At 41.4% G+C, this 72,089-nt stretch overlaps 1 protein-coding gene across 1 annotated transcript; it reads right to left on the reverse strand.

Moving 5' to 3' along the window:
- Window positions 1-1,513: 1,513 nt before the first annotated feature.
- On the reverse strand, window positions 1,514-33,269 carry TSPAN31 (tetraspanin 31). The gene is made up of 6 exons (XM_032209658.1): window positions 32,962-33,269; window positions 15,977-16,144; window positions 11,967-12,047; window positions 10,161-10,301; window positions 3,484-3,594; window positions 1,514-2,112 (listed from the first exon to the last, which is right to left on the reverse strand). The coding sequence occupies exons 1-6, from the start codon at window positions 33,220-33,222 to the stop codon at window positions 2,038-2,040; spliced, it is 837 nt and encodes a 278-aa protein (XP_032065549.1). The 5' UTR covers window positions 33,223-33,269; the 3' UTR covers window positions 1,514-2,037.
- Window positions 33,270-72,089: the final 38,820 nt, after the last annotated feature.

Here is a 72,089-nt window from a genome sequence, read left to right on the forward strand (position 1 = left end):
GGGGGGCATTTAGGATATCTGTAAAGATGCATCTCTCGCCAGGTGCTTGCTTTTTAGATGATTTCAGTTATTTGTCATTCGTATTTGCATTCAATTATTAGCCAATTTTTGTAATCCTCAGAAGGATAGAGTACACATCAAATGTTTACAAAGATCTTCTCCCTCTTTTTCCCATCTCAACGTTTTACTGGAGTTGTAACCCTAGCAGTTTAGAGAGATCAATCTTTCTCAATCAACACTTGTTTTCAAAAGGCAAGAAAAGTGTTTTGGAGCTTATCTATTTCATTTAATGTTACGTTATTGCCCAAGATGATAACCTCAAGAGGCTGGCTATAGCTTTAGGAGTTGAGAAGAAGAATTTGTCAAGCTATTTCCACCTGCCTTACATAAGTACTTGCTCGCAAAATATGCCACTGATTATGAGACATTCCCTAATCTATAAATAAATAGTACGGTGCGTGTAATAAGGGCACAGCCTATGAAACATTCATGGTTTCACTAGAAGACATTCACACTCATCAAAGAGAAAGCAGTCCGTGTTTTCTTTCCCCATTAAAAGGGAGCGTGCTTCTGCTTTTCATCTTGAAGGCATGGGTCCTTCCAATCTCTATCCGCGAAAGATCTGGCTTTTGAAAGGACGCCTCTGTAGGAGCTTCACTAGGACCTTTCTTTACAAGAGACCGACAGCACGGCAACCATCTTTCCTAGGCTGCCATCTAGCTCACTTAATACTATACAAAGCCCAGTGTTAATATGTAACATGCTTGTGCTCAGCCGCAGCTTCCCTTGTTAAAAAGTAGAACAAAAGAAATTGCATATGAGAATGATAGCGGGCTGAAACCGGAAGCAGGGGGGAGGGGCTACTACACAGGCGGGCTAGCGTTCAAATAACGGAATCCCCAATGGGGATTAGCTAAGATCCTCACATCCTAACTCACAACTATCGAATATAGGGGAAACAACTGAACAGGATAGGACATACCTAGATCACCAGCATACAATAGTTTCAAGTCTTCATCTTCCGCCACAGGAAGAATATTGCAAAGGAACTTGGAGTCCAAAACTCAGGCTGGTATCACTCAAGTTCCTTTGTTCCAAAGGTGGATGGGTTTTCAGAGAAATCACTTTCAAGCCAGTTTTAAGAATTTTTAAAGATGTAATCAGTGGTGGGATTCAGCCAGCTCGCACCACTTTGGGATAACCAGTTGTTAACTTTCTGAGCAGTTTGGCAAACTGGTTGTTGGAAGAAATCATTAGGGCAGAGAACCAGTTGTTAAATTCCTTGAATCCCACCACTGGATTCCCACACTATGAGCAAGCGAGTTCCCTGGTCAGTTTTAGGCAGATTATGACCTTCCTCCTTAAAGAGGCAGCCTAAGTATTTGATTGTAAATTCTGAACTTAAGTTAATTTCAATTTCAGCTTGTTAAAAAAAATCTAAAATAAAACATATCATGCTTGTTTAAACTAAATCTTTCCCCAGAGCTGTTTCATATAGCACTCGTGTCTACTATGTTTGATCATAGGAAACACAAATTGGGAAGGCAAACCTGGTGGAAAGTAATTTTATGGGACAATTGTTGCCTCTGCTGCTTAAAAGGTAAGACAGAGCACTTCACCTTGTCAAGGTGTAGACATTTGTGGAGGGGGGGGGAGAAGCAGCTTTAGGGAAAATCTATTTTTTTAAAACACGGGTACGATAATAAAAACAATTTTAAAACACCAAAATGATTGTAGTTATGAGCAGCAATTACACGAGTCAACAAAATGATTTTTTTTCTACTATCTTACATGATACCAACTAATGTCTGCTTTTTTCTTTCCAGTACTGGATCCCTTTGCCACATGCCAAAGGCTTCATGTCATGGATGAGACCTTTGCTTGCTGTTTCATCCTATCAGCATTTTGGCATAATGGCAAAATTTGCCCTCATAGGGCCTGCAAGAGTGGTTGGCAACCGTGATGGAAATGGGAGGTCTTAAATAAGCAAGAAGTAACTAACTAAAAAGGAAACCTGGAAGGTGGTAGGAGAAAGAACTATAAAAAGGCACTGGGGTTGGCTCTGGGATCCTTCTGGTTTCTGTAACGCATTGCAAGCCATACTCCAAGGATCTGAAAGGAAAAAAAAGGAAAAACCCAATTACAAGATTTCATTCCTTCATCCCAACATGCTTATCTTATGAATGATTAGGAAATTATTTGTCATGAGCTGTCTCTTTCAAATATATGGTACCCTTTGAGAACCAGTTTTCAGAGTTAAATTCATACACTATTTTCCCGAAAATAAGACCTCCCCGGATAATAAGCCCAATCGGGCTTTTGAATGCATGCGCTAAAATAAGCCCTTCCCCCCAAAATAAGCCCTCCCCTAAAATACTTAAACATGTGCGCAGCTGGTCCCATTTCCTGGGGTGGGAAGGGGGGGACATCCCCCATGCACCTGCCATCCACGCGGAATGGCCTTGTGGAGGCCACTCCCGCAAACCCTAGTTACCACGCCTTTTCTCTTAGTGGCGGCTGCAAAAAGAGCTGCAGGCCCAGCGAAGCTAGGGCTGGCAAATGTGTGCCAAAAACAGAGACAGAACATCTGGTCCTCTCTGGATCAGCTAATCCGCAGGCCATGGGATGAAGTTAAGGGGCCTCCTGAACCTCAAAAATAAAAAGACCTCTCCGAAAATAAGGCCAAGTTCTTATTTTGGGGGTCAAAAGAAAGTAAGACCTTGTCAGGAAAACACGATAGAACTTCCTTGGCAACATGATCTTTATTGAGAATTTGGGAGTTGTGGTCCAGTGCTCTAAAAGAAGTCTTTCTTGTCTGTCAGCCCTGAAATGCCCTCCCTCAAGATGCCAAATTAATTCAAACGCCATTTCCATTTCAGCGCTAAATTAAAAAATATCTATCCAAACAAACTTTAGAGATGTAGGAACTACAGCTTATCCTTGATGTGAAATTACCAAAGGGATAGATTGTAATATTACTCTGTATCGAGAGCCGGTTTGGTGCAATGGTTAAGGCACCAGGCTAGCAAGCAGGGAACCATGAGTTAAGTCCCTCCTTAGCTATGAAGTCAGCTGGGTGACTTTGGGACAATCACACACTCTCAGCACACACCTCCTTCAGAGGACTGTTGTTGTGGGGAAAACAAGAAGAGGAAGATAAGATCAGATACGTTTGTTGCCTTCAGTTATTTATAAAAATAATAATAATAAAGGCGGAATACAAATAAGTAAATAAATAAAATCTCTTCACGAGATCAGGGGATATTTCAAACACTTAAATCACAGTTGTCAAACTCGATTGAATCACAGGCCGGATCGTAACGTATCTCCACGCTTTTTGTCTTTGTGGAGTTGGGTGGGCGTGGCCTGCCCCTGACATATCCAGTCCAGTGGACACCAATCTGACAGGCCTCACTTAAATGATTGACTGTTACCTAGGCTAAGTAGCCCCTGCTTTCATTTAGTTTCATAGACATTAGTTACCTCTGTGAAACTGAAGAAGAGTCCAACTCCACCAAGGATTTTCAAAGCCTCATCGGCATGTTCCATCAGCAGAACACCACACTTTAAGCATACAGATGTTTTTGTGCACGGCTGCATGAGGCGACAAAATGCAGTGTAACTTTATATTCCCCATTTGTAAGAGACAACCCGTTTCCTATTTGCAGACACCATTAGCAGCAGTGGTGGGAATTAGCCAGTTCGCACCACTTCGGGAGAACCGATTGTTAACTTTCTGAGCAGTTTGGCGAACTGGCTGTTGGGAGAAATCATATGGGCAGAGAACCAGTTGTTTAATTAATTGAATCCCACCACTGATTAGCAGCAATCAAAAATTGGACTCCGTTAGGAATTGGATTGCTCTTCCTCTGAAGCTGTTCACTGGTGAATTAGAAGGTAATCCTATCCAGTTATTTCTACACAGAAGGAAGTTGCATACTTACAAATAATACACAACGGATAGAGCCCTGCCAAAACTGACACGCAACCGTTAACTCCACTGGCAGCATTGTCAAAAGATTGTAGTTCAGCATATCTGAACAGAACCTTAATGGTGGAACACTTCAGGCACGCTCATTTACTGCATCAAAAATGCTTGCAGGAGTTCACAACCCATACACATTCTACCTTGAATTTAATCTTGGGTAATCTGCTCTAAATAAGATGAGCTGGTTTGAAAAGTACTTTTAAAACTATGAAATGCACAATATACGGATTCATAATACAGTAATACTGTGGGTGGGTGAGTTGTTCTTTTGTTTTTTGCTTTGATCAGGGGATATAGGCCGGGGTGAATGTAACAGTATAACGAGAATTATGAAGGCATTCTAATCCAATGTCCTGCTCAAGCAGGAGGCCCTGTACCAGGGGTCAGCAACCCATGGCTCTGGACCCGCATGTGGTTCTTTCATCCCTCTGCTGCAGCTCCGTTGCCGGTCGGCTCCACAATTGATAGGGCTTTCAGTAAGGACAGGTAGAGGAAAAAGGATGCCATGCTAGGAGGAGACTCTATGGTGGGGGAACTGGTCTTCCAGTCAGCAGAGGAAAAAGGACGTTGCACTAGGAGGAGACTATGGTGGGAGAACCGGACTTCTGGTTGGCCCTAGAATTGAATGGGATGCTTCCGTCTAGGACCTTTGTGGCTCTTTGAGTGTTTAAGGTTGCCAACCCTTGCCCTATACCATTCTGGACCAATGGCTGTCCAATCTCTTCTTAAAAGCCTTCAGTGATGGAGCATCCACAACTTCTGGAAGCAAGCCAATTCACTAATTAATTGTTCTCACTGTCAGGAAATTTATCCTTAGTTATAGGTGTGTCCTTTCCTTGATAAGCTTCCATCTGTTACTTCTTGTTCTGCCTTCAGGTGCTTTGGAGAATAGGTTGGAACCCCCCCCCCCTTTCTTTATGACTGGCCCTTGAATATTGGAAGACTGCTGATATGTCACTCCTATTTTTTCTCTTCATTACACTAGACATATTATCATGTTTTAGCCTCCAGTCCCCTAATCATCTTCAGTGTGTACTGTGGAGGAACGAGATTACAGTTGTGACAAGCAATGGGAGGTACGGCAAAGAGGGTGAAGATGAACCACATTCAGGAATGAAATGCTTGATAGCTTCAATCATCACTCCATTTTCCAGCTTCCAGTTCTCACTCTAAAAACCAGATTGCTGGAACCCAAGCTCCAGCTGCTGCTATTGATAGGCCTATTATTATTTAATATCTATTAAAATCAGTGTATGAGAGTTGAGCAGATAAATTAGTTTAATAAATAAATAAGGACGCCTGACACTTCTGGTTTGCATCCCTGAAGCCTAAGAGGAGGAGGAGGTTCTCTTGGGAAGCTGCCAATCCTGGATTCTGAGTTCGCAACCAGTGAGAGTCCTGAGATGCAGGAAGCTGGGTAGATTTTATCAGGAACAATGGCATTACATGCAGATAGCCATGCACCAATCTTTGTTTGTGCCAAATGGGTTTACTCCTCCTGTTACCATTCCTTCTCGTATATCGCAGCCTTCGTGTCAGAGCTACTAGACCTTGTTGCTGAGATGAAGATGGCGTACCCTAAGGAGGATAGTTTTGGGAGATTTCAACCTGCCTTTCCTTGACAAGGTCATGGTATGAGTCAGGACTAAACGGCTGCCATGACAGTTATGGGCCTAATGCATATGGGAAAAAAAGCACATTAGATTTGTACTTTGTCTCAATATGATCTGACCCATGACCTTTGCCTATCGTGGAGAATTTGCTTTATGATTGCTGGGGAGTTCTGTGATGGAACTAACTCATCCATGGAAAAAGGCCTATTAACCCAGATGCTGCAGAGGGTGAAATAAATAAAAATAAATCTGTATCTTTAATACTGTGGCCTTGTTTAAAATGACTTGATCCTTTTAGGGAAAAATAGTCACAATCATTTCAATGGCTGCCAAAAAGAATTCTTGTGGTATTTTGTAGATAGCTAAGCAGATTCCAGAGCAGTTATATATTTCAGTAGAAAAAGGGAGACTTCATATCTTGTGGTATGATCTGGGATCATTTTGAATCTTGAAGCAAATATCTGGAATGTCATCTTCACGCTTAGTTGAATGCCTGTCCTTCAGGGCTGGTGAGCCCCCCGCCCCCATAAAGGGGCAGAAAGTTCAGTTTGAACTTCAGTTTGAATTCTTCTCCAAGGGACAACCTTTGTCAAAGGTAAACCATTTGAAAAAGGGTGTGGTAGGTCCTCTGTTCAAAGAACTTTGACTTGATTTGACTGTTTTGGATAATTTAGATCTATAATCTAGGATGTCAGGCCTGCAGCCATCTTTTCTTTTGGCTCTTTGGCCTGCCACACTTTCTGTTATTCTACTATGCATTTTCTATTGTGGAGAAATGGGAGAGGGGATTGTATGAGTGAGATGCGTTGTAGCCATAACAAAATTCTTTCTAGAAAGCCAAGGTCATTCTTTGTCTTTGCACCTCTGCGCCTGACCGGAACTGGATGGGTGGAAGCTGCAAGCATGACAGTAGAAGATTGTACCATGTGATGGACTTGTGGGTGTGGGGGCAAGATCTTGAACTTTCAACTAGGTGGGGAAAACTAGAAAGCTTTCAGATTCGGGTTTTCTGAGTTGTGCCAACATGGCTCTCTTAATAAATTGGAACTTTGAGCAATACTTTGCCTAGGACTCTGATTTACTTTTGGATGCTATTTGGAACCCTGACATAGGAAACATTCTAGAGAAGGTAGTGGCTCTGCAAGTCCAGAGAATCTAGAGAAAATAGTATTTGGATACTTGGCAGTAAGGTAGTACGGCATGGAAACTGCACTGATTGCACTTGTGAATGACATGCAGAGACTAGAATTGGGGGAGGACAACTACTACTGTCTGTTCTGAAGGTGAGGATTGCAACTGCATGACTTCTAATTTTCTGGGTTTTTAAAATATATTTTTGATTTTGCTATTTTTGTTGATGTATAATTTGAGACACCCCCCCCCCCCCTTTTTGGAAGTTGTTTTCTTTTGTAATCAGATTGTTAACCACCCAGAGCCTTGGGGAATAGATAGTATACAAATGAAATAATTAAACAACCAAACCCATCTCTTATGGAATAGAAGGTAATGTCTTGGAAATCAAGCTGCTTTTAATTTAAAACAAAGCTCCTTAAAAAGGAAGGACAGCACATTGCAAAGGAAGGCAGCCTCCTTCAGCTGTATCTTTTAGGGCGGCAGTAGATTTGGGCCCATAGGAAGGCCTTTCTGATAAATATATACTTTATACTAGCAGAAATTAGAGAATAGGATGCATGCTTTAAAAATACAAAATATGACTCCAATTCTTACATTATTGTGATGGACAAATTATGATTAAAAGCAACCTTGCTTACTGTAAAACAGTTAGAGTCTTGCTGTCAGGCCTGAAAGCCATCTTGGGCATTGGATCTTCAGGCCTGCCACATTTAGTCTGTGGGAAACTGGGAGAGGGGGGATTGTATGGAGTTGGAGAGATATATAGCCATAATGACTTTCCTTTCTCAGAGAGTCAAGGACATTCTGCCCTGCACCTGGAGAGGTGTGACTGGGAGGCATTTCCAGTTGGGACGGTGCTTTGATTGGACCATGTGATGGACATGTGGGTGCTGGATAGGGGCTTGGACTTTCTTTTGGGTGGGGAAAACCTGGAAGCTTTCGGATTCGAGTTTTCCCAGATGTGCCAATATGACATCTCTAATAAAATGGAACTTTGAGGAACTTCAAGCCTCTGGGTCTTCTTTTGTTAGGGGTGTTACATGGAACCCTGACACTTGCAATCTGAGTGAATTTAATATACAAATGCGAATAATAAACACTTTAAAAGTGCATCAGTTCTAGTTAAGACAAAGTACGTAAGCAATATTGGAACAAGCTGCCAAACACATTGCTCAGCCTCCTTTTACATCTTTCTATTGAATAAGGGAGAATCACCCCTGCTGAAAAATTGCTGGAAAGGAAGATTATTATTTTATGTTATACTTGGTACTTTGTACAGAGCAATAACATATATAGGGACAAATGCTTACACAGATAGACAGAATGTCATTTATAGCAAATTTTTAATGAATGACTAATGCTCTAATCCAGGATGTTTCAATTTGTGTTCTGAGGAGCCCTTACTAGGAAAACCTAAAAGGCAGATAGCAATAGCATTAGCAATAGCAGTAGACTTATATACAGCTTCATAGGCCTTTCAGGCCTCTCTAAGCGGTTTACAGAGAGTCAGCATATTGCCCCCAACAATCTGGGTCCTCATTTTACCCACCTCGGAAGGATGGAAGGCTGAGTCAACCCTGAGCCGGTGAGATTTGAACCGCTGACCTGCTGATCTAGCAGTAGCCTGCAGTGCTGCATTTAACCACTGCGCCACCTTGGCTCATTCCTAAGTTTCCTAAAAACAGTTTTGCTTGGTCTGTGAAATTTTCCTAAAACGTTTAGACAGAAAAAATTCTTAAGTCACTACCGCTTGAAGCAACAATGGGGAACAAGTAGGCCTGTTGAAATGGCAGCCCTGAGTCCCTCACCCTCACGAAATGAGGCAATAATGCTAGATAACCTCCTAATCACATTCAGATACACACAGCTGGAGATGGTAATTTAGATAATTGCCTCAAGTGAAGGAGCCTAAGAACAGGAAAGGGATTTCTGTTTTTAAATCTAGACCTCCGAAGAAGGAGGAAATGAGCCACAAGCAAAAGAACTAAAATAAATAAATCCCTGCATCTTGTGTGATTGGCTTTGTTGGGCCAGATGGTAATTGCATGGGAATTATCTGGAAGGACTCAAAGTGGAAAGTCTCATCTTTAGGGTAGTGAAAAACTAGAAAGAGTAAAAGTATGAATTGTGGAAAAAATATTGAAAAACTTGGATTTTCTACTGTTACAGCCCATATTACAGGTAGTCCTCCACTTACAACCACAGTTGAGCCCAAAATTTCCCTTGCTAAGCAAGACAGTTGTTAAAAGAGTTCTGCCCCATTTTATGACCTTTCTTGCCACTGTTATTGAGTGAATCACTGCGGTTACTAAGTTACTAACATCGGGTGTTAGGTGGATCTGGCTTCCCCATTGATTTTGCTTGTCCAGAAGGTTGCAACAGCTGATCTCATGACCCCAGGACACTGCAACGGTCATAAATATGAGTCAGTTGCCAAGCATCTGAATTTAGATCATGTGACCATGGGGATGCTGCAATGGTTGTAAGTATGAAAAACAGTCATAAGTTACTTTTTTTCGTGTTCATTGGAACTTCGAACAGTCACTAAACCAGGACTGTTTTTCTTACACGTATTTTGCTCATCTAGATGAATTTAATGTGAAATCTTCTTAATTCTCTAAATATCATTTTCTGAAAGAAAAGGTTCTACTACAGCACAGGGGTGTCAAACTTGTGGCCCACAGGCCAGGTGCCTCACAAGCGGGACACGGCCATCCCAGTTTTAGCAAAAGGGGAAAAAGTCCGTGACCCGTCAAAAGCCCGAACGTCATAAGCGCGCCGACAACAACGCGGCGCTAAAACCGCGATTTCAAAAGCGCGCCGACAACAGCGCGCCGACTACAGCGCGCCCACAGAAGCGCGATTTCATTTAAGGTAAGATTTACAGTTAGGTTTAGGGTTAGGTTTAGGGTTACGTTACAGCGCACTTCTGTCGGCGCGCTTTAGGGCTAATTAGTCGCTCATTCGTCGCGCGGTTTTGTCACCGCGGTTTAGACACCGCGGTTTAGTCAGGCGCGTTTTTGTTGTGCGCGCATTTGTGGTGGAACCAAAAAGTCATGATACGTCACGTGACGATGCAAGTTTGACACTCCTGCTAGAGCATGTTTCATTTTTCAGCTAAAAACATAGCTATATACATCAGAATTTGGGAATGGTTTATTATTTAAAATTCCCTGAACGGAAGCAATCGATACGGCCAAGTTCCAGTGCACAGAAAACTTACTTTTAAAATTATCTTGGGTGCTGTAGCTGATTTGTATCAGCATTGGATGTTTTAGAAAATGAGCCAACAACCCAAAGGAGCAAATGCACCTTAATCCTTACTCATCATTTCCAGCATATTGAACCTCTTTAATTAGGGGATATGTCTTTTACATGTTAAATATCTCTTCCATAGGGCAAAGAATCCCAAAGTGTCCACTTACCGCACTGCAATTGTCAACATCGCTCTTAAATAGCTCAGCAGATTCAGTGTTGTTGAATAACCCACAGCAATTTAAGCTGTTTTCCAATGATATCCTGGTGTTGTCATTCAGTAATTTCCAGGTACCATTCAAAAGACTTTCCTGGAAGAAGAGAGGAGAGAGAGAGAGAGACTTTGAAAGCCAGTGTTATGAAATGGAATTTTCAGTGACATGACATAAGGGCTTAATTTTTGTCCATATAGCCAAGAGAGTTGCATTTTTAATCTTCTACAGGTAGTCCTCGACTTATGACCAATTCCTTAGCAACTGAATTTACAGCAGACTTCCCCAGGATTATTTATGATCTGAATTCAAAGTCAAAAAAAGGATGTAAAAATCAAGCATTCACTTGGTGACCTACTTAACAACTGGCATGACCTTCGACCATAATTATGGGCTCAATTATGGTCGTAAGTCGAGGACCACCTGTGTGACTTAGCTACCTTGAGGGAAACGTCTGTGAAACAGCAGCTCAGGCATGTTCTCCAACCCGTCTCCCTCCTGATGCATTGCATAACTCCAGAATTCCCAAATAGTGCAGCAAAAGAAATTCTGGGAATTGTCTAATGCAACTGAAGAATTGGGAGTTACGCAAAATATAAACTTAATTAAATGTCAGAAGTGAAATTAAATGAAAAGGAAGTAAATGCACCCACCAACTGCATTTGTTCCACATGCAGAAGTTTACAGTGTTGTGGGAACTCAGTCATTTTCTTAACATGTTGCACAAACCAACAGAACTTTGCTTAATGTGATATATTTGGCCACAGCACATTCCATGAATAGAACTATATTAAGTTAATCACTACACCACAACCCAGGTACTGTACTGGATTCAGAGTACTATGTAAATGCAGCCAACATGCAACAACTCGTATCAGGAAAGGAAGAAACAGGTTTAACCTACCGATCTTTTTAGAAACTTGAACCTTTGCTGGAAACTCAGTGGTGAGTGTGTGTGCATATATATTTATATTTATATATTTAGGTAAAGATAAAGGTTCCCCTCGCACGTATGTGCTAGTCGTTCCTGACTCTAGGGGCTATTGCTCATCTCCATTTCAAAGAGCCAGCGCTGTCCAAAGACATCTCTGTGGTCATGTGGCCGGCATGACTAAACACTGAAGGTGCAGGGAGCGCTGTTACCTTCCCACTAAAGGTGGTCCCTATTTTTCTACTTGCATTTTTACATGCTTTCGAACTGCTAGGTTGGCAGACGCTGGGACAAGAAACGGGAGCTCACTCCGTTAGGCGGTGCTAGGGATTCGAATATATAAATATGAAAATTGGGCGGACAATTAAACAGCTACACAATTGGGCTAAAGGACATGCTGAACACACACACACACACAGACATGGACATACAGAGAGACAAATGCAAAATTAACATGCTGCTTGGGTCAAGAAAAAAGTCTTCCTGTTACTTTGGAAAACAAAGATGGAATTTACCCTATGCTTACACTTTTGTTGACCCAACAAGTATGGTTCTATTAGTTCCCTTCTTTAAAGTTGCCAAATCACAACTTCCGCATTCAGTATCTCTATTTGTATCAAAACTCTAAGGGATCAAAGAAAATGGGCTGGGAGTCACAAGCTTCACCCTGCTTATGGGATTGGGATATCTTGCAAGTTGCTCCATTTCTTATTCCTTTGTTAAATGTTGGGACTAAACACACAAGGCTATTTTTTAAAAAGTAAATTTGCTGTGGTGTAGGCTAAATATAGCCAGAAAAAGTGAATGGAACTCAGGCAGAAAGACAGACTTACCTGCTTATGTGTCTTCAGTACCAGGCATGCACAGGAAATTCCAAACTGGAAAATAAAGATTAGCCCTAGAATTATCATATACTGAAGATGAAATTAAGGAACATCTCGGGAAAAATATGGTTTGTGAACAGCAAGTAAAACTGAGGTACAAATAAAGTGATATTTACACTAAGAAAATTAACAGAAAGTAAAATATTCTCAAAATCAATATGGATTTTTCCAAGGAGGTTAACTAAAGTGGGAATACTTTTGAAAGATTGGGAATGCCATTTTTTTTAACATTTAGAAGTCCAGGTACACAGGAAGTTTCAAACAATCAAAGCTGTTGTTCACGAAGGTAAACTACTGCTCATCTAACGAAAAGTGCTAATCTGAGTGGCAATGGTTTCTTAAGGATGGGGGCACCAGAAGGATATTTTTGCCTTACTCATTAGTAAACTCTTAAATCAATCATGGGTCTTGTGTGTAAATAAGAATCCAGAATTCAGACTTTGCAGCTGACATTTTCCTCTCCACCATTATTGCAAAAGAAAAAGGTGTTGGCTTTTCTAGAACCTTTCTTGTATAGCCCATTGTTGGTTAACCAATGCTGAGTTGAGCTCAAAGGTGACTATTTTTTGTTTAAAGTACAATTTGTATGTGTCAGCGATGTCTTGGCACACAGAGCTGCATTGACTGCGTTTCCTGTTGCCTTACATCAGTATTTCTCATTTCAAGTTTTCTGGACAAATAAGGAAGTTGCTTGATACCACTTACACTGCCTGTCATTCATGAGCAGCCTAATTCTGTTGAGAAATCCACAAAAAGACCTGCCAGACATTGCTGTTGAAAGTGGGGGAGGTTGTTACGATAAAATAAGGCGATTTATGCTTCCTAAGCAGATTTTGAATAGTCAACAACTAGCCCCAAGTTTAAAAAGGCTTCCTCCCAGATTTTGTGTGGTTTTAGTAATGCTAATAACCAGGCTCTGCATAGAAACAAGACCTTGAAATACCCCGAAAGGTTCTTTCAAAGTCATTCCCCTTTTCTTTAAAAAAAAAACAACCAACCTTTCTAAGACACACAGCTGTACCACTCAGAAAAGTAGCTGCAGCTCAAGAATCAGTCTGGATTCCTATGTAAATTAGCTTGGTTGGCTTCCACAAAACATAAAGGCAGGAGTGCAAAGAAAATGCAACCTATGGATCAAATGTGGTCCTTCGGTTCCTCTTTTAGGGCTCCAACAGCCGTGGATTGGGCAGGGCCAAAAATTAATACGCTGTTTTGAAATTTTTCAAGTTGGGAAGAATTTTAAGGATCAAAACTGGTACTTTAAAAATTGCAGTGCCATAGGACACTTACTGGTATTTCACCACTTAAAAATTCAGCTGCTGTCACCAAACTTCAATCTCATTTTAATTTTGGGTTCTAGCTACCTTTGGACCAGAGCTTCAAGTGACATAAACTGGGTATCCCTGCATTAAACTATAAACAATAGTTTATAATCTACAAGGACTGGGTGTGCACAATTTTCTAAAATCAAAACCAAATCAACCACATCATGGTATTGTATGAACTCTGTTTCTGTCTTCTTTTGTCATTTACTGAAAAAAGAGACTTCAACAAAACTTGGCAAGCCACCTTCCATCCACCACACTACTGCTGAGATTGTATCAACTCTACTCATATCCTGAAGCACATGGTATGTCTTTATGGATGATAAGGTTTCTTTTCTTTCTTTTTCATAACTCATTATTCAAGGTATATTGATTTGATTAATAACTTATACAAAGTCATTAATCAAATCAATATACCTTGATTAATGAGTCATCAGTCATATCAACAATCTGCTACTACTTGAACCAATATATCCATCACTGAGAAAGTGTTAAAATCTTATAAGGAAACAGGAACACTGCTTCTATGTTCCCCATACTTTCTCCTACCCTAATATTAAAATTCAATTAACAGCTTACAAAAATGTATTCCTACTAAGTCCTTTACATAACCAGCAAACTCTTAACACAAATGATATTGGCACAGTAGATGGAAGTTACAAGAATGTTATAGAACCAAAGAATATTGTGTCATGTGCCTCAAAAGCAACTACCGTATTCAGTTACAATATATAATTCTAAAAACAGACTCACCAACTACTATACCCTATCCCAAGCACATTAACAATTTCTATTCAGTAGGTTTGCCGACATAAATCTATCTATATAAAAATGGCTGTGTGTGTGTCTGTATGTTCCAGCATAACTCTGGAATGTCTCAAGCAATTTCAACCAAACTTGGTACACAGATTACTTACTCTCTGGAAAACTGTGTAAGACACCCCTAAAACTCCTCAGGGTATGTGTTCTGTTAGGATACATCCTGTTGTGCCTTAAAATGGATTCTATGATACTGCCTTAAAATGGCTTCTATTGTACAGCACTGTGGAGTTGCCATGGTAACGGCTTCATAGTACTCTACAAGGGGGCTCCCTCTGGTAGGGGGGAAAATCCAATATTAGAAATTGCGGTGACGTTCATGGAAGGAGGGTTGGGATAAATAAATACCCGGGCAGTGCTGGGTTATCAGTTAGTATGAAAATAAAGAAGGAACAATCCAGCTTTATCACTAATATAATCTCTAGTGATAAAGGTGGATTGCTCCTTGTACATTCAGATATATTCTGGCGTCTCTTGCATCCAAATTGGATATTACAGTTTAGGACAGTGCAAAAATAGATGGAGAATGAACAACATGAAAGCATTAAATTCAGGAAACATTTATGCTTATATATTTGTTTTAACAATACATGATTATATTTCAACTTCTGCTCCCAGATCATGGAAAGGAACTGCTAGTCTGAATCTATTCACTAACCAAAGCTGGAGCAGCTTCAGAAAGTTTGCTTCCTGCCTCCCTGCCAAAAAGAATGATTATAAGATCTCATACAGCTGATCCACCCCCATCCCTTTCCTTTTATTGCAATATTTCAGATTGTGAGCTTTTATTCTGAAAGTTTATTGGATAAGACTGACAATACAGATGTTTGTCATAAACATACAGTTTATTTCTGGCCTCTTTTTTCTAAATTTATATGCACTATTTTATAATAGATTTTCTGCTGTAGTGCTCTACAGTTCTACCTAGATTTATTCATCATTTTATATATGCAGGATTTAATCCTATCTTAATATTATAATGATCTGAGGGTTGGAAGCGACTATATGATAATCAAATTTTAATTCCTTGCCCAAGGGCAGGATTCTTTACTGGTTATTTTCATCAACAGATTCATACTTTCTATACCATGACAAAAACAGAAGGAAACTTCTGGAGCAGAGCCTCGAAATTAAGGCAATGCCAGCTGTTATTCTCAATGCAGAAGACAAAATATTACCTATTTGGTAGTCTCAAGTACCCAAGTGAAAGTGAGAAAAACTTACAAATATATTTCACCAACGTATCTATCTTCCTCCCATATCTCTTAAATAAACTCCCACCAAGCATAATAGGGGTTCAATGGGAATTGTAGTTCATCAAGATCTAAACAGCCACAAGTTTCCACTTTTCACTTAGGCAGCCCACAATAGCAATAGTAAAGCAATAGGCTTCATACTGCTTTATAGCCCTCTGTAAGACCTTGAAAGGTTGTTTTGAAATCATTTCCCCCTTTCTTAAAAATAAAAAACCCAACCTTTTAAGAAACAAAACTGTACCACTCGGAACAGTTTACAGTCAGTATATCTGCTGTCTCTCTCAAGAAGTTTTCAGAGTCAGCACATTGGCCTTCAACAATATGGGTCATTTTATTGATCTTGGAAGGAAGGAAGGCCGAGTCAACCTTGCGCTGGTGAGGATTGAACTGCTGGCAGTGAGCAGAGTTAGTGTGCGATACTGCAAGGATCTTATTATAACTGGCAATTTCAACTCCAGTCACGCCAATGAGACATCTGGTGAAATTCTCACATATCTATTTTTGCAAGGTAGATTTCAGGAGACAGGGAATAAATTCTGCCAAGAGCATAAAAGGATACAAAGAAAAGCATGACTTGGTGATGGTTGATAGCACCGATGAGTCCCACGATGGCGATGAGAAGCAGGAAGAAGCCCACAGCAATGACCCCTCCGATGATGTGGAGGCTGGGAACAATCCCAAATCCTTTGCCCCAGGCAGCCACACCAATCAGTAGTAGACCAACCAGCTGGAAAACAAGGAAGATTTGCGGTTAGGAAGATGGAAAAAATCAGAAACACTGCAAACAATTCCAATCTATTTAGCTTTTCTTTTCTCTTCAATAAAGTTGCATTATTTCTATTCCCAAATGCTACATAATGTACTGCGATTATGGCTTTTATCTCAGCTCAAGCATAGCATTGTATCTATGAACTAGCCTCCTTTGGATTATTTATCCATTTAACCCAATTCCAGTGAACTGGCCTTAATGTCTGCTCAGTATCATTACCATTCTAGTTTTTGCAGCCAATGACAAGGACTTTCTCATCAACCAGATTGTGGAAAAACTAGCCACCTCCTATAAAACAGTTTTAGTATACTACAAAATTGTCACAATATCCTAAGGGTTCCTAAGAGATCTGAAATGAAAACAGGGATTTGTTTTTCCCCACTTTCCTATTGTTCATTCCAAATATTCAATGACAGAACTAAGTACTGTGTTCTCTCCATTCTAATGCTGCTATATTTTACATTTATTATAGAACAGCAAACTAACCTCAGATAGAGGGGAGGAAAGTAGAGTTTCTTCCAGGGCCATTACAACAGAGTGATTAGGAGAGTGATTCTTCACATTAAACAGCCTTAAATATATACACCAACTTTCTTTATCAACATCCATAGACCCATAAAATTAAATTTTCACTGTACTCTACATTATGTTTAAATTATTCAAAATGTTTCCAAGCCAACAGAATATTGGAAAGTTAGACAAAGGCTGGCAAGTTATTTAGAGCTATAGTAAGGTCATTGTCCTGAGAATAACACACTTTGCCATTCTACATTATTTGAACATTTTTAATTACTTAAATTTTTCCAGTATCTTTGCTTGCTTGTCTGTTAACTTCCAAGATGGAAAGATTCTTTCACACCTTTTTTTATGGGTATAGAGGTAAGAGACTTTCCGATTGATACAGGCAATGAGCCAAACCAATGAATCCCAAACCCAGCTATTCTCCACAAAAGAGAGAAGAGAACTTCAGCCTCATTTACTGACCAGTTGTTCAGCAATTGTTCAAAGTTACGAAGGTACTGGGAGAAAAAAAGACAGCTGGTTCTTGAAGTTTCAGCTGTCACATCATGTCATGTGATTGTGAGCTGGCCTCTTGGCAACCAGCTCACACCTACCACACTGCAGCATCCAACAGTCACATGATCACAATTTGAGATCTTCCCTGCTTGGCTTCCCATAAGCAAAATCAATGGGGAAGTCAGCAGGGAAGGTCCTATAGGTTGCTCTGATCATTTGTTCACTCTCTCTCCAGTCTGCCATCAGCCAGCCCTGGCTTCACTGCACTCGTGTCACACAAGCCACTTGCACACCCTTTCCCATTCAGCACCAGGTGCCCGCCTTACTTGCCTGTCTTTAAAGCACCCAGGACTTGCTTAACGACTTGTAGCCCTCACTTAACAGCAGCAGTTAAGCAGTGATGGGGTTGAGCGATATTGCTCTTTACAACCACGTTGCTTAACAATAGAAATTTCAGTCCCTATTATTGTGGTTAACTGACAACTACCTACTGCTGTTTCTCAACCTTGGCGACTTTAAGTCCTGTGGACTTCAACTCCTAGAATTCCCCCAGCCAGCAGAGCTGGCTGGGGGAATTCTGGGAGTTGAAGTCCACGGGACTTAAAGTCACCAAGGTTGAGAAACACTGACCTACAGGATACTTCATACCCAATTTCAAATGCTTTCCAATATAAGCTATGTACTGTATAGGCCTGGGTGCTTTCTGAGCTTGGTTACCTTCTATTGTCTTGGTTGCCTTCTACTGATAAGTTAGGTAAATTTGTTTTTAACTACAAGAAGTTGTCCAAATAAGGGGAAAGGACACAGAACAGAAATGTGACAAATGCACTTCTCAAACAAGAATGCCAAGTGCAAGGTCTCTTCGATATATACAAAGAGAAAATATTGCACAGGCATGTAGATCCGCATGCACCACAACAAGAACAGAGCACTATCTAGTCATAAAGACAAGAGTATAACAGAATTAGAAGGGACCTTGGAGGTCTTCTAGTACATCCCTATAACATTTCAGATAAATGGTTGTCAAATTTCTCCTTAAAAACCTCCAGTGTTTGAGCATTTACAATTTCTAGAGGCAAGTCGTTCCACTGTTTAATTGTTCTCAATGTTAGGAAATTTCTCCTTAGTTCTAGGTGGGTTCTCTCTTTCCTTGATTAGCTTCCATCCATTGCTTCTTGTCCTGCCTTCGGATGCTTTGGAGAACAGACTGACCCAGGGGTGAAATTCAGCAGGTTCTAGAGAACAGGTAGCTGAAAATTTGAGTAGTTCGGAGAACCGGCAAAAATCACCTCTGGCTGGCCCCAGAGTGGGGTGGGATTGGAGATTTTGCAATATTCTTCCCCCCGGGAATAGGGAGGGAATGGGGATTTTGCAATATTCTTCCCCCAGGAATAGGGAGGGAATGGAGATTTTGCAATATCCTTCCCCTGCCACGTCCACCAAGCCACAGAACTGGTAGTAAAAAAAATTGAATTTCACCACTGGGTTGACCCCCTCTTCTTTATGGCAGCCCCTTAGATATAAGAACACTGCTATATATGAGCTATATAATTATTACAATATACCTATATTGGAACTCGAATTCAGAAACGTCTCTGCAAAGAAATAGGTGAAGCTATTTAAAAAGGGGTGAAATTTGATTCACACTGTGGGCTGGAAAATTATCCCATTTTTCTCTCAATATTAGCAATTCTCGCAACATTTTTGACATTGGCGGTTTGATAAAAGTTGACATAATTAAGAGTAGAAACTAAACACAAGAAGATACCAGTATATTTTAAAACAATAGACTGCTATTTGAAGTTTAAATATTATAGAATGATATTTGAAGTTTATTTTATTTATTCAACTTATTGAATAACTTATACTTATTCAATTAATATTGCTGCCAATCTCACCTAACTGACTTTGGACAACTTACATAATTAAATACAACAAAAATTAGAAATTACAGCCACTGAAAGCAATTAAAACAGTCAATTAGAACACTAATAGTAATTTGTAGGCAGGCCTGAGTTTGAAGGAAAAGCTACCATAGCTTCACAGTACAGTAGCAACTCAGGGGAATCTGACTTTCTAGTTGACCAATACTGGTTGTTCTGGCAACTATCCAGTGGTGGGATTCAGCCAATTCGCACCTATTCGAGAGAACCGGTTATTAACTTTCTAAGCAGTTCAGAGAACCAGTTGTTGGAAGAAATTTCCCTTTGTTTTTTCCCACTTCACAGGGCTAATCCTATAAGGAAGGCAGGAAGGAAACATTCTGGTGTTGTTTCTAGCCTAATCTTTATTGCCCTGCTTACAGAAACTGCCTCTCCGGTTAACCCTTATTACATTGTAACAGCTAAGGCGAAGGCCCATCGATGTGAGTGATGTTGAGTTGGCCACGCCCACCCAGTCACATGATCACCAAGCCACGCCTACCTGGCTGGTCTTTAGGGCAAAGAACCGGTTGTTAAATTATCTGTATCCCACCACTGCCACTATCTATTATTAACCATCTATTAATCTAGCTTTAATCTAGCTAGGAAGGTAACGATAGTCAAACAAGGCCTAGGGAGAACTTGAAGAAAGTAGATTTCATTTAAAGTGGCGAAGCTTAAGAGACACATTAACTTTTTTTAAGCATTCGCAGGACTATACCACCAAAGAGAGCAGACTGTCTTCCATCCCGTCTCTAACCTTCCTCTATTAGGAAACTCTATGGAGATTCTCGGTCATCCAGGTCATGGTTGTCCCCAAGATGCTTTTTTAAGAGGCAACTAGACTTTCTTGTTTTTCTTTGAAGACATTTCGCTTTTCATCCAAGAAGCTTCTTCAGCTCTGACTGGATGGTGGGGAATGAAAAGATTTATACTCCTTGCAGACAGCTGGTCAACCTAGGTGACAAGGCTTTTCTGCAAGGAGTATAAATCTTTCCATTCCCCACCATCCAGTCAGAGCTAAAGAAGCTTCTTGGATATGAGAAGCGAAACGCCTTCAAAGAAAAACAAGAAAGTCCAGTTGCCTCTGGGAAAAAGCACCTTTGGGTCTTTTAGGATAGGTTGTTGAGAAGGTTGGTGGCTTGCAGTTCCAGAAGGCACTCAAGGAAGCAGATTATTTGGACTCTTTTAAATCAGGATTCAGATCTGGTTACAGCATTCAAATGGCACTGGTTATGCTTGTCAACTATCTCTGTTGCGTTTGAGATGGGAGCAGTACAGTACATCTATCCTGGTCCTCCTTGATCTCTCATCAGCTTTCAATACTATTGATTATAGTTATCTTTCTGGACCAGTTCAGGGGACTGGAAGTGCGAGACACACAGTAAAGCCGAAGTGGTGCAGTGGTTAGAGTGCAGTACTGCAGGCTACTTCAGCTGACTGCTAGCTGCAGTTCAGCACTTCAAATCTCACTGGCTCAAGGTTGACTCAGCCTTCCATCTTGAATGCACACCAGGGGGGGGTTCCTCCCGGTTCGCACCGGTTCTTGCGATCCGGTTCGTCAGTGAACCCGGAAGTAATTAACTTCCGGGTTCCTAGCCCCTGTCGCTGGGTGCCTGCAGGGTTTTTCTTTTTAAAAAACGCCTCTCCGGAGAGGAAGCCCTGTCAAAGCGCACCTTTCCCGCCTCGGCGGCTGCAGGGACCACCCCACCGCTTTATCTTCTTCCTCCTCCTCCTCCCCTTCCGCCCTGAGCAGCAGCAATGGCAGCCGAGCTGGGAAATGGGCGCTTTGGCAGGGCTGTGGAAGCCCTGTCAAAGCGCACCTTTCCCGCATCGGCGGCTGCAGGGACCGCCCCGCCGCTTTCTCTTCCTCCTCCTCCTCCTCCTCTTCTGCCCTGAGCAGCGGCAGCCGAGCTGGGAAATGGGCACTTTAGCAGGGCTGTGGAAGCCGTGTCAAAGCGCACCTTTCCTGCGTCGGCGGCTGCAGGGACCGCCCCGCCGCTTTCTCTTCCTCCTCCTCCTCCTCTTCCCCTTCTGCCATGAGCAGCAGCAACGGCAGCCGAGCTGGGAAAGGGGCGCTTTAGCAGGGCTGTGGAAGCTCTGTCAAAGCGCACCTTTCCCGCCTTGGCGGCTGCAGGGACCACCCCGCCGCTTTCTCTTCCTCCTCCTCCTCCTCCCCTTCCGCCCGCAGTAGCAGCAACGGCAGCTGAGCCGGGAAAGGAGCGCTTTTGCAGGGCTTCCGCCGCGGCCCCAAGGACTGCTGACCTCGCGCCTCCGTTTCTTCTTCTTCCCCAGCCTTCCCAGTTAGCTTGCTTGAAGCTCCGAGGAGGCGGGAGGAGGGTCGCAGGAGTGGAAGTGGGGGGAGGTCTTCCCGGCCGGGAAGAGCTGAGAGGCTGCCGGCCCCTTTCGCAGGAAAGTTAACTTTTCTTGGCGAAATCCTGCCCCCCCCCCCGCGTGGGTGAGTGGTCGGCTGTCCTCTTCCCGTAAGCCGCCCGGAGTTACCTGTGTGTGAGGTGGGCTGCCCTATGCATTTGCGTGTGTGCGCTGGAAAGAGAGTGAAAAAGAGAGGGAGAAATAATTATATTAATTAGATAGATCAGTCTTTCTCCACCTTGGAGACTTGAAAGTGTGTGGACTTCAACTCCCAGAAAGGGAGTTGGGAGAAAGGGAGAAAGGAGGAGAGAATGAAAGGAAGATGGGGGAAAGAAGAAAGAGGTAAGGAGAGGAGGATGGAAAGGAGAGAAAGAGGGGGAGAGAGGGTAGAAAGGGGAAGAGGAAGAGCAGGAGTAGGAGAAAGGGAAGGGAAGAAGGAAGGGGAAGGAGAGGAAGAAGGAGGAAAGTAGAGAAGGGAGGGAGGGTGAAAAGAAAGAGGTAAGGAGAGGAGGATGGAAAGGAGAGAAAGAGGAGGAGAGAGGGTAGGAAGGGGATGAGGAAGAGCAGGAGTAGGAGAAAGGTACAGGAAGAAGGAAGGGAAAGGAGAGCAGGAAGGAAGAAAGTAGAGAAGGGAGGAAGGGAGAAAAGAAAGGGAAAATAAGGTGGTGTTATAACAGGAGGAAGGGATGGTAAACAAAGCAACCCAAACTGTATATTATAACCTATTAAATGAAATAATAAATGTATAAGAATGATAAATGTTAAAACACTTGTAACCAAATGACATGCTATATGTGATGATGGGTTTTTTTCTTTTTGTTTTGTTTTGTTTTTATTGTTGTGGGTATGTGTCGTCTATGTAACAAAAAAAATAAAAAAATATTTTTATAAAAAGGTGGAGAAACACTGAGATAGATGATAATGAGGGAGGGAGAGGGAGAGAGAGACAGAGAGACCATAACTAGATAGACAGATAGGCAGGCAGATAAACGGATGGATAGAGAGAAAGAGAGAGAGATAGGTAGGCAAGCAGATAGATGGATGGAGAAAGAGAGGGGGAAAGAGGGAGAGGGATACCATAACTAGATAGGCAGGCAGATAGACAGACAGATGGATGGATGGATAGAGAGAGAGAGGATGTATATAATTAAGGTGACCAGACGTCCCTAGCGAGGTCGCGGGCTGGCAGTAACTGCCGCGGCCTAGCTCCCCCCCCCCCCGGTCAATGGTGTCCCTCTTTACCAATCTGAAAATCTGGTCACCTTACTTGTTTAGGTAATTCTGAGGTGGTTGATGGTTCTGTGAGTGCCTGTCCTTTATAATTTTCCACATTGCCTTGATGGTTTTTATTCCAGTGACTTTGTCTTTCCTGTTCTTAGGCTTAGGAAAAAAAAACTGGTTTCATTGGCAGTCTTTCTTTTTTTGGGGGGGGGGGGATTTTTATTTTTTTGGTGTTTTCCTAGCACTGTCATAGTTTGTGGGTGTGGGTGGGTGTGTAATGTCCCACAGTTATCTATGCATTAATAATGATCTAGTAATATTAATAATATCTAGTAATTAGTAATATCTAGTAATAACATCATCTTGGCCACTCCCACCAGGTCACATGGGTGGCAGACCACTCCCATCCGGTCATATGGGTGGCAAGCCACTCCCATCCGGTCACATGGGTGGCAAGCCACTCCCACAAAGGAGGCCACGCCCACAGAGGTGGTTCGAACAATTTTTGAAACCCACCCCTGATGCACACTTATGTGAAAATTGTTGGAGGCAATATGCTGACTTTATAAACCGTTTGGAAAGGGCTGTAAAAGGACTATGAAGCGGTATATAATTTTAAGTGCTATTGCTATTGCTATTAAAATGTTTTTTCTCCTTTCTCTGGAATCAGTTCCAGTCAGTGTTGACCGGATGGGGAAGTGGGAGGATTGAGCCCGATGTCCCCACTTTGTGGTGTTCGATCAGAGCTCTACCATATCCTACCCCTGTTTAGAATCTAAGTGAAGCTGCTGGGGAAGGCTATCCATTGGCACAGGGTTATACTGTGTCATACAGATTATATATAAAATCATGCATCTCTACTCCAGACTGACCAAGAGATGCTGCCAAGGTTCTTTCCCAATGTCTGGAGTCTGTGAAGAGTGGGTGAAGAACAACATGCTTCAGTTCAACCTTGGCAAGACCAAGTAGCTACAGTGAGCACTTAACCTTCCAGATCCTGAGATTTTCCATCTTTGGTTCTGAGTGGGGTTGCACTCCCTCAGACAGAACTGGTTTGCAATTTGGGGATTTCTCCTGGACTCAGGGCTCCTGTTAAAAAAGCAGACGGCTTCCCTGACTAGGAGAGCCTCTACACAGCTCTTTGCCTTGTGTGTCAATTGCATCCATTTCTGGACTGAGAGGCCCTATTGACTCCACTGGCTTGATTACTATAATGCCTGCTCTTGAGGAGGTTTCACAACTAGTCCAGAATGCAGCATCATGGATGTTTGGGGACATATCACAATATGCTCATGAATCACCTCTGTTCCATGAGCCACCATGACTTACAGTAAACTTCTGGGTAGAATTCAAGATGCTGGCTGTCACTTACTGTCAGGCCTGCATTTATATTCCTTTTAGAATTGTGGCATGCCACACTTTCTCTTATTTCATTATGCTGTTTCTTTAAGTATAGTCAATGGGAGGGAGGAATAGACAGGAGAGAGATTGTGGAATGTATTGTTTTCATTTTTTACTAGAAGCCAAGGTCATCCTTTGTCTCCGGACTTTCACACCTGGTGGGAAGTAACTGGGCATGGAAGAAGAAGATTGGACCATGGGATGGATTGTGGGTGTGGGGACAAGATCATGAACTTTTAACTGGGTGGAATCCTGATGTCATTTCCAGTATTGGAACATAACACAGATGTGCCTAAGATGTCTGTCTTATTAAATTGGAACAAAAAGGATCCTTTTGCCTTGGACTCTGATTTAATTCTGCATGATTCTTGGAACGCTGACACTTACTTTACCACCTACACAGCACAGCGCCAGGTTATTTCGGAGTCACCTGTCTCTCCCACCGCACAGAACTAGCAGGATTGACATGCTCCATGCCTATTCTGTTGGACAGAGTTACCTTGTGGGATCTAAGCAGGGGTGGGATTGAAAAAAGTTAGCAACCAGTTCTCTGCCTGGTTGCTGGGTGGGCGTGGCCTACTTGGCCTCCTGCACCATGGTGGGAGGGGGCGTTTTTGCTCTTCCCAGGCTCCAGAGGCTTTCCCCGAACCTCCAGAAGGGCAAAAACAGCCCCCCGGGGCTCCGGAGGCGGGAAACAGGCCCGTTTTCAGGCTTCCGGTACTTCTGGTAGGCCCGTTTTTCACCCTCCCTAAGCTCAGGAGACTTTCCACGAGCCTCCAGAAGGGAGAAAGTGGCCGCCCCCGGGCTCCAGAGTCCCTCTGGAGGCAGGAAACATGCATGTTTCCAGACTTCTGGGAGGCCTGTTTTTTGCCCTCGCAGAGCTTCCACGTGGACTCTGCACTTACCTGGCCTGATAAATGGACCACATGGAGACGAGGGCGGAGTGGGTGGGGCCATCCAGTCCATGCAACAACCAGTTCAGTGAACCAGATGCAAAATTAACATCCAGTTCGCCTGAACTGGTGCGAACTGGCTGAATCCCACCACTGGATCTAAACTTTTTCTCTGTTTTGGCGCCTGTTCTAAGGAACAGCAGCTCTTTAGAATACGGGTGGCCCCACTCTGTTGGACTTTCACAAAGCATTAAAGGCTTTTATACCCTCAGAGAGAACTAATATTAAAATGCTGTACCATTGGGGTACCACCCCAATTTTGATTCCTAAAATGAGTAATCACTTTTTCAAAAAATGCTGGAAATATAATGACCTATAGAGAGCAAGGATGAGGTAATTGTATGTGAGAATGAGGCAGAGAGGGGACAGAGATGCTACCTAGGGAACAATCAGATAAGAGAAGACGGAACCTGCAGATACACAATTGGCAAAGAATTCCAGGACCCACCCAACAACTTCTCAAACCTTTTTAACAGTGGGATAGTGTGATATTTGTACTTTCAGACTTACAAGACCCTATTCCAGGTGGTCCTCAACTTAAGACCACAATTGAGCCCAGAATTTATGTTGCTAAGTGAAAAATTTGTTAAATGAGTTTTGTCACATTTGATGATTTTATTTGCCACATTTGTTAACTGAATCACTTCCATGGTTAATTTAATAACGTGGTTGTTAAGTGAATCTGGCTTCCCCATTGACTTTGCCTGACAGAAAGTCGCAAAAGATGATCACATGACCCCAGGACACTACAACCTTCATAAATACGAATCAGTTGTCAAGCCTCTGAATGTAAATCACATGTCCATGGGGATGCTGCAATGGTCGTTAAAAATGTTCATAAATCACTTTTTCCAGTGATGTTGTAACTTTAAACGGTTACTAGATGAATTGCTATAAGTTGAGGACTACCTGTATGGCTTACAATAATGTAGAATTAGCTCATATGGTTGCCATTTCCTGTAAGTCTTACCTAATAAAACTAATGACCATGACAGAATTAATGTAATAACTAAGTGTAATTATGCAATAAACAGTAAGTAAGTGGGGGAGGAGGGTATGATTGTACAATATGGCTGCAGGGATGCCCAAAAAGGAAACCAATGCCATCATTCTCAGTAAGGTGTTTGCAACTTGTGAATTGGGAATGAGAAATTTAACCCTCTCCCTTCCCCACAGACTATACAGATAATTGTCGACTGACAACAGTTCATTTAGTGACCATTCAAAGTTACAATGGCACTGAAAAAAGTGACTTATGATCATTTTTCACACTTACAAACATTGCACATTCCCATTGTCAAGTGATCAAAATTCAGGCACTTGGCAGCTGACTCAAGGTTATGATGGTTGGAGTAATGTTACTACCTTTTGCAACTTTATTACAAGTAAAATCAATGGGGCAGCCAGGTTCACTTAACAACCATGACACTAACGTAACAACTGTAATGTTTCACTTAACAACCCAATTTAACATCAGGAATGTAGGGCTCAATTGACAAGGACTATCTGTACTATCAAAGATTTCCTATCCATTATTCTGTCCGATAATTATATTTTAGGCCTGGCTAGTAAGATGGGTTAGTCCTTGTGTGAATCAACTTGCATATTTTAAAATTTCAAAAATACGTGGATATTCTGGTAGCGATGAATCAGGAAGGAGGCTCAAATATAAATAAAATGTACAAGTTATGCTTTACCGACTTAATCAGAATGGTGGGATTATTTTTAACTCTTGCAATGTTATAGTACCATTTTTGAGACAATTATTTATATATTTATTGTATATCTGTTTGGGGTTTTAACCCTTTGTTAACCTAGAGTTACTGCTGTGACACCAAATAGCTATATAAATTATATGAACAAATTTTTAACCTAGAAGATAGCATTAAGTCTAATGAATAGTAAAATTAAAAAGCAGATTTTGATTGAACATCAGAAGAATTTTAGCAGTATATAACATTTTCAGCGTAGGAGATATTCAATCTATTACTAAAAAAGCAATCCTTTGAAGAATGTATCAGTTCTGAAATTTCTGCACTAAGTAGGAAGCAGAGGGGAAGAAATGTGTTAATTTTCTTTTTTAATATAGTAATTTTATTAAAAGTTGCAATAAAAATATAAAAGCTAGACAAAAATTAAAGAAAAATAGAAAGTGTGCAAATAAAAATGAAAAAAAATTGAATGGAAAGAAAAAATAATCAAGAAAAAGAAATACATAAAGACCTAATCCCAAATATAAACAATTTTAGTATCTTATTGCCTTTGCTTAAAATTCAAATGATCTTTTCTTTCCACATCCCATATCTTTTAACAAATCCTTAAAACCTGGTCATTCAGTCCTGATCAGCAAGGTTACCAGAGATAGTAATTTTCTATTTCAACCTTGACCAAATATACTAATTTTACATTCCTTCCTTTTACTTTTAACAGTCTTGGTCTTTAGTCCCTAATGTCCTAGAACTTGGTTTTTTTTTTGTTCCTATCTATCATCTATCTATCTATCTATCTATCTATCTATCTATCTATCTATCTATCTATCTATCTATCTATCTATCGATCTATAGAGGCAGACAATTGTTAAATTAATATTCTTTTAAAATATCACTGTTCAAAAATATCCTTTAAGATGTCCAATGTTAAAATATTTTGCTTCATTCTTATTAGTAAAGTCAAATATGTTTTTCTCCTTTAATTGTAATCTTTAGTTGTTTCTAGTTTCCTCTAGTATCCAACCTTCAAAGTCTGATCCCATCATGTTTTTTAAGAGAATTCAAAACAAAAGCATTTTCCTGTGGAAAAGGATTCTTTTAATTAATTATAAAATCTTATTTAAAATCAATCTGGCTCTTTAATTCATTTGTAACTTTTCAAAATCAAACTTCTAATCTGCAATGCGCTCTACATGGGGCAGCCCTTGAAGAGCATTCGGAGACTTCAACTGGTCCAGAATGCGGCCGCGCGAGCGATTGTGGGTATACCTCGATACACCCACGTCACACCTATCCTCCGCGAGCTGCACTGGCTTCCAATCAGTCTCCGGATACGCTTCAAGGTGCTAGTTATCACTTATAAAGCCCTTCATGGTATTGGACCTGGGTACTTGAGAGACCGCCTGCTGCCAATTACCTCCCAAAGACCCATTAGATCGCACAGGGTCAGCCTCCTCCGGGTTCCATCCACCAGCCAATGCCATCTGGCTACGACCCGGGGGAGGGCCTTCTCTGTTGCAGCTCCAGCCCTTTGGAACGAACTCCCCGCGGAGATTCGGACCCTCACCTCTCTCCCTGCTTTCCAAAAAGCCGTTAAAACCTGGCTGTGTCGGCAGGCCTGGGGTTGATGAGCTCCCTTCCCCTCTCGACAGGTGTGGTTGTTGGTCATTTTAAATGTTTATTTTGTACTTGTATGTTTCCCCTTCCCGTTTAAGTTGTTCGCCGCCCTGAGTCCCTTTTAGGGAATAGGGCGGCATATAAATAAAATAAAACTTAAATTTAATCATCTTTTGCTGTTTATTCCAAAATATTTTCTTAAAGTTCCTCAAACTTGTATTTAAAACTTTTTTTGCTGAAGATTGGAGGAAACTCACAGTGCTGTAAAATCTATAAATCCAAAGTCTTCTAATAACTGAAAAGCGGTTAACAAGTAATTTCTTTAAGTAATTAGAAAAGGAAGCATGCAACCCCAAGTATCCTTTTGAAAGTACCAACTGTGGTTTTGAGCAAAAGGATGACTATTGTTTCTAGTCTCCTAGAGCTCCAAATCTGCTGTTATCTTGCATTCTCCTGACAAGGAGCAACTGTCTGGAGCACTTGTGAGTGATCTCAACTCATCTCAACTGGAAAGGAATTACAGAGAACTGATCTACTCGCCAGTTCTTCATTATGCTGCAACTGTCGGATCTGCTTTGAGTGGAGTTTGCTATTTCTTCTCCGGAAATCTTAAGTGGGTTAGATTTTATATCTATTCATCTGGTTTGTGGAAATGACAGGTAAATCTGCTACTTGTGGGTATAACTGCAACAATAAATGCTAGGAACTTGTTTTCTTAAAGCAGCAAACAAACTGTAAAATTATTCAGGGAAATATACTAACCACATTTACTTTGATGCAGAAATATTTTGTAAAGCCTTTGCTACAAACATTTGCAGGCGAGGCCCGTTTTAGCTAAGGTACTGGATGCTCCATTAGATGAAGTTTTACAACGTATCAACTTGTATCAAGTATAGCTATGTGTCAAAATAAACCTGGTTGGCTACAAATAAATTCATTTGACTGAAAAATATCAAATGCCTCTAAATTGTATATGAAGATACTGCAATTATTGAAGTCATGAGGCATTTGATATTTTTCATTGACCAGAAGCTACCAGAGTAATTGCAGTCAATGTGGCCATCTTCTTTGACATTTCCTTAGTACAGTAATCTCATTCTTCTCTTTATTTTAGCTTTTTATCTGGGCAGCAGAGAGGTGGATTTCAATTTTATCATTGGGCAGTAGAAAATAAATAATTGGGGAAGGGGGAATAGTTGTACAAATCAGCTAGAGATGCCCATAAAGGAAAAGAATGCCTTCATCTCAAGTAATATGTTTGTGGCTTGTGAATGACAATTATTTTGACTACCTCCCCCCCACTATAATCTCAACAATTTCCTACCCACCATACTTTCTGATAATTATATTTTAGGCCTGGCCACTATGATGGATCAGTCTTTGTGTGAATCAACTTGCATATTTTAAAATTTCAAAAATTATGTGGCCATTTGGGTAGAGGTGATCCAGGCTCACATATAAATAAAATGTATGAGCTGTGCTTTAGTCCCACTTAATCAGGACATGAAACTTTATGCTGAAAAAGGTCTTTAGTCAATTTTGAAAAGGAAGAACACACTCCCTATTTAAACAGTGTACCAAGAATTATTTGATTCCCCCCCCCCCCGCCTTGCAAGTTCAAGCATCTGTTTCTGTACTCAACAGCACCTTACAATATTGTATAATATTATATAATATACAATATTATGTAATAGCAATCTTCCAATATTTATTTATAAGAGCCGAGGTGGCGCAGTGGTTAGGGTGCAGTACTGCAGGCCACTTCAGCTGACTGTTATCTGCAGTTCAGCGGTTCTAATCTCACCGGCTCAAGGTTGACTCAGCTTCCATCCTTCCGAGGTGGGTGAAATGAGGACCCAGACTGTGGGGGCGATATGCTGACTCTGTAAAACCGCTTAGAGAGGGCTGAAAGCCCTATGAAGCGGTATATAAGTCTAACTGCTATTGCTATTGCTATTGGAATGCCACAAAGAAGAGGGGTTCAACCTATTCTCCAAAGCACCTGAATGCAGGACAAGAACTAACAGATCTATCAGTCTCCTGGCAGGACTGAAGGCTAAATACATATGAGGAGCAGTTGCAGGAATTGGGTATGTCTAGTTTAATGAGGTGAAGGCCTATAGATGATATGATAGCAGCGTTCCCATATCTAAGGGGCTGTCACAAAGAAGAAAAGGGTCAACCTATTCTCCAATACAAAGCACCTGAAGGCAGGAAAAGAACTAACAGATGAACATTTATCAAAGAGAGATTCAACCTAGAACTAAAGAGAAATTTCCTGACAGAACAATTAATCAGCTTGCTTCCAGAAGTTGTGGGTGCTCCCACACTGGAGGTTTTTAAGAAGAGCTTTGACAAGCATTTCTCTGGAATGGTATCTCCAGCATCTCCTGCTTGAGCAAGGCGTTGGACAAGAAGACCCCCCCCCCCCCCATGTCCCTTCCAGCTCAATTATTCTGTCTACTACTTATAGAAAAATGGTCAGGCAGATACCATTCTGTGTAACGAAGCATGGCCATGATTTTCCACTGTATAGTTCGCAATATCTAAAACAACAAATACATGTAATCTGCTTTGAGAGCAGTAGCTCTGCTTTCAAAAATTTCTAATTGCATGAAAAATGCAGCTGAGCTGTCTGTTCTGTGAAAATGGAATCAGGTTATCCAACACAGAATCTGCCCCACTTCTTATGATTTTAAATAGGTTTCCTCAGTTATAAAGATTCTGTCCATTGATGCTGAATGCAACTTACATTATTTAAAATCAGAGTCTTTCAAAGTTCTTTCTTTCACCAGGATTCCAGCAATGCAAAACCTCTTACAGCACAACATATGAAGTCCAACAAATTCTTACTATCCATACTTAATTTACCTTAGGCCTCTTGTCTTTCTCAAAGGAAGGAGAAAAGTTCATTTGTTGATTTATTAGGTTTATAATCTACCTTTGTGCAGCACACATAGCATTCCTTTCTCCCATTTCCCTATCACAAGCATGTGAAGTAGGTTGCATTGCAAGAGAGTGAGTGGCCTGGTTACCTAATAACTTCTGTAGCTGAGGATGGATTAGAATCTCAGTCTCCCTAATGCCAGTCTTGCATTTTTAAATAAGAGCATTTTCTGCCATTGTACAAGGAAAACTATTAAAGTGCTATTAAACCAGTCATTTTCTGTTCTGCTCTTGTTTGAGTTAGGTATTGGTAATTCTTATTTCTTCAAAGTTTCCCAGAGGTTCCTGCAGTGTAGCCAGAGACCCAGTCAAATGACACATAATCTTTGTAACTTATTTACCAGATCTGACAAAACACAGGTCAGCAAACAAGAAGAGAAGGTTTGGTCAGTTGCTAGCAGTCAAGGGACATTTGAGGCAAGGTTTCAAATTTGCAGAGCCAGGTTTTCTTAGGTAAATATCACAAGCTTCTCATTCTATGCAATCCTGACAGGACATATGTTTAGTCCAACTCTTCTGGGGCCAACCCATTACCCACACATCACCTTCCCCCAAAATGCTTGCAAACAAAGTATGCAGGATTTATAGCTTCTCTTCCTACTATTCTACAATTTCCTGGCCCATAAAAACAGTCAGACAAAACGAATCTCTTTTTTTCCTACCATGCATTCTCTCACAGATTAATCTTAGCCTTTCTCCATCTGCTCTGCTGTAGGGGACCACAATCCCCCTCAACATTTCCTGCCATATGAGTTAGAAACTCTTGAGACTATACAAGCAGTCCTCAACTTACAACAGTTCATTTCGTGACCGTTTGAAGTGACTTATGAACATTTTTCACACTTAAGACCATTGCAGCATCCCCATGGTCACATGTTTACATTCGGCTGCTTGACAAATGGTTCATATTTACGACAGTTGCAGTGTCCCAGGATTATGCGATCATCTTTGCTGAGCTTCCAACAAGCGAAGTCAATGGGGAAGCTAGATTCACTAACCACTGTGTGTGGCTAATTTAACCACTGCAGTGATTCATTTAACAGATGTGGCGAGGAAAGTCACAAAATGGGGCAAAGGTGTCTGAACAAATTACCCCCCTTAGCAACATAAACTCTGGGCTCCGTTGTGGTCGTAAATCGAAGACTACCTGCATTCCAACACAATCGAAGGTCACCAGATTGGGGCAACTGCTCTAGGCAGAAGCAGTGAGGTCATCCCTTCACCCAGCTCTTATTTATTTTCCTCTAAAAATTACCTCCAGCTCCCTTCCAACACACACACACACACACACACACACACACACACACACACACACACACACATATCCTCATCCTCAAGAATACAATCAGAGAAAGACCTGGCCAGATTTTTTGGCCCCCAAATCCAAGCTCCTACCGGGGCACCCAGCAATCCCATTATGGGTGGGGTTCTCCCCCCCCCCGCCCATCATCATGCGCGCACACGCGCGCGCGCGCACACAAGCTTTCTTCCCCCTGGATCTAGCCCCCCCCCCCCCCCAACCTCCCTTTCCCTCCATAGGAACTCCACGCTCTTCTCCTTTCCAAGCTACGTCCGGGAAGAAGCAAAGCAGCCGTCCCAACGGGTGTTATACTCACCACGTAAACGACGTTGAGGGCGCACAGAGCATTGCGTGAGCAGGCGAAGCCCCCGCAAACCATGTTTTCCAAACAAGGAGGAACAAAGCCCACTCGCCTCTGAAAACGCCGAACTGAGACTTTCCTCCCGCCCCCCCAAGGGGCAGCACCCGCGGACACTACCCCTTTAAATCCCGGGCCTGCTTCCACCGCGCTTGCGCACCGATACTCAGTGCTGCCTGCCGGCTCGGCGCATTCTCTCGATAGAACGCCCACACTCATCCGCCGCAGGCGCAGGCGCCCTTGGAGTGAGACGCGCTGCCCCTGGGGAGTCGGCCGTCTCCATCCGGGTTCTGAAGTTAAAAAAATACGGAAGATGCGTAACCCAACCACAGAGATGAGCTTTTGAAAAACAATGACGTGACGTCGTCTTACTTCCGGTTGTAGGCTGCCATTTTCGGGGGCGGCGGGTTGTTGAGTTGGGCTGGCTTAATGGAGAAATGAGACTTTTTATAACGCGCCTTGTTTTATAGTCTATTGAAATAGTTTATATTTCTTTCTTAGGTGATATTCCACTCATACAAATGGGAAAGTAGCATCGTTCTGCTGTGTAATGTTTGAATATTTTCTGCGGTGATGCAACCATTTCCCGAAATGCTCCCATGGCGCCTTTTGCAGCAGAATTGAAGATGCTTGTGATGCCTTAAAACCCTCAAAGACATTTTTTGTCCCTTGAGTTTCTCTAGGTCATCAGCTCAGTAGACTCTGTTTAATAAATTTTAATATAAACTATAGAGTTTTAACGTTAAAAAAATTGGGCTCCAAATGTTCATATATAAAAGAGGGGCGTTTCGTACATACAGATAAGAATGGAGCTGTGTAAATTTATTCCTGAATAAATTCAATGCTGAGGGTAATGAAAGGGTTGCACAGATGTTTACAAGAAAATGCATTGCACGTGGTTTTGGAATAAGTCATCTAATTGGGCTAACTTCAACGTATAACAACAACAATAATAATAATATGGAACTGCTTCCATCCTGTGACGATATCTGTTAACACCGTCAAAGATCCAGATTTGCCTATCCCAGATCCTTGGTAAGGACTCGGGTAGACAAAAATGCCAAACCCAATCTGAACATCTAGCTGACTGTGATGATTAATAATAATTCTCAATAATATTGGGATTGATTTTGTCTGAAATTCTAAATAGATCATAAATGTGCTTCTGCTTATTTCAAAGAAAGCACTTTGTACTCAGATATTGTGAATTGGCAGTTGTATATGTTTACCTTTGGAAATAAATTCATTAATACTGATGTATATAACTCTGGCTTCAATATATTTGGATTTTTTTCCCCAAATCAACAAACTATTTAATTGGCAGAATATTTACAGTAAGTGGTCAGCATGTAGACCTTAAGTCCCTTTTTGTGGTCCTCATTATCATATCCTCTAACCAAAAATTCTAAAAATAACAAACAGTTCCTCACCACTCTGAACGAGGAACAAAACTGTTAAGATATGCCATAGGCATATCATAAGGTAGTTAAAAGCACCTTCCTAAGTTATTTTCCCCCAAAGAGTCCCAAAAAGAAGTGTGATATAGTTTTATACAGTTTGCAACCCTAAGAGTCCTTTTCCAAAACATTTAGCATGGATTTTACCCATGACAGTTGTCTACTGAAAGTTGTGCACTATTCCCAGAGAGAAGTAAAAGTTTAATCCAACTGTATCATGAACTATTTTTTTCCATACCCCCCTAGTATGTCCAGAATGAGAACTATGGGTTATTACACAACTGTATTAGTGTTCTGCAATATTGGGATAATACTACTGACCTACATTAAGAATAGGTTTAGGTTTATTAGATTTATATGCATGATATATAAATGTAGAGATACTTTGTAGCAGTCATTTTTTAAAATCTTAATTTTGATATTCTATCACGTAAGTCTTAAGAGACAATATTCAGGATAAGTATAGGCACATTGAAAATGATGAGATTTTCAAACAAATAAATCAGTTTCATCCCTCAGTAATATTTTGAAGTTTTATCTTTTCATGTTTTAACAAATTATATAAAGAGGGAGGGAGAGAATATCCAACAATCACCAAATATATAAGAATAGGCAGAATAAACATTTATTGTGTCATCAGTAAAATGACTTTTCAGTGCTTGATTTCAATAGCAGTCCCTGAATTCACTGCAGTAAAGTGACTCCTTAGGGAAGAAACTGACCTCCCATATAGATGTCTCATTTTTCATTTCAACAGTTTTTTTAAATAGCAAATAGGTGTTCTGATACTGTATTTGACTAAAAAAGCAGAGTTGTTGCAATAATATTCTTAAAATGAAAGAGGATAAGGAACATTTTAGTTTCATGAGTTCAAAGCAGTACATATTTGCTCCCTCGCTCCCTCCATACTAATTCTGTGAGAGAGAGTGAGCTGAGAGACAACTATAGGCCCAGAGTATCCAGAGCTTTTCTATGGTAAATAAGGCTCTCCTCACTTTTAGTCCTTCATCTTAACTGCTGCATCACACTTGGTTACTCTCAGTAATCAAACAAACCACACCTATTTGAGTAGTATTGTTGTTTCTTACACCAGCCTTTTATTTTGCTTCTTTGTTAGCTTCCTCAAATGTACAGTGCATTGTGAATTTTGAAAATGCTCCAAATGTGTTACTTTTAATTCATATAAAGTTAACTCTTAAAGCTTAATATAAGACTGTTTAAACATTGTCTATCCCCAGTTTATATCCTTTCTTTTCTTTTCATCTAGCAATCTCTTGGGAGCTACTGTATGTGGATATGGTCATTATAATAGGTGGTGGCAAAACTCAAATGGAGTGGGACAACTGATGTCCCTCTGATACCAGTTTTTTTTTTCTTATGACACTCCTATCTCTAAGAGTACAATGTAGGGAAGAGCCAGATAGTTCTTATCAATAGTCTGAACAGAACTCTTGCAGATGGTTTTAAACTAGGTGGGAGGGTACCCAACATTAGTCTGAGAGTCTCAAACTGCTCTCCCATAATTTAAAGTAATAGGGTTCACTTCATAATAACTTAAGATCAGTTGTTTTTAGCTGCTGTGATATAAAAGCAATTTATTCTACTCTTTGATGGAAGAAAGATTAATTAGTGGTTAATATAGTGACTGGAGTTTTGGCTGTTATTTGTGATACATTTCTCTGTGTAACCCCAGTCTTCTCCATCTGCTAGGATCCTTCCTGTAGATCTGTCCAGATTCCAGAATTCTACAAATTAAAAGTGTGCAACAGATATTATAGCACTAAACCCCAGTTTTAAAAGATTATTTATGAAATTTATATGCTGCCTGACTTGGGTCGACTTGGGCACTTTACACTTTATAAATAGTTTAAAACATTTATAAAGAAGGACGCCCCCCCAAGGATGGCAGGGATTACACTTCTGGATAGCAACAAAGAAAAAGAAGAAAAGGGATCTTCGGTCACCTTCAGTCTTTGGGGTCCTTCAAAACCCCAGAAATACTGAACATTACTTGGGTATATTTTGTATTTTGCTCAGACTTCACTCCAGAACACAAGAGATGGTAGGCTCTTTTTACAGAACTTTTTTTTTTTGCACACATGGATTGCTGGAATCTGATTTCCAATTGCAGTCCACCATTTACTTACCTGATTTTGGCAGGTGCAGTTTGAAAATCTGGGTTTCCAGATCCATGCTATTGGCACTCCATCCTCAATTGTATAAATGTATATAGAGATTGACAAAGTACCAATAGGACAGTTGACTGCAGCTTCTGACATTTACAGAGTTTGTCTATAACAATGCCCAGCATGTGTTTAGTCAAATGGCACTCTTTGTGGCAAATTATGATTTCCAACCCAATGTTTCCCATTACTACAACTAGCGTTCTCTATTCTGGCCAGAAACAAGCTGCTGCAGGAATCACAAGCCACCAGGTCCTCAAAGTCCAGCTCCAAAATGCTAAGAAGTCTGCAAAGTTTCATTGATTAGCATTAGCAGTCTAGGGCTTCCCTGGTAATGGGACACTTGGTGTGGATGTTGACAGCGTATATGGCAATGCCATGGCCTTTGGGAAAAGTATACTATTGCTTCCTAGACTTGTTTCCTACAGAGGCTGTGATCAACATTGTGTACAGGATCAAGCTGCTTTTGATGCTGAAGGTAGAGACCAGATTTCATTCCTCTTGAGGCTACCTTGAGTCCATGCCATCATGACACACCACTTCTGCCACTTGTGTTTAATTCCGGAGACACTCAAATATGAGTTGATATACATTCCAGACCTTCCATCATTGGAACTGCCTAAACTGGATACTTCATAGATTGGAAGGACTATTGTAATGGTGTGTGAGAATGACTGTGGGAGACAGGAGAGGCAGCTGCAGACTGGACAACTTCAACTCACCAAAGGAGGGATGGCATGGGAAAGGTTTCAGGAAGGGTCCCTCCCCAGAGAGTGAAAGGAGAGGAGAGGATAAATGCTTTCAGTCTTGCAAGATTCTATTAATGTTAACCCCAATTGCATTAATAATCCTGGTTGGACTTCTTATTTGGACTACCTTGCAGGGCTAATAATCACAGACCGGAGAAGTCCTTGTGTGAAGACATGGAACAAATCTATGCCCTGTGGCTGATGCAACTCTCATTGGTGCTCTCCCTTGAAGCCCAGGCAGAGATGGGTTGCTCCCGTTTCAGCGTAGATCGGCCAAACCAGTAGTAGCTCCGTGTTGGGAGCGTGCCTGAACTGTTAGTAAAAAAAATTGGCAACCCACCTCTGAGCCCAAGCCCTTGGTTACGAAAGAAGGGGCCCCTGGCAATGGTGGAATCCTGCTGGTTTAACAACCAATTTGGTGCTCGCGTGTTTTGCTGCATGCTGCATGCACAGTTTTAACAAAATTTACCTTCCACGTTACTTCTTGGAGAGTAAAACAACTGAGGCACAGCAATCCACTCTGCCGTGCTAAATCAGCTGAGTGAATATAAGTAAATAAAGCACAAGGGTTGGCAGGTGGGCCAACCTGATCGTCATAGTGAACCGGTTTGCTCTCAGCTGATCGTCAGAACTACTAGTTTGCCAGAACCAATCCGAACCGGCTGAATTCTACCCTGGACCTTGGGAGATCAGAAGGGGGAATAGTGTCATGCCTGACTTGGTTTCTGTGGAATCTGATGCTGAGAAGCTTGCTTCAGACATACTGCATGAATGATAGCCTTGAGAACCAGGAACTAATCAAGCACATGTAGCAGATTCTGCCAGAAATCTTTCAGAGCAGGTGGGTAGGCAGTCAGATGACAAGGGAACTAATCCCAGGCAACATGGTGCACTGTGAACCCCCAAGAACAAAATAGTGGCACAGTTTTTAAGTGAATTTTGCCCCGCTTTAACACCTTTTTTGCCCCGGTTGTTAAATGAATCACTGCAGTTCTTAATTTAGTTACATGGTTCTGAATCTGGCTTCCCTGTTGACTTTGCTTGTCAGAAGATCGCAAAAGGTGATCACAGGACTCCAGGACACTGCAAATACATGTGCCAGTTGTCAAGCATCTGAATTTTGATCACACAACCATTGGGGTGCTGGAATGGTGGTAAGAATGAAAAACAGTCATAAGTTACTTTTTTTCAGTGTCATAACTTTGAACAGTCACTAAACCAGGACTTTTTTTCTTATACATATTTTGCTCATGTAGATGAATTTGAATTTCAACTTTGAATGGTTACTAAATGAACTGTTGTAAGTCAATGACTACCTATATATTCAGAGCAGGGATGGGTTCTCACAGGCACTACTGCCAATTCACTTGTGTGTGTGCTTCACGCGTGCGCGCTTGATGCATACTGCGCATGCATGTGCAGTGCAATTAAAATTGTTCTGCGCATGCGCAGAACTGAAAAACAAGATGGCGCCAACAGCGCCACCCAAGGAACTAGTTCATGGGCATGGCAGGCCTGGATCGCTGCCGGTTCCAGCAACCCAGACTGCCAAACCACTACTGGTTCAGCCGAACCGGTCCGAACCGGTAGAAACCCTGCCACTGATTCAGAGGCTCTGCTACCCTGACTAGTGATTAATTGATCCCATGAACTCCCGTGAATGCCTTGACTGTTTTAACCATGCTACTGCCTTTCTTGTGGACTTGGACTTGCTGTAGGCCATCTTGTTTGTGCCGGTGTTTGGGACTTCACTACCCGTGCACACAATTGTACAAATGCCTGTGCTGCCTGCAGATTTTTGCTTTCAAATGAAATAAATTGTTGCAGCCTAATCTTAGTTTCCATGTTTGGTCAGGAACAGAACATTAACCAAAGGGAGCATTTCTAGTATGACTAGATATCAATAAACATAGTAGTTACTTTAAGAGCATAGAAAAGGAATTTCAGCAATTGTAGCTTTTCTTCCCATTGTAATGACGTGTTCTATTCAGTATAACTAATTTATCTGTGTCGCTTCTTAATCAAGTTTCCAATTTTTCTCTGCTACAAACTATCTTTAAAGATACAGAATTTCCAAATTTCAATTTCTACACGGAAATCATCAGAAAAGATTTGCCTATGTCAGCACACCATTTTGTGGCTTTACATTTTAAAAAGCTTTTACTTAAGACACCACAGTAATTATGTGATACCTGCAATTGCACAATGTTGGCATAGACATTTGATGTCCAGACACTAAAAATTAAAAATTATTTTTAAGGGTTTAGGCAACCCAAATATCGTTCACTCTGTGCAATCTTCTCTGCTATTTTTTTTTAAGTAAAGCAGTTGGAATTGCTTGACCTGCTCACTCTTTTTTTTTTTTTTAATGAGAATTTTGGAAAAAAAACTTTTACAAATATTTACTTTCCTCCCCGCACCCTCCCCCCCAACCCCTCCCCAACCTCCCCCCCCGACTTCCCAGAACCAATACAAGGTATAAATCTTTTAACAAAAACATTCTAAAATAAACCTTAAAAAAATAATATTATCTTTCATTTGAGCTTTAACTCCTCCTTGCTAGGCTAGCTCTAAACAAATTATATCATTCCTTGTTTCTTTAGTCATAAGCTATCTGAAATTTCTTAGTCCTATATTTATTTTGAGTATAGTCAATCCATCTTCTCCACTCCAGTTTATATCTCTCCTTTGAATGGTCCTTGAGATATGCAGATGTTTTAGCCATCTCAGCTAGGTTTGTTACTTTCAATGTCCATTCTTGAATAGTAGGCAAATAGCAATAGCAATAGCAGTAGACTTATATACCGCTTCATAGGCCTTTCAGGCCTCTCTAAGCAGTTTACAGAGAGTCAGCATATTGCCCCCAACAATCTGGGTCCTCATTTTACCCACCTCGGAAGGATGGAAGGCTGAGTCAACCCTGAGCCGGTGAGATTTGAACCGCTGAACTGCTGATCTAGCAGTAGCCTGCAGTGCTGCATTTAACCACTGCGCCACCTTGGCTCTTCCTTCTTCCGATCTTCTCTGCTATTGATTACATCATCCTGATTTATTCATTCATTCATTTATTTATTTATTTATTTTTAAAAATAAGACTTAGTGTCTTTTTGTCCAAGTGTGATAAAAGGTGCTATTTTGGTACGAGGTCTGAAGCATTTTTTCCCTATTTTCTGCCATTTCTTCCAAATTTAAAGTGTGCTCAAATGTAATAGGGATCCTTGAGATATATGCAGTACAGTGAGCTCCCTCTCCAATACCACAATGCTGACATGTGAGTGTATGGATCTGAAAGCTTGCAAGAAAACCGTCTGTTAAGGCTGCCATCTGGATGCTACCAATTCAGTAGCTAAAAGTATATTTTATGTCTGGTTCAGATATCTGCTTCCTTTTGTTGTTATTAGCACATTATGAGATTCACTCCTGGGTCTGAAAACTAATTTTTCGGGCTTGTACTTGCTCAAAAGCACCTGAGAAGGATGATAATAGATTTAATAAGGAGAGAAGAAAGGAGGAAGGACTTCCCCTCCTGCTTATGTTTGGCTGTAACTGATGAGAATCTGCCGAGCAATCCGATCCCTATCTGCTAAAAAAAACAAGCCTCATCAAATATGATTTATTGCTGGGCAGCTGCAGCACTGTTCAACTATCACCTGAATAACCTGTTTATAGTGTTCACTTTAACTGCACCTTGGATTTCATGCACTGTTGGATGTCATGACTGAGCCGCAGAGCAGAAGAGGTCTGCATTTGCAGCCTTCTGCATTCAGATCCGCTGGCTGTCATTTTCTTTCCTCCTGCACTGCAAGTATAATTTCTTACTGCACAGATGTGGTTTGCCTGACAACAGCCGGTTCCTGCTGGCTGCACAGAACCAGCAAGGAAACAGCCTTCTTCTGGGGGAGAAGGTGATTGGCTAGTTGCCTCCTGTTGCTGGACAGCTTGTCTGCCTCCCACCTGACATCTAGCGGATAATTATCAGAATTTTAGGGCTGGTGCTGGGAGGAATGCATTGTGGCTAAGAAAATCTCCTTCCTTCTATGCATCTTGAATGTACCAGACAAGTCCAAGGTGGTCTGTTATCTTGGCAAATCAAGCAATTGTCTCCCCACAGCACATCTATCCATCTTCCTATCTTCCTTCCCTCTTTCCTTCTGCCTTCTAAATCCAGTTCATGTAAAATGAAACTCTTAAAATAACATCCAGGGCAATATATAATGTTGTAGGAAGTTAGCATCCACCCATCTCCTAGAAAAATGAAATATGGTAGGAAATATTAAAAGGGCAGAATATTTCCCCTAAAAGGGAGGAAGGAAACCCCCCCCACTTTTGTCAATGGGCCATTAAGGCCTGAGCCAGAGAAACATGTTTTAGGCAGGAAACAGACTCACTCTGAATAGCTTCCCCCATCTTTGTCGATGGACCATTAAGGCTTGAGCCAGTCTATTCTACATAACAAAGATCTACCTCCTTCAGGAAGAACCATAATAGAAATCCCAAAACCCTTTCATTACATCATCACCCAGCAAGAGTCAACCAAGCTTGGGACTCAGGACAGCCTACAGAGTTGCCCCTGCATGGCCCCATTGGAATCTGACAACCAATCAGAATACGAGCTCAAATTCAAAAGCCCAGATAGGGCATAAAACCCAGGCAGTCTCAGCATCTCTTCCTTTTTTTCCTCAGGACCTCAAGCCATGTGGTCCTATTCACCATTAAACCATCTTTCCAATCATCCACCATGTTTCCTGTGTCTTTCTCTCCACTTGGAACTGAACCGAGAAGGACATTTCTTCCAACAATGTCACATAAACTCAAATAGTTGCCTCCAATCATTTTTCAATCATTGTACTGAAGATTGGCTGGGAAAGCATGGTCTTAACCATTGGCCTAAATTTTCATAAGGAAAGGACATTCTAACATGGTGGGGGGGGGGAGTTATTCCAAGCCAGAGTCACAATAAAAAAGGCTCAAGTTCTGTTATGTGTGAATGTAATCTGGGAGTGGTAAGAAGGTAAGATATGCAAAATATATTGAAGCACAGTATATAATACTTCCGTTTTGCTTATGGTGATCGAACAGGATGCTAAGTCTTAATTGTATTCAGTGATCATATAATAATTTCTAAATTTTTGATCCTGTTTCTGATTGCAGCATAGGCACCTTTTTGTTACCTAGAATATCAGACTTCAGCATTCACTTTTTAATAAAAGATATTAGCATTTTAAGCATGGCCTCCTTTTGAAATTCAGGAAACCATGTTTTGCTTTTAGCCCATTTTTTTCTTTCACTTGAAAGAACTAATCTCTTAAGAAATTGAACAACAGGGAGCGTATTCTGGAAGTCCTTGAATACACTTGGAAGAATTAAGAAATATACAAACTTTACTGGGAAAGAGGGGGCTGTAACCCATAAATTTGCCCTTTGGAGAATGTTATCTAGGATCAATCTATTGTTTAATTCTCATAGATAATTAATGTCCCTCATTGTTTGATTTGTTGCTTTCTGAAAGTGGTGGGATTAAAAAAAATTACTACCAGTTCTGTGGGCGTGGCTTTGTGGGCATGGTTTGGCTTTGTGGGCGTGGCTTTGTGGGCATGGCAGGGGAAGGATACTGCAAAATCCCCATTCCCTCCCCACCCCACTACCCTGCTTTCCAGCTCTGTTCTGTTCAGGGCAACAAAAGAAGATCAGAGGGCAGCAGTGGTGGGTTCCAGATTCCGTTCCAACCAGTACGGTTGGAATGGCCCTGGCATCACCCACATGGACACGCACAGTGTGTGCGCACATGCGCACGGTGCACGCATGCATTGTAGCTGCAAACGATGCTTCCGCAAGCCTCCGAGATGCTCCATGCGTGTGTGCGGAAGTGCCAAGAGCTTTAAATCACAGTAAGGAGCTCAGGCGGGTGGACGAGCGAGCCCTCCGGAGCACTGTACCAGAACGGTACCCAGTGCTCTGGGCAGGCTCTGGTACGCCCGTACCTGGGCGTACTGCCTGTAACCCACCACTGGCTGGGAGGCAGTGGGGCAGGGCCAGCCTATTTGCTGGTTCTCCAAACTACTCAAAATTTCTGCAACCGGTTCTCCAGAACCTGTCAGAACTGGCTGAATACCACCTCTGTTTCTGATGCATGTTACCAAGGTGGCGCAGTGGTTAAATGCAGCACTGCAGGCTACTGCTAGATCAGCAGTTCAGCGGTTCAAATCTCACCGGCTCAGGGTTGACTCAGCCTTCCATCCTTCCGAGGTGGGTAAAATGAGGACCCAGATTGTTGGGGGCAATATGCTGACTCTCTGTAAACCGCTTAGAGAGGCCTGAAAGGCCTATGAAGCGGTATATAAGTCTACTGCTATTGCTATTGCTATTACCAAATGTATGTATCATTTTTTCTCTATCTATCCTATATAAAGACTTCACTGCCTATTAATAAATGCTTCTTGCTTTGCAATCAACACAATATCCCTATTAGACAGATCAAGTATTAACCAAATTCTGCACCTTAACAACAGGTCTATAAGATAGTAGCTCCACAAAAGGATTTAGAATTGCATCTACAAATCTTGAAGATCCGTCTAAAATTTAATATCCCCCTTTTTAGGAATGTTATCCTTTTTGGTTAGAAAGTATTCAACCCACTATTCAGATTCAATTTTAAATGGAATTATGAAATAAAACCAATTTCTTTCTTTTTTTCAGATGGGTCTTCAGATCTTTGCTAGAACATCAAATGTTTCTTCTTAAACAGATTGATGGAACTCCCAAAATCATGAATGCTACTGGAAATAATGCTAGAAATATTTTCTCAAATAATATAATATATAATATCTTCATGTATTCTAATCTGAGATTTAAAACATCTGCACAGTCTGGGGAATGGTGTTTACACTGTCATTTCAATTTATCAGTTTTCTCAAATGTTTGTTTTAAAGGAGCCAAGTAGAATTGTAGAGGAACCAATCAGAGTTTATCACCAAAATACTTGGCTTACTGTAAGATTTTTATAGTATACTTTCAAGAAGTCCTGGGAAATTTGATAATTAGAAAAATATATTTCTTTTTTCTTAGCCCTGTAAGTTAACCCACTCCCAAAATCATGAATGTTGCTGGAAATAATGCTAGAAATATTTTCTCAAATAATATCTTCATGCCAATCAGAGTTTATCACCAGAATACTTTGCTTACTGTAAGATTTTTTATAGTATACTTTCAAGAAGTCCTGGGAAATTTGATAATTAGAAAAATGCAATTCTCTTTTCTTTGCCCTGTTAGCTATAAGAAAATCTAGGGGGTGTTTGCAAATAACAAGATTAAAATTGTTTATCAAGTTGACAAGGTAGAAAAGACCCCTGACTGATATCCATTTGGAAGCTGCTTGATTTGTCATGGGACCAGGTCCATAACAAGATTGGAAGTATTACTTTTCCTTTCTTTCATGGACTTTATTTGGGGGGAGGAGATCTATAAATTGTATTTTTAATAGAACTGACGAAATTTATAAGGGCAATGTATCTTGTTAAAGAGCTGAATCCTGACAAATTTCAGATAAATAATTACAGTAATATTGCTTAGCTCTCTGGTTGGTGTTTTGTTTTTTTTTACAAAAGGAAAGGATGAAAACCAAGTTTGTTTGCAAAAATGAGATGCCAGTTAAAAGCACATGTTGCCTTTCTGTGAAGATACATCCTGACCAATTTCAGGCAGAGATTCAGACATTTTGGGGCGAGTTGTAGGGTAATAAAAATAATTCCATAAACGTACCTTTGATTTGATATGCAGTTTCTAACAAATAAATAAGCAATCTTGCATGGTAAGATTGGTTTCCCCATAGCCATTTTGTGGTTGGATAAGTTCCTGAACTCAATAAGGAACACTGGTATCTGCTTTAACACTGGTCAGAAATGTATTTGCATAATTAAGATAACTATAGCAGCTTGCTCCCATTTTTGGAAATGGAATGTGATGATATGGGTGTCTATGTCTTAACTCTATAAAGAGGCTAGAGGGAAGAGAAATGAAATTACTTATGCAACCTAAAGTCTAATAAGGCCTAATAACAATAACAACTGTTTACTGTTTATCCAGAACCTAAGACAAGATACAGAAGGACGAAAGAAACAATGCAATCTACAAAATCAACTGCAACCATTGCAAGCAATTCTATGTGGGACAAACATCACATCAATTAAAAACCAGGATCCATGAACACCGGCTGGCAGTCAAAAGCCACAATCACAAATCCTTAATCTCTACTCACACTGACACCAAACAGCTCAATTGGAGCATCACAAAAATCATGAGCCACACTACTATCTACCATGCTCGTGAATTCATTGAAACCTGGCATTCCATAATCAATTCCCTCAACAGACACATTGACCTACAACCAGTCTACAAACCTCTCTGAATCTAAATCAACTGCACAGCCAATCAGAGACAGCACCAACCCTCAACCAATCTTCAACCAACCCTTAATCAACCCTCAACCACCCTCAACCATCCTCAACCAACCTTCAACCAACCCTCAACCAACTCACCTTCAACCAACCTTCAACCCTCAACCAACCCACTCTCAACCAATCTTCAACCAACCCTTAATCAACCCTCAACCACCCTCAACCACCCTTCAACCAACCCTCAACCAACCTTCAATCCTCAACCAACCCACCCTCAACCAATCTTCAACTAACCCTCAACCAATCCTCAACCAACCTACCCTCAACCAATCTTCAACTAACCCTCAACCAATCCTCAACCAACCCACCCTCAACCAATCTTCAACTAACCCTCAACCAATCCTCAACCAACCTACCCTCAACCAACCCACCCTCAACCAATCTTCAACTAACCCTCAACCAATCCTCAACCAACCTACCCTCAACCAACCCACCCTCAACCAGCAAGACTCACTGATGACTCACAGCTGACCATCACAAGACTTTCACTTCACATACCCATACCTGAAGCCCTTATAAACAGAAGAATGCTGACTGACATCCCCTAAATTTTGCTGAAGATGTTACCTAGCCTGGTAACGAAACATTTTGAAACCAACCCACAAGGTCGGAGAACAAACCTTTATCCTCATCCTACACCTGAGCTACAGATATTTGCTACTATTACAAGTATTATGGTTTTAGAGGACCGAATATGCTAGAATTCAAAAGACAAAAATTTAGAGAAAATACCTGGAAACAAAAACAATGATTGGTTGGAAAAATTAGTTGCAAATATAAGAATTAGGAAGCCACACAACACAGAAGCAACTTCTCCATCAAGCTCTTCTGTAGTCCTCAATCTCATAAAGTGCACTCAAGCAAACTTGCGTAAACCTGCCACTTCAATGTTCTTCAAAAGCTGTGATTGGAGAACTCTTGGTGAGTTAACTTGTGAGATGCTAAGGTGAACCTGTCAGTGCCATAATTTTCCTCATCTTGCTATTTCCCATACATAGAAGATTTTAGCAGAATTTCCCCCCTTTTCTGTAGACTATCTGTGAATGCTAATATGTCAAATTATAAAGTTTTGAGGTGGCCCAGATTTGTCATTTTGGAGAGAATCCCAAAGGAACATTGATCTTGGATTCCAGGATTTAATGAAATATAATGCACATCCTTATAGATAATAAAAACATCAGAGCCAATGTTAGTTTCTAACTTTTAACACATGAATGTGTTGCAAGAGCTAGAAGATACAAGCTGGTTTTGGTATGTGTGTTTTTAACCACTGTATTAGACTTCATTAATTTGTTTAAACAATATCTTATATTATTTGCTGTACAGTCTGTAACATTTTTTTAAATCTGCAGTATTAAGGTAGATGGATGTAGAGAGCAAATGACAAGCAATTCTCTTGGTTTAAATGTGAAACTTACTCAGACACATGAAAAGAGGCTGGCTCATGATTTTTATACTGAAACGGGGTGTAACATCACACTCATTTGTATGGCCTATGATTTGCCTGCCTGATCTTTGTTACTCTTTGGAGCACAGCTGTTCTCAGTTAACACAAGGAAACAATATGATATTGGCTTGGTAATTCTTCAGTCTGGGTTCTTTGCATTAAAACCAGGTTGTTCATAGATAAAGGTGAAGGTTCCCCTCACACATATGTGCTAATTGTGTCCGACTCTAGGGGGCGATGCTCATCTCTGTTTCAAAGCTGAAGAGCCAGAGCTGTGCGAAGACGTCTCCATGTCATGTGGCCGGCATGACTAAATGCCGAAGGCATACAGAACACTGTTACCTTCCTACCAAAGGTGGTTCCTATTTTTCTACTTGCATTTTTACATGCTTTCAAACTGCTAAGGTTGACAGAAGCCGGGACAAGTAACTGAAGCTCACTCCGTTATGCGGTGCTAGGGATTCGAACCACCGAACTGCTCAACTTTCTGATGGACAAGCTCAGTGAGCCACCCTTAGGTTGTTCATAGATGCCACCTACTGGATGATCACTAAAAGTTTGCTTTGCCTCCAGTGTGTCAAATCTGGCTTGCTATTGTGAAACAAACAGAAAAAAGATAGAGAGGAAAAAGTCTTCCAAAGAGCAACACCAAGCAATAATTAGTATGTACCAAGTGGTGTTGTGGGTTAAAACAATTTTTAATGGGAACTTTTTCAAATACTATAGTGTTTTTCTCCCTGCAGGCAGAGCTGAGGAAGGAGAGTTGTTGAATTTGGAGAGCAACAAACAGTTGTGTTCATACTTTCTTGAACACCGATAACTTCTGGCTAAGAAGGCAGGTATCCGTCCAGTTTTGGGTGATATCAACATTATAAATATCTATTTGAAACGGTCCTGTGTTTTCTCATCACTAATTTCTTTTAGTTTCTATTTTTAAGCATGCTAAGAAGGAATTTATGCAATGCTGCAAAATGTCTTTACTGGTTGAGTTTTTAACCATCTATCTGGAATTAGTCCAAGAAAAGAAGAATAGTCACCACAAATCCTCCTGTCTTACTTAACAATATAAATGAATTAGATTGGATCTGCAAAAAGGATATTTTTTAAAATAAATATACTGGTAACCTTTGTTCAGTGGTGAGTAAACATTTTCAAAGGACTTTGGTTAAGGAAAATAATATTATTAAGTAATACCACAGTTTCTGTTTGTGTAGAAACTCTGGTCTACTGTACAGGCAAACTACTACCGTAGTACAAGATTAGATTCCTGGGCATCACCTTGATAAGGATGTCACACTTTTTGAGATGAAGGATACATACTATTTTGAGAGGAAGGATGCAGGAAGAAGCATCTTAATCTCACTGAGAGAAAGGCAAAGGAGGAAATGTGTAAGTTTTTAAAAAGCCTGGTATTCTTTGGCCAGACCATTTAATGAGATTCAAGCGGACATTTTTGTTGGGATAGATTAATCGGAGGCAAAATAGGACAGGCGTTTGGCTCATTTTACAGAACTGGCTGAAATCTCTCTATGTTTTTGATGTTTCAGAATGCTCGGAATGTAAACATCTCTCTAGATTCTGGTGTGTCCTTTTACTTACCAGATAAGGAGCAAAAATAATAATAATCATTGTATCTCTACAAGCAGCATGATCTGCAGAAGTCACCAAGTGAAGCTTTTTGGAATAGGAGATTAGTCTGCTCATTTGATTCCTTAAGTTAATCAAGAAACATTTTAAAGCACACATATTGGAGAGCTGAAAAACTGACTAGACTTGGCATGGGGGATGCCCATTTGCCTCTTGGCTAGTATTGCTGGTTAGTTTGAGCAGCTTTCATTTGAAATACAGGTAGTCCTCGACTTATAACCTTTTGTTTGGTGACCGTTCAGATTTACAATGGCACTGAAAAAAGTGACTTATGATAGTTTTTCACACTTACAACTGTTGCAGCATCCCCGTGGTCAGGTTATCAAAATTCGGATGCTTGGCAACTGGTTCATATTTACAATGGTTGCAGTGTCCCAAGGTCATGTGATCACCTTTTGTGACCTTCTCAATTGAGGAGCCATTGATTCCAGATTCACTTAACAACCATATTATTAACTTGACAACTGCAGCGATTCACTTAACAATTGTTGCAAGAAAGGTCGTAAAATGGGGCAAAATTCACTTAAGAACTGTCTTGCTTAGCAGCAGAAATCTGGGGCTCAATTATGGTCATAAATCAAGGACGACCTGTCTTGCGGGTACCGAAATGTAGCAGATTTCTGAAATTTCCCTTGCTTCACTGTGATTAAAATATGAGGCTTCTTATCCTTTTGCATCTGGCCATTCCAGTCTAAGCAAATTCTCTCCATTCTCGACATTCTTTGGTTTTGGAAAGAACATCTGTTTCTCAGCGGCTTTATCAATGTGCAGCCTGTTAGCAAAGCTTAGAAAAGTCCAAGCACAATTTTGGGGGGAAAAAACTGACTTGGCTTTCAGGATTTTTCTCCCCCTTTCTTAATATTGCAGCAGTTGCCAATATTGTCGTGACTGATTTTTTTGTCAGATGAAAGGCACCTGTTTCCTTTCTAAAAGAAGAATTAAGGAAAGGCTGAACAGTCCTAAAGAGGAAAAAAAAAACTAGGGAATAGGAATGAATGGAAAAATGTCAAATTGGAGAGGAATTTAAAGTGGGTTTCCCAAGCTTTGAGCATGGAACTAGTACTTCTAAATCAAGTGTGTCCAACTCACAGCCGGTGGTCTGAATGTGGCCCTGGAGACTTAGTAATGCGGCACCACAAGATTTTTTTAAACATGAAGTTCCTTATTTACATATTTTAACTCTTATATATTTTATTTGCTGCTCAAGACAGTTCTACTTCACTCGATGCAGCCCAGGCAAGCCAAAAGGTTGGATACCTCTGCTTTAAATGTTTCACAAATTATACATTAGAGGTGAATACTGACGTGTTTAGTTTGGTTGATGATATTAAACTTTACTATCAAGATTGCAATTCAACAAAGGACAACTCAATGAAAATGCCAATAAAACATCAGGCTATTCATCTAAAAAAAAAAAAGCCATATTGGAAGCCTTGGAAATATTAGGAAAGCAAGTGAAAATACAACCATAAATATCAATTATAATATTCAATAAGTATTACCACTACTGATGAACTTTTTTTTTAAACAAAAACTAAGTATTATTAGAAACACAACATCCAAGGCTTCTTATATGTGGAGACAAATAAGGACAACGTGAGATACATCGTTTTTCTTCATCTCTCCCAACAGAACTCACGATCATCCATTAAAATTAAAGGCAGAGAAAGAAGGACCAACAATGGGAAGTATTTCTTTGGGCAATTTGAGGGTATATAATTATGTGTTGATGTGTATATAAGCTTCATTACCATCATTTTAGCCACTCTGTATCCACTGCAGGATGATGGCCTCTTCCACATGTTTCCGAACAACAACAACAACAACAATACTTTATTTGTCAGTGCACAACATATGTACAATGAGATTGGTTGAGCTCCCTCAGTGCACACCCCCCCCCAATACAATACAACTCACAATGAAGATAAAAAGACCCTAACCCAATAAATCATATTAACAAACACCCAATCCTATTGCACCAATGTGAATATGTTACAAGTTGTGCTGGCCCTGCAAGTCCATTGTACTACATAGGTATGATGTTATTTCACATTCAGGAGTCTGACAGCCCACGGATAGAAACTGTTCTTCGGCCTGTTTGCTTGGCTGGCTATGCTTTTATATCTCCTTCCTGATGGTAGGAAGGTGAAGAAGGGCCATCCAGGGTGTGAGTCATCCCTGAGGATTTTCCTCCTGAGCACGGTCCTGAGCTTTCTTTTGCCAATTGGGCTCACAATACTTGCAAGATGTCATCGATTCATCTTGTTTTAGGTCTCCTTTGTGGATGCTTTTTATCAAGTGGGATCCATTCTATGACTGCCTTGGTGCACCTGCCATCAGTTCTTCTTGCAACGTGACCAGTCCATTTATATACATCACCACGATGTAGAAAAGATGTGGAGACTCTAGAAAGAGTGCAGAGAAGAGCAACAAAGATGATTAGGGGACTGGAGGCTAAAACATATGAAGAACAGTTGCAGGAACTGAGTATGTCTAGTTTAATAGAAAGAAGGACTAGGGGAGACATGATAGCAGTGTTCCAATATCTCAGGGATTGCCACAAGGAAGGAGTCAAACTATTCTCCAAAGCACCTGAGGGTAGAACAAGAAGCAATGGGTGGAAACTAATCATGGAGAGAAGCAACTTAGAACTGAGGAGAAATTTCCTGACAGTTAGAACAATTAATCAGTGGAACAGCTTGCCTCCAGAAGTTGTGAATGCCCCAACACTGGAAGTCTTTAAGACGATTTTGGATAGCCATTTGTCTGAAACAGTAGAGGGTTTCCTGCCTAGGCAGGGGGTTTGACTAGTAGACCTCCAAGGTCCCTTCCAACTCTGCTATTGTATTGTATATTTCCATTCTTTTATACTCTATGGATGGTGTGTATACTTAAGCTTGCTAAACTTAATAAATAGGATGTGTTTAATTGTGGAGCTTGCAGCCATCAAATGAGGTAGGGATGACAGATAGTTCTGCCAGCTTGGACCGGTTCGCCTGAACTGCTAGCAGAAATTGTGGGTGAGCCCGGCCCCCCTCCCCGGCTCTATGCAGTCCCATTTAGGCACTTTTTAAATCCAAAGCACATGTGCGGAAGACTAAGTGCATGCGCAGAGGCGGTACAGGTGAACGAAGGGAATGCACACGGACGCTTACATTTACGAACCGGTAGGGAAGGTAAGTGAATCCTGGTGTAATCGGCAGCTGTGGAACAACAGAAGAGATTTGTCACTTTCTTTTCTGGGTTTGTCTTGTATCTAGTTGGCTACTGAGTGACACAAAATGCTGGGTTAGAAGTGCCTGCTAAATTGATCCAACAGAACTGCTTTTATATTTTAATGCCGCTTGATTCAGAGGTCCTGGGGTTGAATATTTTTGGAAGCCATGCAAATGATCCCAGCCCAACCACCAAGTGTGAGCCGGAAGCAATTCTATTTTGAGATCTTTTTGGTCTACTGCCAGTAAAGCAGGACCAAACTAGATGCACTGTCTGTCTCTCCATAAAGGAGTTTCCTGTTTTCAGAAGCAAGGCGACCTATAGAGGGATCCTGAAATATGGGGCAGGCAAACGCCATCCTATCTCTTTCCTTGAGAAGCAAATATCTTGAGCCATTCTATTTTCAGCCCTAAGGCCCCCCCTAAGAAGCAACAATATCTTTCACTGGTGAGAGATAGCTGAGCTATGAAGCTCGTAAAGAAAGAAACCCACACATTTCTTATGTGTATTTTTTCTAGCCATGCTAAAGGGAGAGTGTTTCCTTTTGACTTTTGTTTTTCTTTTTCAACATAGAATGGGAATGTTTAGCCTGCGAGAATCTGGGGGTGCCAGATCACAAGTTGTAGGAAGCAGCAATGGAAAATGGCAATCAGAATTGAATTCACCAGAAAAGAGCAGTGTCAACACATCAGTGACGTGCAGTCAGGGGAGGCAGGGGAGGCAGAGCCTCACCACTGTCATCATGAAAAGAAAAAAAAATGTAAAAGGAAAAAGGCTGAGGTAGTTGCTGCCAGAGTCACAGTGGATGACTCTGCTTAGTGCTTAACTGTTTAAAAAAGCCTCTAAAAAAGTGCCCTCTATGGAGGAGGCGGGAGAACCACGTGCCTCATTTAGTCTGACTTTATGATCACTCGAGCAGAGTTAAGCAAGGGTTAAAAGCAGAAAAATTCCTTATGTAGATGAGGCACGTGGTTCTCTTGCCTCCTCCTGTAGAGGGCGTTTTTTTAGAGGCTTTTTTAAACAGTTAAGCAGAGTCATCCATTGGGGATTCTGGCAGCAGCTAGCCCGGCCTGACCTCAGCAGCTCTTGCCTTTTTCCTTTTACATTTTTACATTTTCATGATGGCAGGCAAGAGCAGAGTTGAAATCCTCTGTGATTGTGAAACAACTGGAAAAGGTATATGGGTTGGAGGGAGGGGGAGGAATTCAAAATTAATGTAATTTGTAAGTAATTGTAAGTAATTTGTGTGCATGTGTGCGTGTGTTTTTGTTTCTTCACTCAGAGGGAAGGGGGTAAGAGAGGCAGGGACGTCACTCTGTTGGACATAGTGCCGGGACGGCCAAAAGCCGCTTTCTTTCTTGTTGCCTCACCAGCCATAAACCTCACCGCATATCACTGCAACATATAGGGAACCTTGGTTTTCTACTACTCCTGGACTTTTTCCCAATTTGTAGGGAAATCACTGTGGATAATATCCAGTTTAGTTTGTGCCCAGCACACTCACAAATTTTCTGATAGTGAGGACAATTAATCAATAAAATAGCTTCCCTCGTGGAGTTGTGAAAGCTCCATCACTGGAGACTGGGATGACTGGGCAGCCATTTGACTGGGATGGTATAAAATGGTATAGGATATCCTGCTTTGAGCAGGGGGTTGGACTAGAAGACCCCCAAAGTCCTTTCCGGCTCTATTATCCTATGTCCCATGTTCTATGTTTTGTGTCCAGATCAGAATAATACAATACAATACAATACAATAGTAGAGTTGGAAGGGACCTTGGAGGTCTTCTAGTCCAACCCCCTGCCTAGGCAAGAAACCCTATATCGGTTTGGGCACATGTTTATAGAATAAACATGTGCCCAAACCACAGGCCACTCAATTCAATAATCCAAAATACAGTTTGATGTTTGTTTATTAAGCAAACATCAAAACAGTTAACTGGTAAAAATGGGATAAAAAATAGGTAAAAACAGGAGAGAGAGAGAGAGAGACATGAAGAAAAGGCAAGAATTAACCATTTATATATTTCAGTCCTATCAAATCTTGCCATGCTATCTCATTATAATGGGAGTGTGTGAGGAACGTGAGAAAAAGTGAGTGAGAAATTCTGGGAAAGTTTGCCAAAGTATATAATCTCAGCAGGGTCACTCAAGGCAAGTAATTTATTCCAGCTGCCCAACAGGCATATGTATGTTGGGCAACAGTGATATAGCGTGTTTCCCCGAAAATAAGACAGGCTCTTATTTTCTTTTGACCCCTGAAATAAGCACTTGGCCTTATTTTCGGGGAGTTCTTATTATTTTTGAGGTGCACAAGGTGGTAAGCATGGTCACTTCATGGCTGCTGCTGTGTTGCCATATTTTCAGGGAAGGCTTATTTTCAGGAGAGGGTATATTTTAGTGCATGCGCCCTAAAGCCTGATTGGGCTTATTATCCTGGGAGGTCTTATTTTTGGGGAAACGGGGTAAGAATATGCTGGAGACAGATGACAACTTTAGAGCCAATACCAAAAGCATTTCCTATTGTGCAGGACAAGGCAGTGATAAACTGCTCCTGTATTTGACCAAGAAAACAGATAGATGATGAGTTGGTATCAGATATTAGGGCATTTCAGATTGGATGCAATGTACTATTGAGGAACAGCTGATAATCTTTCAGAACATTAATGGTGTTTGTGACATAACTAGATCAAAGCCATTGGGACATTTAGTTGCTGATGTTGCCATGCAGGAAAATAAAATCCAAAGCTGCAAGATAGAATTACAGTGAGACCATGAAACAGAAGAAGCATGAACACGAAAACTCTTAACATAGTGAAAGGTGAAATTAATATGCTACCCATTGTTATCTTAGGCATCAGGGAATTGAAAGGACTGGAATTAGACACACTTGATGAGAAGATCATGCTGTTTATTATATAAGATCTGAAAAACAAAGAAGAAGCAACATTAGGAAGTTAGAAAGGACATAGCAGGGACAGTGCTTAGCTACAGTTCAATCAAGGTGTCAGGCCTGCAGCTGGTTCCTTTTAGGATCTTTGGCCTGCCACACTCTCTATTATTTTACTATGCTTTTTCATTAGTGGGGAATTGGGAGGGGGAATAGTAAGGAGCAGAATGTGTTGTCAAAATAAAAAAAATCCTTTCTAGAAGCCCAAGTTCATCTTTTGTATCTGCACCTCTGAGCCTGACCGGAACTGGATGGGTGGAACTGCCAGCATGACAGTGAAGATTGGACCATGTGATGGACTTGTGGATGTGGGGGCAAGATCATGAACTTTCAACTGGGTGGGGAAACCCAGGAAGCTCAGATTCGGGTTTCCACAGATGTGCCAACACGTCTCTCTTAATAAATTGGAAGTTTGAGGAAAGCTCTGCCTTGGACTCTGATTTAATTTTGGATGATATTTGGAACGCTGACACAAAGATTGAATACTATAACAAGTAGAATTCAGAAGCAATGCTTTAATATGAGGATTATTGAAATGTATGCTATTGACTATAGTAGAGGTCCAAGGGATGAAATCAAATACAGATAATGCTAGTTGTTTGTGGGTTCCATATTTGCAGATCTCCTCATAAAAAAAATACTCACAAAAATGTTTTTGTCAACCCAAAGCCAATACTTGCAGTGCTGTTGCAGTCATTGGAATCGCTTGATTCTCTCGTTCCCAGCACACACTTCAGCATTAAAGGATACTAATGAACAGATAGTAAGTCAAGGAAGATCAACCAAAAATGCAAGTAGTATACAGGTAGTCCCCGACTTATGACTATTCGCTTACTGACCATTCAAACTTACGACAGGCCCAAAGAAATCTTATGGCCCAGATCATATATTGGCCGCTCAGCAAACGGCCCATATTTATGGCTATTATGGCATCTCTCAGTCACACGATCAGAATTTATGATGGGGTGTTTTTTTGCCAGAAACCAGCGTTTACTTCCACCTGCTGGAAAATACCCGCCCATTGTGGAAAATAGCTTTGCTTAATTGCAGTGCTCACTTTATGACAGCCACATTCACTTAGTGACTGCTGCTGCAGCAAAAAAAAAAAGATGACATAAAATTGGGCCAGTCATGTGATTATCAGTTTAACAATATAATTCTGGAATCAATTTCAGTTATAAATCAAGGAATTACCTGTATGAAGTTCTTACCCAACAGACATGGCAATGTTCAAGATACCTTACAATGTACTCCTGACTTTACTTACAAGACCCTCTAGTACAATCTGTGAATGACCTTCCCTCCCCTCCTCTTTCCCCCTCTTCCTCCCCCTCCTCCTTTTTTTACACTCTCAAACTATAGATTACTATTCATATTAATTTGTTTTGGGCCCCAGTTTAGAAATCTCAAGACTTCCCCAATCCTCCTCCTCCTGCATCTCTGGGGCAAATATGACTTTGTTTGCAGTCACTACTGACCACTAGGACAATATGAAAGTATAGTGCCTCCTAGTGGTTAGTAATTAACATAAACATTTTAATATGTATCATACAAGAGATTAGATCAGCAGTTTGGTCATTACCAAGTGGGAAGGCTTTGGGAATAGCCAGAGAAATTTGACAAGCGATAGAAGAAGAATCAAACTAATCAAACTGTGCTAGAAAATCTGCAAAACAACAGATTGAAAGAGATCAATCTATGTCACACTAGAAGTAAACCTCAACTTACAACAACAGTTGAATCCAAAATGTCTGTTGCTAAGCATGACAGTTGTTAAGTGAGTTTTGCCCCATTTTACAATCTTTCTTGACACAGTCATTAAGTGAATCACTGCAGTTGTGAAATTAGCAACATAGTTGCTAAGTGAATCTGGCTTCCCCGTTGATTTTGCTTGTCAGAGGGTTGCGAAAGGTGATCACTTGATCCCAGGACACTGCAGCCATCACAAATATGAGCCAATTGCAAAGCATCCAATTTTTGATCATGTGACCATGGGGATGCTGCAATAGTCGTAAGTGTGAAAAACAGTCAAAAGTCACGTTTTTTCAGTGCTGTTGTAACCTCGATCAGTCCCTAAACAAATGGTTCTAAGATGAGGACTATCTGAAGATGGTGCAAACTATTGCATGATATCCTTAGTTCCCATGCTAGCAAAATAATGTTTAGGATCATCTAATGTAGATTAGAGGGATGTGGTGGCTGTGGCTAAGACGCTGAGCTTGTCAATAAGAAAGGTTGGCAGTTTTGTGGTTCAAATCCCTGGTGCCGCATAACAGAGTGAGCTCCCGTTACTTGTCCCAGCTTCTGCCAACCTGGCAGTTCGAAAGCATGTAAAAAATGCAAATAGAAAAACAGGAACCACCTTTGGTGGGAAGGTAACAGCATTCACCTTCAGCATTTAGTCATGCCAGCCACAAGACCACGGAGACGTCTTCGGACAACACTGGCTCTTTGCCTTTGAAACTGAGATGAGCCCTGCCCCCTAGAGTCAGGAACGATTAACACATATGTGCGAGGGGAACCTTTACCTTTTGAGGGATGCAGTGGCTCAGTGACTGAGACTCTGAGCTTGTCGATCAGAAAGGTCGGCAGTTCGACGATTCGAAACCCTAATGCCGGTAATGGAGTGAGCTCCTGCTACTTGTCCCAGCTTATGCCAACCTAGCAGTTTGAAAGCCCGTAAAAATGCAAGTAAAAAAATAGGAACCACCTTTGGTGGGAAAGTAACAGCGTTCCGTGCGCCTTCAGTGTTTAGTCATGCCGGCCACATGAGCATGGAGATACCTTCAGACAGTGCTGGCTCTTCGGCTTTGGAACTGAGATCAGCACCGCCCCCTAGAATCAGGAACGACTGGAACATATGTGCGAGGGGAACTTTTACCTTTACTTTTTAATGCAGATTAGAGTCCTACATAAAAAAAAGAGATGCCACGTGTTCAAACTGGCTTTAGAAAAAGCTGAGGGATATGAGACATTACTGCTGATTATTGCTAGATAATTGAGAAAGCCAAATAATTCCCCAAAGAAGTCAATACATGCTTCATGGATTATGTCAACCATATCAAGCTGTGGCGTGTGCTTAGGGAAATAGGAATCCCAGAACATCTCATTGTCCTGATATAAAGCCTATGCACACTGTAGGTCAGAAAACCACAGTCCAGATAGAACAGTGATGGCAAACCTTTTAGACACCGAGTGCCCAAATTGTGTGCGTGCATGCCCAAACTGAAAGGTCTGTGCATGCCTGAACGCACATATGCACAGACGGGTACATGTGCAGCAGAGACCCAAGACCAGCTGGCCAGTGGGAGGTGGGGCATCCCAACACCAGCGGCATGCCAAGAGGTAAGATCTTTTTTCTTTTGTGAGCTTCTGTTTTGTCGTTTGCGGGGAGCTCACGAAAGAAACGCCACGGGGATTTAACTTGGAGCGACGGCCCATGTGACATCAGAGAGGGCTCTGCGTGCCACCTCTGGCATGTGTGCTATAGGTTCTCCATCATGGAGGCAGAACATGGCAACACAGATTAACTGTGTAGGAGTGAGACAAGCTTAGTACTCTCCTTTATTTATTCAACCTATATAATGAATACATATTGAGGGAAGCTGGATTGGAAGAAGATGAATCTGTTTTTAAAACTGGAGGAAGAAACACCAATAAACTGTTGTGCTGATAATATTACTCTGATAAGTGAAAATGCAAATGATTGGGAAAGTCTAGTAATGAAAATCAAGGCACACGGTGAAAAAATAGGACTAAGATTAAGACTAAACTAATTACAATAAGTGTAGAAACCAGCCTTGAATTAACAGGAAACAGACTGTTGATTAAGTGTTGATTAATTATCAACATTAAAGGAACCAACAGTCAAGAAATATGTCACAAACCAGCACTTGGTAGAATAGCAATGAAGACCTTGGAAAAGATATTCAAATGCCATGATGTTTTTACATCTACAGAGATCAGAATTGTGTGGGCAATGGTGTTCCCTGTAACGTCCTATGGAAGTGAAGGCTGGATTTGGAAGAGGCAGGGCAGAAAGAGCGCATTTGAACGTTGGTGTTGGAGAAGACTCAAGTATATCATGGATAGCCAAGAGAATAAATCAGTGGATCATCAAACAAATTGACTCAGAATTTTCACCCAAGCCACAAATGACCAGGCTTAAATCATATTTTTGACTCATTATGCAAAAAATAGCTCCCTTGGGAAATCTATAGTGTAGGGAAAGGTGGAAAGAGCGAGAAAAATAAGATGACCAGCAGCAAGGAAGATGGATTGAGTTATTAATAGGTTTATTAATGGAAGACATGAAGGACCAAGTTGGGGACAGAATATCCTGAAAAAAAAGTAATGTAATGGTTAAGATTTGACACTGAGTTGATGACACATAATCAGTTATCACATACGTATGTCTATATAGCAAAAGGCACATAAGCTTGCAGAACCTTTGGAAACAATACTGTAGTTCAGGGGTGGGGATCTATGGTCCCTTTATGATATGTGAACTTCAACTCCCATGTCTGGTCTCAGGGATTCTGGGAGTTGAAGTCCACGGGTCATAAAAGGGCAGTGGTGGGTTTCAAACATTGTTAGAACCTACTCTGTGGGTGTGGCCTCCTTTGTGGGAGTGGCTTGCTGCCCATGTGACCGGATGGGAGTGGCTTGCCACCCATGTGACCAGATATGAAGGTGCCGACAACACTTGTCAGAACCACCTTAAATTACCTCACACACAGCACTGGCATGCATAAGAATATGATGTAAACTTGTTTTTTAAAAGGCATCTTTGGTTTGCATTAAAACAACTTCAACACACGCAATGTTCTGATTGCACCACAAACGCAGTAGTCATCCTTACCTTTCACAGAGGCACTGAGTTTTATAAATAGGAGCATGATAGTGTAGAATAATCATATCCAAGGACCAGTGGTGGGTTTCAAAAAAATTTGGAACCTCTTCTGTAGGTGTGGCCTGCTTTCCGGGTCCACTGGTGGAAACTCTTCTAACTGGTTTGGTAGATTTGACGAAACGGTTCTACCAAATAGGTGCGAACTGGTAGGAACCCACCTCTTAAAGGGGCCATAGTTCCCCACCCATGCCAAAGAATAGATGATTAGCATAGACAAGGCGAGGACTGGCTGGGAGGGAAGGGGTGGGGAGAAGCCAGGCGAGGCACCCCTCCATGTGAGTGACATCGAGTTGGCCACACCACCCAGTCATGTGACCACCTAGCCACGCCCATACAATCATGTGACCCCTGTCACACTCACCCAGTCGCGTGATCATCTAGCCATGGTCATGAAGCCACGCTCACCACGCCCACAGAACCAATAGTAAAAAAAATTGAATCCCACCACTGGGATAGTCCCATAGGAAGTGGCCTTTGATTATTCCAAATTTAAGCCATTTCACATAAAAGCAGCAGAATAGAGATGGGAAGTAGGATACCAAGTGATTGCTCCTCTCTTCATCAATAGGAAGGAAATAATTTGGTGGGTGGGGATGATGTATGGCACAGTGTTGAGGCAAAATAATTGCAACAAAATGCTGGGTGAATGGGAACTCATCTGATTAGGATTGTTTCACTCTTTGTATAGTGCAGAATGGAACGCGAGAGATCCAGGTTCCCAGGTTATCCACAGGCATGAAATTCACTTCCTGTCTTTGGGCCACCCTCTCTCTCTCTCTCTCTCTCAGCCTAACCCACCTCATAGCATTGTTGCTTTAAACAAAAGTTTTATTTATGATATTTTAAAGTTTTTGAAAAAAAGGTGGGATAAAAATCAAATATAGTTGGCCATTAACCACATTTCTAACAGATTGATGAAAGAAATGTCCTTCTGGGTTCGGCTCCAAGTGGGGAGCTTGGAAAGATGGTTTATTGTTGGACAGAGCCACATGGCTTGAGCCCTGAACAGAAAAGGTGATCACATGCTTCAGTGTTGGTGGAGAAGAAAAGAGCTTGGAAGGGGCTTGCTAGGCTTTTTATAACCTGTTTAGTCCCACCTCTCTGTTTCCTGTTCCTGTGTAAGAAATGTATTCTGATTGGTTGTCAGACTTCCATGGAACCATGCAGGGGCTACTCTCTAGGCTGTTTTGAATCCAGGTATGGATGAGTTCTCAGATGCCATGTGGTCAGTTGAGTAAAGGGCCAATATTATCATGCCTTTACTCCCATCCCCCCCCCGGGGGGGACTGCAGTGGAGAAGTCTTTATTATGTAAAAGGGACTAGCTTGGCCTTCTTAATGGCCCATTAACAGTGGGGATGGGCAGGAAGCTACAGGCAACTATTCTGTCTTTTAAAACATGTTTCTTTCTTTTCATATCCAGAGAAATATTCTGCCTTTTCAATGTTTCCTAGGATGTTTCATTTTTCTGGGAGAGGGCTGGATGATAACTTCCCACAAGATAAAGGGGAGAAAAGCATTGGTCTGCCTTACCAGATCTTGTGTTATTGAAATGACTTCTGTAACCTCCTTTGGGCTTGGGGAAACTCTAAATAGATAAAAACTGGAAATGCAAGGAAATATTTTCTTAATGGATAATGCAGTAATTACTTTGGCTTTGGTGTTGTGCTTCAGGGAGTCAGTCAATTGATGTTGTGGCTCTTCCAGGCCTCCAGGGGGCAGGAAGGGGTAAGAAAATGAATGATTCTAGCAGGTGGAAACTGAACTTCCATCATTCACATCAAAACAGCTTTTATAGAACACAAGGGAGAGAAAGATATATCTATGTGTGTTTGTGTGTATGTTACAATAAATCAGTCAGGGTATATTGGTTGGATCAAGGTCTTGGCCTTTCAGCCCTCAGGACTATAAAAGCGGCAACCTTGTGTCTAAGCTGCTGCAGAGTAGCATACTGATCTGTCCCTTGCTAACCATCCATCAATAAAACTTGCATTTCTTCACACTGCCAGTCAGTTCTCTGAGCAGCTGGAGTGGCTAGTGGAAGGCTACATTTAAAGTGGAGACACCAAACTTCATGAGGGAACAACTGTAAACCGTTTCCTTGTAGTTCAACACCCAGGGCTTGTTGGTCCAAAGGAAAATGGAAAGGAGGAGAGAGGTTTAAGAAGCGTGATCTATTTAATTTTCATGATCATTCCTGTGCTTTTTGAAACAAAGCCTTTTAGGCTTCAGGATGATATCTATCTTCCTTTAGAGCCATGGTGGCGCATTGGTTAGAATGCAGTATTGCAGGCAAACTTTGTCCACAGCCAGGAATTCAAGCCTGATGGGGCTCAAAGGTGACTCAGCCTTCCATCCTTCCGAAGTCAGTAAAATGAGGACCCAGATTGTTGGGGGCAATAGGCTGGCTCTGTAAAAGAGATGGCTTTAAAGCATTGTGAAGCATTATATAAGTCTAAGTGCCATGGCTATTGCTATTTTGTTTAAAGGGATCATCTACTGATTCTCCATGAAAGGAGGTGTTGGCTAGCATAATATTTGCTGCAGACGGATAACTTCACAATGCATAAGTGCCCTTTCCTCAAACTGTCTGGCCTTGCTCTTACTGTCTATATTCAGAATGGAATGATATTAGTAGGCTGTGTGAGACAGTTGCTGTATCTGGAACCTTGCGGCTGAGAAAAAGCAGCAAGGTACCAGAAGGGATGCAGGGGCTCAGTGACTAAAATGCTCAGCTTGTCGATCAGAAAAATCAGCAGTTTGGCGGTTCGAATCCCTAGTGCTGTGTAATGGAGTGAGCTCCCGTTACTTGTCCCAGCTTCTGCCAACCTAACAGTTCTAAAGCACGTAAAAAGCAAGTAGAAAATGGGAGTTACCTTTTGTGGGAAGGTAACAGTGTTTCATGTGCCTTTGAAGTTTAGTCATGCCGGCTACATGACCACAGAGACGTTTTTGGACAGCGCTGGCTCTTCTGCTTTGAAACGGAGATGATGAGCATAGCCCACTAGAGTTGGGAACAACTAGCATATATGTGCGAGGGGAACCTTTACCATTACCTTACCAGAAGACAGATTTTGGTGTACGTGCAGTTTCTCACTGTTGAAGTAAGATTTTGTGATCAGAAGCGTCAGCTTTTGTAGACATGTGGGAAGGAGGGGATCGCAATGTTAGGCATGTCCTGGATTAGCCCTGCTTCTTCATATCTTTGCTGGAAACCAGTTCCAAATAATCTGCTTGACTTTGTTAGAGTGGGTTGGATGAAAATAATAATAATAATGAACACACAAAAAGCACATAGCTGTGTGGGTCCTTTGGATTTAACTGAGGCATTTTTGCAAAATAGTTCCTGTAGATTCTATTTACAAGATAAGTCACTGCCCAAAAGGGGATAAGCAAGTGTCACTGGGTTTGAGGAAGATCAGAGGTGGAATTCAGCAGGTTCTGACCAGTTCTGGAGAACCAGTAGCGAAATGTTTGAGTAGTTTGGAGAACCGGTAAATACCACCTCTGACTGGCCCCGCCCCCATCTATTCTCTGCCTCCCGAGTCCCAGATGATTCGGAGGGAATGGGGATTTTATAGTATCCTTCCCCTGCCACGCTCACTGTTGTATAGTTAAAGAAAGTCCTCGCTCTTGCGAATGACAGCTCGGCAACTGACAGGCGCGTCTGATTACAGTGTTACCGAATAAAGAGCCTCTGTCTTCATTCTGAAGTTACAAAACTCACAAAGCCACGCCATGCCACGCCCAACAATTTGATTGTTGTACTAACAATCAAATGACTTCAAGGAATATAAATTCTTCCATTCTCCATCATTCAGTCAGAACCAAAGAATCTTCCTGGATGAGAAGTGAAACATCTTTAAGGAAAAACAATAAAGTCTAGTTGCTTAAAAAAAAAAAAGCACCTTTGGGATGCCACTTTCAAAACAATTCTTTGGGCCTCATACAAGCCAACTTCTATGCCATACATTAAAGCAGCCTGTCTCCTTTTTCAGCCTTCTGTGGAAGACTATGAAAAGAGACCCAGTTTGGCCTAGTGCCGTGATGGCGACCCTATGGCATATGTGCCACAGGTGGCACGTGGAGCCATATTTGCCGGCATGGTAGCCCTCAGCTCTGGCACATACCATCTGATTTTCAGCCTTCCGGAGGCCTGGCGGAGGCCGTTTTCGCCCTCCCCAGGCTTCAGGAAAGCCTCCGGAGCCTGAGGAGGGCGAACCCTCCCCACACACGGGGGGGTCATGTGCGCATGCGCAGGTGGGTGGATAGTGTGCGCAAGCACACAATTATGGCACACCTTTAGAAAAAGGTTAGTCATCGCTGGTCTAGTGGTTAAGATACCACTCTAGAGAGCCAGAGAGCGTTTGTTCGAGGCCGACCTTAGCCATGACAGCCGGCTGGGTAACTTTGGACCAGTCACTTTCAGCCCAACCCTTCTCACAAGGTTGTTGTTGTGGGGAAAATAGGAGGAGGAAGGCGTGTTGGATATGTTTGACGCCCTGAGGTATTTGTAAAAATAATAAAGGCGGGATACAAATAAATAAAATAAATAAGGTGTTGTTTTTCAGGCTTCCAAGAAAAAAGAGGGAGGGGCTGCTTAAAGGACAGCAGAGCAATGTTGTGCTTGCATTAAACTTGAAACACTTCTGAATCATTTTCAAATCATGCAGAAGGCCGAATGTCCATGCAATGCTATTGGTAATGCTTGAAGCAGAACACACTGTAAGTCATGTCCATGGTGTGTGTACACATGTAAGCGGATAAATTGGACTCATGTAAGCAGTCCGTAGATATGGGTTGGAGGCATTATATTTTCAATTTCCTCCTTTCATGAATTATGCATTTTTAAAAATTCAACTGCAAGAGCCAAGGTGGCGCAGTGGTTAAATGCAGCACTGCAGGCTACTGCTAGATCAGCAGGTCAGCGGTTCAAATCTCACTGGCTCAGGGTTGACTCAGCCTTCCATCCTTCCGAGGTGGGTAAAATGAGGACCCAGATTGTTGGGGGCAATATGCTGACTCTCTGTAAACCGCTTAGAGAGGCCTGAAAGGCCTATGAAGCGGTATATAAGTCTACTGCTATTGCTATTGCTATTGCTATTGCTATTGCTATTTTTGTTTTAAGAATAAAAGTAGTCTTTGTTTATCAAGTGGTCGCTTAGCACCCAGTCAAATTACAATGGACCTGCCCAGAATTATTTATGACCCAATTTCAAAGTTCTGACAGCTACACACACACACACGCGCGCACACACACACACACACACACACACACTGGTCACTTGATTACAATTTGGGCCCTTGGCAACAGGCTCACATTCATGGCCGTTTACAGTGTCCTGCCATCACGGAACTATAATTTTCAGAGCTTTTTGACAGTTTCTGGCTTTTACTTCTGGTTTCCAGCATTTGAATTGCAAAGTACTGTGTTTCCCCGAAAATAAGACAGGGTCTTATTTTCTTTTGAATCCCCCCAAATGTTGTTTGGGCCTTATTATCGGGGGGGGGATTATTGGTTTGGGGTTGCCGGGTGGCTGCTCTCTTCCGAGCGGGCGCCCAAAGAGCTGGGCACAGCCTCAGGGGCAAACGGCTGTGTTGTACTGTGGCAGCAGTGCAACACAACAGCCATGAGGTGATCACCCTCATAAGCAGCTGCTCGGCAACCCCGCTTTCTAGCCGGGCAGAATGCCACTCACCAACCCAGTAATATCCCAAAGGCGTGGCACTCTGCCCGGCTGGAAAAGGAGGTTGCGCGAGCACCTGTTCCGCCCCAGTTCGCGTGCCTCCCAGCCCCACCATACCCTGGCCCAGCTCTCCCTGCAGGGCCAGGTCGCTGCTCCTGCGCTGCGGATGCCGTCGAAGTCCGAGCATAACCGGCTTCCAAACTCCGGAGATCCACTGTCGAATCTTATGGCAGTGGCCGCTCTGGACCCACAACCCTCCCCTCTAGCTGGGCACAGCACCACTCATCAACCAAGCAGTATCCCGAAGGCGGCAAGCAATGTGAGCACCTTTGCCGCCCTCCCCCCCGGCTCCTGCGGCTTGGCGCCTTCGGGATATCACTAGGTTAGTGAGTGGTGCTCTGCCTGGTTGGAGGGGGGGGGTTGTCCAGGGGTTTTATTTTCAGGGGAGGGTTATATTTTTGCCCAGCCGAAAAATGTGGCAAGGCTTAGTTTTAGGACAGGTTGTATTTTCGGGGAAACACGGTAATTTGTGTGTAACCTTGCCAAATCCAGAGTATAAAATTTTACTCAGAACAAGGTGTGTGTATGTGGTTCATTGGCAAGGCTGGCTTAATAGACATTCGTTCTTAGTCTTATCTGTCTAGACTCTGGACAGAACTATTCTCTGGTAGCATTATTTCATATCAATAAGTGTCATGGTCAATTCAAAGATCTCCTGGCTTGGAATGTGTTTATGATTACCAGGTAGCACTCCCAGATATCAGTTTTCCACCATTAAATTTCCCTGTGAGATTGAAGAAGAAAAATCCATGACATCTCCTTTTTTACCTGCTGTAACAGTAGCCAGTTCAATTCATGCCATTCTTATCTTCTCCTTCCGTCCAGAAAATTAATGCCATAGCCCTGCCTTGTCACCTACTGCAATGGTAGATTTGAAGAGATAACAAACGTCTCCAAACTGCAATTGGAGAAACCCAGTATTTGATAAAGAGCCACTTGACCGGATACACAAAAAAAATATGTTCTCTTCCCATACCATTTACAAGGGCAATTCTTAGGCTTTGTGGGTCTTGGGCAAGCCATAGCTCACCTCCTACCATCTGCTTAAGAGACCTAATTTTCTCATCAATGCCATGGTTCTCCCAGGCATTGGAAGAGCAGCAGAGAACGTGGGATAGAATTGGCATTTTCTAAAGCTAAGCTCTGGGCTTTTCACACCTTCCTGGGCAGCTGTCCAGCCATACCAGTTGTTTGTTGCTGGCTCACACTCCAGCTCTAGGGATAAACTCTGAACTGAAAGCTGGCTTCAGGAATGGTGTCCCTTGACATTTACACTGAAGCAAACTGTCAAAACGATACCTCCCCTAAGTTAGCTAATTTTAATGACAAAGAGCAAGGAAGATTGAAAGTAAGAAAATATTTACACCTAGGTTCCCTGTCTTTATTTGATGACAGTTCATTATCATGCTTCCTCAAGGCTTGGTTCTGTAAAATTATATGAATATATAAGACACCCAGGCTTATTTGGGAGAGTGAAATGGCCAGCATATAAACTTAAGAATAAGTAAATGTTTAATTTTTAAAAAATTTATTTATTTCTTATTAAAATATTGGAGAAAAATATATATATATATATATATATATATATATATATATATATATATATATATATATATATATATATATATATATATATTATATATATATATACTTAAAGTCACAACCCCTGGTATGCCCAAGTATGGGAGGAAGGTCACACTTCCACTCTCTGTCATTAGGCTCGTCACAAGAGTCCATCCAGACAGAAACCCAATATTTTTTACTGTTGCCTTTTTTGTTACATTTGTTATATTTATGCTGATAAATAAAATCTCCCTTTATTTATTTATCAGCATAAATATAACAAATATATATATATATATATATATATATATATATATATATATATATATATATATATATATATATATATATATATATATATGTTTTTATAGATTTTACAGGTGTAGGTATGCTGGTCTTGTAGTATTCGGGTCTTTTCCCGTGTAAGATTGTTACCTTACACGGGAAAAGACCCGAATATATCTATCTATATATATGTGTGTGTGTGTCTGTGTGTGTATTTGGGTCTTTTCCTGTGTAAGATTGAGAGTATCTTGGCAACGTTTCAACGAGGTCCCACTCATCATCCTCAGGCTGGTGTCTTCAGCCTTGTGCCTGTGCAAGCAGCTCCGATCATGCTTTGCTTGCACAGGCACAAGGTTGAACACACCAGCCTGAGGATGACGAGTGGGACCTCGTTGAAACGTCGCCAAGATACTCTCAATCTTACACGGGAAAAGACCCAAATACACCAAAACCTGTGTATGTATGTATGTATGTATGTATGTATGTATGTATGTATGTATGTATGTATATGTATATATATTAGATTTTTACAACCCCCGGTATGCCCAAATATGGGAGGAAGATCACTACTTCCATTCTCTGTCCTTCGGCTCGTCACAAGAGACCATCCAGGCAGAAAACCAATATTTTTACTGTTGCCTTTTTGTACATTTTGTTCAAATCCCAGTAAGGGTATGGCTAGCTGATGAGAGCTAAATGGCTTGAAATAGATCTATACTAGTCTCCCTTTATTTATTTATCAGCACAAATACAAATATATATATTTAGCTTCCTCCCATAATTGGGGCTTACCAGGGGTTGTGACACTAAATATATATATATATATATATATATATATATATATATATGTGTGTGTGTGTGTGTGTGTGTGTGTGTGTGTGTGTGTGTGTGTGTGTGTTTATGCTGATAAATAAATAAAGGGAGACTAGTATAGATCTATTTCAAGCTATTTAGCTCTCATCAGCTAGCCATACCCTTACTGGGATTCGAACCTGTGCTGTATTACATCTTAGGCAAATGTCTTAGCCATTATGCCACAGGTCTCCTCCTTATCAGCTGAAGCCAGGGAAGAAGGTATATATTTAGTGTCACAACCCCTGGTAAGCCCCAATTATGGGAGGAAGCTAACTGCTTCCATCATCTGTCAATCGGCTCGTCACAAGAGTCCATCACGACAGAAACCCAATATTTTTACTGTTGCCTTTGTTATATTTGTGTTTTATTTATTTATCAGCACAAATAAAACCTATATATATACACATACACATACACACACACACACATACATACAGACATACAGACATACATATATATTTATTCTACTCATTCTACTCATTTATATTTACATATATTACATCACATTCCGAGTTCACAAATCCTAATTATTTCTTGTTCCAACTTCCGCCTCTCATTTCCAACCATTGGTAAAATCTATTCCATGCATCATGATATTCTGATTCTCCTTTGTTTTTTAATTCTAGCGTCAATTTATTCATTTCTGCCCCTTTCTAAAGGTATATTTTCATTTTTCCATTGTTGGGGGTATACCATTCTTGCTGCCATTATGATATGTAATATTAAATATATTGACCTTTTACTATACTTTTCTGTTATGAATAACTCTGGTTTAAATTCTAATCTTTGTCCAATCATTTCTTCCAACCACCTCTGGATACCTTGCCAGAATTATTTCACTTTTTTGCATGTCCACCACATGTTGTGGTATGTTTATAACAAATAAATTTTACCTGACACACAGATAGATCAGACAGGGATGGTAGAACGCAACAAGCTATGGCTGTTAATATAGTCAAGGACCCTAAAGAAGGAAAAGGCCATGTCCTTCAATAGATGAGCTCACACATCTGGCAAAACTGGTCTGTGGCTGAGTGCTTGACAAATTTAACAAACAAATACATTTTCATGTATCCATCCTTGCCATATAAGCACAGTCATTCCTACTACAAGTACAGTCATTGTGGATACAGAGTTGACTTGTATTTCCTGTATGCAACTAGTAGAAGAGCACAGGGAATACAGACAGTGCCCTATTCTTGCCCCTATCTCCATTACTCCAAGAATAGTAAAAATATAAAACAATCCTGCCCACTTTTGATTTGAACTCCACTTGTGGTTGGCTTGCAATCCTTTGTGCACGAGATTTTCCACCAAAAAATGGTTCTGACTACACTTGATAATTCAACTTTTATCTTTGGATTGATCAGATGAACTTTCCTTAGAATACTGTACTTTCTTTATTTGTGTCGGAAGCACCGTCAGATTATAGATATATAATATTCAACACTAAGCAAGTAAAATAGGTACCAAATAGGTCATATAAATCTATGATGCCATACGAGGAAAAATTATGCATTGTAAAGATCACTTGGAGGTGGGATATACTTCCAGTGTAATCTACCAGGTGCCCTGCATGGATCGGCCCTGTGATTCTGTAGGAAAGACGCAGAGGAAGCTAACCACCAGTTTGCAAGAACACAAGCGAGCAATCAGACAAGAAGACCTGAACTCATTGGTAGCCTCACATTGCAATAAACAAGGACATACATTCAGTTTTGCAGCTAGCAAGACTGTTGGCGAGCAGGCACAAAAAGAGACAGGTAAGTGATTAAAGTAAGGTGACCAGACATCCCGCTTTTGGCGGGACAGTCCCGATTTTTAATAATTTGTTCCGTGTCCCGCAGTGTTTTAAAAGAGTCCCATTTTTTAAAAAATTTTTTAATCAAGAACACCCCCCCCCCCCCGGTCAATGGTGTCCCACTTTATCAATGTTAAAATCTGGTCACCTTAGATTAAAGCCTAGCAAATGGGGCCCTCATCAGTCAATGTGAGTACTGATTTACTATCAGCTTATTAAGTACTTAGGAAGCAAGGACTTGATAGCACAAGGAAAGAGCAACCAACAACTTAATAGCCAGCCATTAACACCCCAATGAACATCTGAAAAGCCACACACAACAGGCACCATATAAAAATACACACCCAAAGTACACACTGTTAGAAAGAAGTTCTCTCAAGATGGGCTGCAGCAGCATGAGTCTGAAAGCTTGGAAGACTAAACCTCTGATCCCAGTAACCAACCCAGATTGGATCCATAGAAATATAGCATGTGAAAAAGGTATGTAAAAAAATAGGATTAACAATAAATGACATTTGCCTAGTATCGGGCCACATCGCTAGCATTTTCTCACCAGTACCTTCCTCTATACTTGTTGAAGGACATTGTATAAACTGCAGCATATATGAGATGTTCTTCTCCATAGTCACACAGAGTGTTTTTTATTGGGAAACACCATTTTCTTACATTGCCCTTTGATCTTCCTAAAGATAAAGGTTCCTCTGGCACATATGTGCTAGTCGTTCCCAACTCTAGGGGGGGGTGCTCATCTCCATTTCAAAGCCGAAGAGCCAGCACTGTCCGGAGACGTCTCCGTGGTCATATGGCCAGCATGACTAAATGCCAAAGGCGCACGGAACGCTGTTACCTTCCCACCAAAGGTGGTCCCTAGTTTTCTGCTTGTGTTTTTTACGTGCTTTTGAACTGCTAGGTTGGCAGAAACTGAGACAAGTAACGGGAGCTCACTCAGTTACGCGGTGCTAGGGATTTGAACCGCAGAACTGCCAACCTTTCTGATCAACAAGCTCAGTGTCTTAGCCACTAAGCCACCACGTCCCTCTTCCTATAGCATCCCAAAACCATGCTGGATTGGGCCAAGGACCCACTGAATCCAGCAGTCTGTGTGACTCTATGGCCAAATGGATATATTTGGGAAATATACCCATTCATTGGAGGCTGATAATTTTCCTTCCATCATCACTTCCTGGAAACCAGTGTTTAAGGCAGGTTTCAGAAAATAGGAACTTATAGGAAATCAATGTAAGGGATTATTAATATCCTGATACCCCATAAACCTGTCTAGGACTGGCCTCTTTTTAAAACCACCCAAACTGGCTGCCATTAACACAATTGCTAATTGCAAATTTCACAGTTTAATTGTGTGCTATTTAAAAACCAATTTCCTCCTTTTGATCTTAAACCTCCCTGCATTTAGTTCCAGGGGATGAGTTAAGGTTCTGACCTTGTCAGTGAGGCAGGCAAAACTTTCCCCCAGAGAAAGGTGTTGCCTGCTCTATACATATTTTTTTTTATAGCGCTGTCATGTTTACTCTTCCTCTCTTTTAAGTCTTCTTATTTGGCCCTGGTTTCTCCTCACTGCTTCTCCTTACTGCTTCCCACAGGGGCAGACTACACCTCATGGGCAAGATAGGCCCATGGGTGTGCCTACCTCGTTGGGTGGTGAGAGTAGCTGTGTGCCTCCACATGGTTCTCTGTTTACCTAGATTTGGCTGCCAAAAATACTTTGCGGTAATTATAGCTTTGGGGAACCAGAACTCCAGCACCTGTGAATCCTGTCCTGCCTGCTTTGGAGTATGTGGCCTGGGATCCTAGAGGATGATTAG

Source organism: Thamnophis elegans, chromosome 2, assembly GCF_009769535.1.
Source record: "Thamnophis elegans isolate rThaEle1 chromosome 2, rThaEle1.pri, whole genome shotgun sequence".
Lineage (NCBI taxonomy): Eukaryota > Metazoa > Chordata > Lepidosauria > Squamata > Colubridae > Thamnophis > Thamnophis elegans.

Coding starts and splice junctions, on each gene's coding strand:
- TSPAN31 (XM_032209658.1), bottom strand. CDS start 33,222: ATGAGTGTGGGCGTTCTATCGAGAGAATGCGCCGAGCCGGCAGGCAGC. Junction 16,145..32,961: donor CCCTCAACGTCGTTTACGTG/GTGAGTATAACA, acceptor CTTGTTTTCCAG/CTGGTTGGTCTACTACTGAT. Junction 12,048..15,976: donor ACCAAGTCATGCTTTTCTTT/GTATCCTTTTAT, acceptor TTTCATCTTCAG/TATATGATAATTCTAGGGCT.